Below are 59,347 nucleotides of genomic sequence, written 5' to 3'. Positions count from 1 at the left end.
AACTGGTTATATTTCCAAATAAATTTGAGGATTTAAGTGATATAATTATTTGTATTGACCGATATACAGTATCTCACAACTGGTTATATTTCCAAATAGATTCAAGAATTTAAGTAAGCGTTATGATTATTAGTTAGTAACAAAGTAGTCTTATTAACCAAATTCTACTAATACAAATAATTCACTGAAAAAACAAATATTCATACAGGTCTTACAATAAACATAACATCTTAATCTTCGATATTTTCTTCATCATATATTAGTCGGATATACTTCTAGCTGCTTGGACCGCATACAGCAGAGGCATTTCTCTCATGACAATCATTATAGAGATTTGCATCGATAATCATGTATGTACCTTTTCTTTTCTCATTAACTCCATAAATTGTTGGAATACTGCACTCGAATGTTAACTTTGTTAGGTATTTAGACGAAACACATCTTTAACATTAAAACAGAAGGTATATCAACATAATCTGAAAGTGATGCTACAAATATCAACATAAAGCAAATCTAACGTTTGTTAATCAACTAAAATTTTTAGAAGTTAAAACATTGGAATATGTTCAATAATATATAGAATGTCTGATTAGACAAGGGGTTAAACTGAAGCATTAATCTATTTCTCACTTTTCAAAGATAAATTGTGAAAAACAATATGAATAGATTCAACTTAATCCAGAAATCCCACCAATGCAGAAAAGTTTGCTTTATTCAATTTCTATATGGTACTCTGCACATGCATGAATATTGCAAGGTTTGACCTGGCATTTGGTGTAAGAAAAGTATTGAACGAATTGTCAAATAGCAACCTTCAGAAAAGCCAATATGATATCTAGTATGCTAAAACCAATAAGGGTATGTTTGAAACCAGCCACCAAGGCAAGCCTGGGCCTGTCAAGTTGGTCCATTTAACTAAGCCAACATAAGCCTGTTATGGCTATAGTTCCACAGCAAGAACCTACATGACCAAAGCTTAGCATGCCTAAATGAGTGTCGGTGTAGTTCCAATCTTCTTGGCCTAAAAGCAGTATCCCTTTCGAAGCTCGTATTTTTTGAAGTTGGGAATATTTGCAACTTAATATGAATAGTTGTGAACACCTGAATTCAAGATTGGTTATTGGCTCAAACCGAAATTGCACTGATCTAAATGGGTTTTGGTTGCTCACCCATAGACATGATCTTGGCCCATACTCTATTTATATATGAGCCAAGCAAAGCTTAAGCTAACCTAACCTCAACTACAAACTTTTTAACAACTTATTAGCGTAGACAAAAATAGCAAACAATTTTTTGACGGAAAACTTTCCAGAAAGTGGATTATTGCAAAAAATACCCTTGAAAAGTAATGAAAGGAGTGTATCCTAGTGATTAATGTAATTAAGAATGATGTCATATGCATATTATGTCAAGTATGTTACAAGAATGATAAGCATAAAGGAACCAATTACCTAGATCTGAATCATGAGGCCCCGGAGAGGCTTCGGGGTGGTACTGAAGGGACATGAGCTTCTGTTGAGGGAAAGCAAGACCTGCACAGCTTCCATCATTCAGATTGACATGTGTTACTTCCACCCCATTAGGGAGTGACTCCGGGTCAACAGCATAATTGTGATTCTGCAACAGATACACAGATCATTTTTGTAACACTATTTCCGGATAACATAGTAAGCCTGAGATAGCATTGATATTTGTTCACCATACCTGTGCACTAATCTCAACACTGCCATTTCGAAGGTTACGAACAGGGTGATTCCCTCCATGATGACCAAATTTCATTTTATATGTTTTCCCACCCAAGGCCTGACCAAGCAACTGATGCCCCATACAAATCCCAAAAACGGGAACCTTTCCAATAATCTCTTTGACTGTCTCAACAGCGTAAGGAACTGCAGACGGGTCACCTGGGCCATTGCTGAAGAGAACCCCATCTGGATTCATTTTAAGAGTTTCAGAAGCCGGCCATGTTGAAGGAACAACGGTGATTTTGCAGCCATAAGATGCCAATCGCCTCAATATATTGTGCTTGATACCAAAATCATACGCAACAACCTTCATTCAATAGAGAACGCAAAATAAACAGGTTAGACTAGAGCAACTATTATTAAACTTTATACGAATTTAGTATTGGAACACTAACATGGAAAGTCTCTCCAAATCTTCTGTTAGAGTTAAAATCCCATTCTAAACCTGTCTTTCCAACCCATTCATAAGGTTCCTTACAGGATACATTGGAAATTAAATCCACACCTGCAAAAGATGTCAAATAAGATCTTATTACCAGCAATGTATCACTACTGAAGGGTCTGAGTTTCACAGATAAGTATTTACTACTAAATATGAACCATTTGGGGCTATGGTTTACTTTAAACAGCCGCATACATGCGGGATTGGGTAATGTTCTGTTAGTTTAAAGTACATTTATGATTTTTTCTACAACGGTTAAAGGAAACCGGTCAAACGGGTTAAAATTTATCTGAAGAGTACTTTATTGCCCAAAACCTCCTAGATAAAAATACAGGCAGACTTACTATGTGTGTAATAAACATAACTGGAACAGTAAATACCAATCAAACTTAATAAAAGCTTATCTGCTTTAACCCTATACCCCCAACCCCAACCCCCATTTCCTCCAAGCTGCCACCTATAGAGAAGACATTTACCAACAATATTCCATGTCCGTGACATCTCCAAGAGTTCTGCATCGGTTTTGGATTTTTCTGTGCTCAATACACCAATCAAGCTTCCATCTTCTCGTAACCGACGAGTGATTGCGCGAGTGTCAACATCATCTATACCGGAAGAAACAACAGCATAATTCAATAATAATCAAAAAACTATCTTCACCTAGGCGGGGTATACAGTAGTTAGTATCAGATCAGAAAAAACTTACATATTCCCATGATGTTTCTTTTCGACAAATAGTCAGATAGTGATTCTGTGCATCTATAGTTTGAGGTGCTGGAAATATATTTCAGTAATCAAAATCAAATTCGGCTGCCCTTGGGGTAATATAATCAAAACAATAATAAGAATGATCACATGAATGTAGTGTACCTAATACTTAAACTTCTAATTACTAAACCAGCCAGGAAACACTGGATTGATTCTTCATCATCTGCAAAATACGAACTTCATTCAGATCACTAGAATTAAAATTTACCCTACCAATAATACAGGAGTAATACCTTACCGATATTAATCCCGGTATTGCCTATATGTGGGCAAGTCATCAAGACAAACTGCCCCGCATAGCTTGGGTCAGTAAGAATTTCTTGATACCTACACATGATCATATATATCATTAAGCAGAAACTTCAAGTAAAAAAAGATCATGCTTTTATCCATCCAAATTATTGTATATCCAACTCGTGGTCTAGACTTAAAAGTGAAACAGAAATATTACATCGGTCGAGGATAAACAACTGCAATTCTTACAAAACAGAAAATATAAATGACTCGAGATCGCAGAAAAGGGTAATAGTGTTACTCCATCTTACCCCGTCAACGAAGTGTTGAATACAACTTCACCAACTTGAGTCCCTGAAGCACCAAATGATTTAGCCCTCCAAATGGATCCATCTTCAAGCACAAGTCGAGCATCCGCAACCTTCCATGGAGCTACATTTTCCAAAATTTAATTTCCATTAGCTCTAGACATGGAAGACTGTATCTAGAAAACCAAACTACTTCAACTTGTTGGAAGTTTCTTATTTCAATGCATTCAAAAACACGTCATACATTTCAACATTTAAGTGCTTCGTACAACACAGCGTGTGATATTATATCTTACATAACACAGTTTGTGTAACTTTGTTAAATCTTGTCCTTTTAGGTAGTCCCTAACCATTAAAAAAAATCCAAGATTTTCTTACATACAATCACACAAGAATTACGCTTATAAGTCATAACTAGTAATGCATTAATTGATAGAACTTCACAACAAAATATCTCTGTTACAACCCAAATCGTCGTCCTAACTTTACAAGCGAGCAAATTTATAAAAAAAAACAGAACCAAAAAATAACCATAGTTATAGCATTACCAACATCTTCAATCACAAGCAACTGAAATGATATAAAATTCACCAAAGAATATGGTGTCACATACCAGTAGCTACAGAACCCCCGGTGGAAACCGAACCCGTCGAGCATTTAACGGTGAACGATCTAACTCGCATCGACTTTTCAGTAACCGGGGTTGAAAGTAACGGGGTTACGGGTAGATACATTGCCTTAGCTGCCATTCTTGTATCACTCTATATATATTTTTGGGTCAAACCAAATGCTACAATATATATTCAAATTAATCAAAATGATGAGTAAAACTTGATTATTATACAAACAAACAATACCAATATAGAAAAATGACAAATACAACAAATTATTATATAAGTTGTACAACTTTAATTTATACAGGAGTGGCAGCAAGTTTTATTTTGCAGATAAATAATTAAGCTAATATTTTAAGAAATGATAATATATATATATATATACCTTTAGTTTTCCGGGTGTGTGAGGGTCAGTCGCCGCCTCTGTGAAGAGACTAGTGTGTGTGTGGCGGTGGCTGAAGGGTTTAGAGCAAAGGGTTTGTGAATATAATTTGGGAAAATCTTTTTTTTTTTCTTTTTTCCTTTTGGTGTTTTACTATAAGCCCCTTCAAAAATAAGAAGGTGTTTACTTTCATCACAAATTTTGTTTTTCCTAATTTTCTTTGACTAGGGATTGGACATTTCGATTTTGCAAAGTCGTTATAGTTTGCGATTTTCATTGAGTATTTTGTGAAACTCGAAAGTACATGATGCGCCAAATTTTATAACCAAGACTATATAGAATGATGCATGAATTTTATAACCAAGACTATATATATACCTTTAATTTTCCAGATGTGTGAGTCGGTCAGTCGCCGCCTTTATGAAGAGAATTAGTGTGTGTGTGGCGGTGGCTAAAGGGTTTAGAGTAAAGGATTTGTGAAAATAATTTCGGAATTATTTTTTTTTTTTTTGGTGTTTTACTATAAGCCCCTTCAAAAATCTTTTTTCTTTTTCGGAAAATCACATTTTTTACTATAAGCCCCTTCAAAAAAAAAGGTTTGACTTTGGTTGTCCAATCCGATCTAGCCGAGTCTTGACCGATCTAGCCGAGTCATGACCAAATTGACCCAAAAACTCGTATCGCCAGAAAGCCGATACACGAGCCGATTCTCAAGACTCAGTTGTATCGGCCGAGTTTTACAACCATGTCAATAATAGCATCACCGACATTATTGGCGGATTCAATTAAGGATGAGGGGGGTCACCACCCCAACCTCAATCCAAGATTGTTAGAAATTTTTTTTTTAATAGTAACGTCCCTATGAATTTTAAGTTAGACTAATGATATTTAAAAAGGAGGAACCAAAGAAAAAACTTATAAAATTACTCATCTTTGGGAAAATGGGGTAAATGACATTTTTGTAAACAACCATGTTTATAAACTGTAGTCATAAGTTATTCTCAATCCAAAAATAATGAGGCAAATCATCAATTTCACATTTGTTGCCTTATGTATTCAACATTTTTTAATTTTATCCTTGATAACAACTCTTTGATTAGTGGTCAGTATATCTCGACCAAATTTACTTTCTATATTTTTTGTGGTTCAAAAAAGGTTATGCGTTGCATATTTTACTTGAATTGACACACTGGTTGCGAAATTGAAAAGAGTATATGACCCGAGTCTTAGAAACACGAGTTCGTATCATCAGCCGTTACTCGGGTTTAACAAGCTCGGATCCATCTAAAAATTCATCACCTGAGTTTCCGAAGCCAGTGTTTTTTATTTTTACGTACAAAGGATTTCATTTGACTCCTTCGTTTGCATATATATTGTTTTATAAACAGCACTACTCCAACAAAAAAACTCAAGTTCCAACTTCCAACCCAAAATTACATCAAGTCCCTTTACAAAAACCCAAAAAAACAAAAAGAACTCATTAGAAAACTTTCAAGAAGGTAAAAAAAAGGCCCCTTCCGTTAAAATTCCTGGATCCGTCACTGACCGACACCACAAGACCGCCGTCCCCGCTAGCGTCACCGCATTACGCGGGTACCATGCTCGTAGTTTGTAATTTTCTTTAAGTATTTTGTGAAAGTCGTAAACATTTGAATGTTAACATGAAGCGCCAAATTTATATAACCAAGACTATGATGCATGAATTTATGTTTTAATACATCTATTTTTGTTAACTATTGTGACGTCGTTGTTGGTCATAGATTAAGTGATATTGGTTATGGGATAAGACTAGTACTAGTGTCCCAGTAATTCAAATTAATCTTTTGGAAAGAACTAATATGATTAATGATATTGGTTTATTGATGTACCAACTAGGAGACCACAATTATGACAAAAACAAACTAGTTCTTCATTGGAGTAGTGCGTATATCTTGAATCAAGAGAATGATACGATGTGTGTTATCGTCGTCGCATCGTATAAGTATAGCAAAGTTATATCTTATGGATGAATTTTTTCGACTTATCACATTTTGTCACTCAAATGATTTTATTTGAGGTTTTTATTAGGCTCATACTAATAAGATATTATTCAATCACTTTGTTCTTCATGGCAAACTTATAACTTTTACCAAACAAACATACATATACTTGCAAGTTGCAACAATGTTTCAATTCAACAATTTTACTTCTAAAAATAGGATTTTCAAAAATCAAATCCTAAAAAAGGATAACAAAAAATTAAGAAAAAAAAAATTAACAATACAACACTACAAACAAATACTACAATTTATATATGAATAGCTTCAAAAATATAAATAATCAAAAACAAAAAAATTACTAGCTAGTTGATGTCTGGCTAATACCAAGCCGACTTAGATCCACGGCTCCATTGCCAAATCCAGAATTATAGCCGCCACTAAAAAGGTCAGCTAAAGTAGCCATGGCTTTAACTTGCATTTCTAGAGCGGCAATATAATCAGTAGCCTCTTCTAACACAACAACCAATGCTTGTTTCTTGCAACCCGGAATTATCCGGCCAAGATCACGACCTTTTCTTGCCACGACCGATATATTCTTCTTCCATTTCGACTTCAAAATACCTGGCTTCGGCTTCTTTAATCGCGTGTTTCCATTTGTCACTTGTTTTCTCGGCTTACATTTCATAAACTTACACTTAAGTTTGTTTTTAAGGATGGTCTGGCTCCATCTGCTTTGTCCTTTAGCTGTCATAGCTAGGACACGGTCAGCGGCTTCATGAACAGCTTGTCCATGAAGACGAGCCGAGCCAAGCCGGGCCTGACCAAGAGCTTTCAACAATTTTGTACTATACATTTTTTGTCGCATTTCTGATTTCCATAACGTTGTATTGTTTTTGTTGTTGCAAGTATTCTTTTTATTCAACATTTGCGAATTATTTGATTGCCTTTGTAACATTTTCCTTTGCTTCTTTTGTTTCATCGAATCATGTATTAATACTTGTGTATCATCTGAATTCGATATCAAAAGTGACAAAGGCATCGTCTAAAAAAACGTTGAAAGACAAAATATTAGGGCTATAAAATCTCAAAATGAGTTATGTTTTGTGGTTTTTGTGTATGATAGTGAGAGAGCTTGTGAGATATAAAATGAAGGATAAGAAGTTGCAGGGAATAGCATGTTCTTCTATGTGTTATAAATATGTTGTAACATATGGTTTTGGTCCTTTAAGTTGTGTGTATTTACATATGGGTTCATGTTTTGTTTCTTTTGCATTATGGTGGAGGTGACTTGGACCCCATTGCCCCATTTGGTGGCCTAAATTTCTTGTCTGCTTTAGTTTGTCTCCATGACTTGATAAAGGCATCAATGGAGATTTTGGGGATTTGAATGAATCTATATGGGTAGGTTCTAACTTGGCATGTGATGTATTAACTAGCAAGTATGTAAAAACGTACAATTAAACTATTTACATTGTACAAACACCTTCCCTATGACTAGACTGGGTTCATGTAGCATTCGCTATCTAATTGTGGTGATAATCTGCACATCATTTGTTTTTAGACATATATCATAAAACATGTACATTTTAAGGTGTTATACTGTACGTATAATAATAATGTAAAACATGTTTGATAAAATATGGATTTTTTTAATAATTATGAGTTATGACTTATGACATATGGAAACAATTCATCATATTCATACTTGAGACATATTTGATTTTAAAAAACTCGTAGACTTGCACTGACTTTACCAATCTATTGTAGAAAGAAGTTTCTGAGATATCTCCCTAATTAGTCATGTATATATGAAACATAGGATTGACACATTATATTACATCTTACATGTTCTATAAATAAACCTTATGACTTAGGCTTTGGAGGATATCATGCAGATTAAAGCACAAGATGATCAACATATTTCCTGATTAGTATGACATTCTCTTAACTCGCAGCCTATGCCTGTCATGCAGGGGTTTATGGTAATGGCTTTTGGAGTACGGGCGACAACAACATCTATCGTCTCATATAGTTTTCACATAATGATGGATCTTACCTTTTGACCTCCTAGTATCGACATCTTTGCCTCGCATACCTTTATACCTTATCTACGATATTTTCCCTTGTCAAAATTAATAACATGATGAACAAAGGCTTGAATGGGCTATGCGTAACCAATGGGGTATATAGGGCTAAGAGGTTTCCATCAATCTACCATTTTTTTTTAATTAACACGTGTGGTAGTAGATTATGATGTTGATGTTGAAATTAGTTGATTCACTTAGCACGATCACTATTTTAGTATGCAATTGCCCACAATTATGAGATAACATGGCATAGCTTTAAGAAACTCATTTACAAGTAACAATAGTTATAACTTAACAAAATACCTCTATACAGAGTTACAGATCCTTGGGTTTTGGATAGCAAGCTTTTTATGACACATATTAATCAAAGAAGATATTTGAAGTATTATCTGATGCAACTTTATTATTTTGAAAAGACAAGAACAAGATTTTAGATTTAAGAAGGGCAGGCAAATTGAATATGGCACCTAAGGGTTAAAGCTTTTGTATTTGTAATTAAGAGTGATTCATAAGAATGGAACCCTATATGAACCAAATTGTAGCCTTTATATATAGATGCACTGCTCCTTATCAATGGATCATCAAAACACAATAATTAAATAACCCTGTCAGAAAGCACAAACTTATAGTTCTAAAATAATAATCGATTATTATCATTTCTTATAAAAACAAGCTGTTATTCAGCTACAAGAATTTGTTCAAGATAAACAAGAGAAAATATTTTAAAAACATCTTTTATACAAGATCTATCATCTCAATGTAGTCACTTATAAATAAAATAATAGTTCTCGACTCATGACTTTTATTTCTGGGCTATATTTTTTTTATCATGAATGGTCCTCACAACAAAAAAAAAACCCTCTTTATTTTTAGACGTATAAGAACTTCACGTTTGGCGCTTGTGACTAGTTTAGATTATCGGCACGTGTCAAGCCAACTACTCACTCTCAATCCACCTACCTCATCCATGATCATCTGTGAAACCCGTGACCCATCTACTACACTCGCAATTCGGGTATATAATAGACACATGTCAAGCCAACTACTCGCCCGTAACCAGCTACGACCCACCTACCACGCTCGAGTCTCAACCTTATGCGAAAATATGAATTTTTGAAATTTTTTTCATGGGTACACACAAACATCAAAAGTAAGTAATTGTCATCTTCCATGTGTTTTAGGTCTCAACACCGTCGACGGTGTATTGGGAGAGGAAGGAGGAGGGGGTAGACATAGGCAGTCTTATCATTACGTAAAGTAAAGAGACTGATACAGGTTTTACCGAAGATTTATTAGTTAAGGTGGCGAGAAATCATTAAATTGAAAAAGTCATAGATAATTGATAAAGTTATATGTTCTGTGCATTATGTTTTTTAAAAGAGTTACATAAAAAGCTTTGTGTTATATCTATATAGATAGTAATAACATATACATTAACAAGGTATAAAAAATAAAAAGGTGTCGAAGAGTTAACTAGTAATGGACTAATGGCAAAGATAGATGATGCTTGTTTTAATGATTCGGTATCTCTTTGTATTCCTTTATCTTTCCTACTTATCATTCTTTTATTTGAAGTTTTGAACCAAATACTCTGTTTATCGATATCTTGAAATAATGAGTTATTGGACAAATGGGTATAGTGGATACGATTTGAGGCCATGGTTAAATTCAACTCACGTGGAAGATGTGTTTTTGTTTTTGCAGAAATAAATGTTTATGTACGAATTTATGAAGTCATGTTACTTTGAAGGGATGTGCCACGTGCTACCATTGCTATTTTGGCCTGATGCTTTTATCAAAACTTTACTCATATCCTTAATTTAAAACGGATAAAAAGTAAGTTAGAGAAAAAAATATTTAAAAGTATTAATTTAATAATTAATTTTAGCTATAATAATATTTTAAATTAACACAATTTCAAATATATATATATAAAAGGATAAAAAATCATTTTTAACAAATTTTTAGTTTTTGAACTTAAAAGACACGGGTGGAACTACTTACAATTTAGGGATAATCCGGGCTACAGGTCCCAATGTATATTTTATTAGTGTTACGGGTCAAACAAATATGAGATACCCATAAATATAACTAATTCCAAACTTTCATAAGATTATCTTAATAATAAAGCTTACAAAGACGTACTTGTACAATTAAATTATACAAGTAAATGAAAAATACGAAAGTGCCCAAAACTCTTTAAAATCATTAAAAATAGCCAAAAATCTTTTTTAAAAAAATCGTTAAAATTCATAAAAATTTAGTCAGTATCATTATTTTACGTAAATATAAGATAAACGATAAAAATTGTACTACCCGGCCCATTTAACCCTAGTTCCACAACTGCTAAAAGGTGGAATGTCATTTCAAACATTAACAAGGAGCTAGTAATATGGACTACAGAATACATGTTACAACAATAGCATCAAACATAATAATATTATACCAGTTATACAATGGCATCAATCTAGCCCGTCCGTCTCGTAAATATTAGAAATTTAGAATGTGCGGCATAAGAGAGTTTTTTTTTTTTTTCAATATTTTTACTCTTCAAAATGCAAATTTATGAAAAAAGTTGTATCGGTTGATGGTTGAAAGAAGTTAAACACAATCTAGCTTTTACTAGCTCTGTCGCGAAATCGACAACTATAAATTTGTAATTACGAGTATAACTTTTTTTTTTTTAAAGTATATTTTATTCACAAATCGCCAGACTCACACAATAGTGGAGTGGCCAAGTATTACATACAAGTAATTACATATCAAACCTCAAAAATGTTCCATTCTTGCCAACTAATGGTGTCAACTCTCGATCTATTTCTATACCATAAAAAGCTAGTGGTCTTGATATCTTGAAAAATCTTTTCTACATTGATCTCCCGGTCTTGAAACCTCTTCTCGTTTCTTGCCTTCCATATACACCAACATGTGACAAACATCACGCCTTTGAAAATCTTGCATTTTTTTTTCTGTTAGGCCAACATGCTTGCTAGATTCGAAAATATCTTTAACGGAGAAAAAGAAGAGTGGGCTTGTTTTACACCATTTGCTAACTCTGAACCAAATATCCAAAGCCATATTACATGAGCATAGGAGATGCTCAATCGATTCTTCCTCCTCCTCACAGAAGACGCAACCCAAGCTGCCAAAAATAACATTCCTTGCTCTAAGTGTTGTCGTTGTCGGGACTCTATCCATGGAAACCCTCCACATGAAGACGTTACATTTTTTTGTGACCCATTTTGACCACTTAAAAATATACCTCCCTCCATAATCGTTACCACCCCTTAAAAATTCTTTTACCCCTTTGACTGAGAAGTCACCGTTTTTTCCACCAACCCATGTCCATTTGTCCACCTGCCATTTCAAAACCACACTGTCCATCATGATCATTAACGCGTTCCATTCATGTAGTTCTTCAGTGGATGTTGGCATTCGGCTCCACATGCCCATGGTCCCGAAATGTCCAGTAGTATCAAGGAACCTTTCTTTTAAAAGACATTTTTTTTCCTTTTCAAGTTTAAAAAGGTTTTGAAAAACCTCCTTAAGTGGCTGATCTTTTATCCAGCCATCAAGCCAAAACCGTATGACTTCACCATTCCCATAATCCCCTCTAAAACATCTATTTAAAAATGCCCCTTTAACATTAACTTTGTCGATGCCGTTTACAATCGAATTCCATACCCCAGTTAACACTTTATTCCTTGGCATCGACTCCCAACATCGCTTTGTATTGTGAAGAGAATCAATTACTCTTTTCCATAACACGCCGTGTTCAAAGAGCTATATTAGAATCCTTGAGCTTGCAAAGTCCCAAACCTCCCCTATTAATCGGTGAGGTGACTCTTTCCCACGAGACCCAATGGATCTTGTTGCCTTCATCCGACCCACCCCATAGAAATCTTCGAATAATTGTCTCTAAACCATTTATCACCTTTTCAGGAACTTTAAACAAGGAAAAATAGTATGATGGCAAGCTTTCTAGCACCGATTTAATCAAAGTCACCCTACCCGCCATTGAGATCAGACTTGCTTTCCAAAGAGCCAATCTTGTTTCAAAAATATTGAAAAGAAAATCCCAATTGGCCACCCTATTCATATTACTTCCAATCCGAATCCCCAAATGATCAAAAGGCAAAATATCATCTTTACATTTGAAAATGCATGCCAATCTTTTGACTTCGTTGTTGTCCACCCCAATACCATATAGAGACGACTTGTTTAAATTTATATTAAGACCCGAGCATATGTAAAAAACTCTTAAGAGTCGAGACAACATTTTGAGATTTTCCACTGACCACTCACCTACAAAAGAACAATCATCAGCATAGAGTAAGTGAGATATTTTCGGACCTTGGTTGGGGAGCTGTATGCCACGAATGACCCCCGCCTCGCAACCTTTCCTGACCAGATAGGAGAGAACTTCCATCACCAAGATGAGCAGGAATGGTGAAAAAGGATCGCCTTGGCGCAGGCCTTTTTGGCATGTGAATTCGAAAGTAGGAGCTCCATTGACCAGAACAGAAGCCCGGGCAGATGAGATAATGCCCTTGATCCATTTACACCACCGCGCCGGGAAGCCCAACTGTTGCATAACGCTAATTAAAAAATCCCAATTAACGTTATCATAGGCCTTATTGAAATCCACCTTAAGAATAAAAATCTCCTTTTTGTTTTTCTTTGCCCAGGAGACCACCTCATTCAGGATAAGCGGCCCATCCAGGATCAATCTATCACTAAGAAAGGCGGTTTGAGTATCGTGTATTAAGTGGCCAAGAATCCTTCTTATTCTGTTTGCTAACACTTTCGATATGACCTTGTTAGTATAACTCTTTTTAAGAAAATACAATAAGGTGTGACACAAGTAAGTGTTTTCAAACATTTTTTACTTTTACCTGACTAACCTCACTACCTTAGATTGCAAAGGACATTAAAAAGCCACAAGAAGTTAACGAAAAAGACATATGATATTGATTGGATTTTTCTGGATGACGTTTTGGCATGTGCTTCACTGCACCTGTGGGTGTTGGAATCCACTAATATTTTCCACGAGGTAATCTTCCATGTGCGTTGCCGTGGGTTTTATTAGACTATCAGGGGACTCCTCCCCTCCACTCCCCGATTTTTCTTCTTCTCCATTCTCCTCTCTTTTTGCTAGAAGCACCTCGCCACCCCTTCCTTCTCCTCCCCACCCTTTTCTATTTAATTTCATTTCTATTTATTTTATTTCTAATAATAATAATAATAATAATAACAACTTAATGTATAGAAAACAAAAAAAACACTGGTGGACCATTTTAGTAGTTAGCTAAAAGTTCCAGGGTTGAAATTGAAAATATATATTTTTTTTGTCTTTGACTTTGTCTTCTCTAAAAAAAACCCTGCAACATATACATATAGTATATACATATAGATATATCTCTATTTTCAGTAAATTAAAAAAAAATAAAAAAGGAAAAAACCCAACGGTCATCAAAAGCATGTAACGGTCATTTGTATAGGCAAGAGAACCGGCACCGTGGTGCCCAAACTCCTCCCCTCCCCACCGGTACCGGGGGGCCGGGCTGGTGTGCCATCCGGTACCGGCCGTTACCGGTCCCCTCCCCAATCGACTACGTCCACCCTTAGGAGTGAGGGGGCAAAGGGGGCTTCCCACATGGGGCGACTTCCGCCATGTGGCGGAGGCTCCTTTCAAAGGTTACCCTCCTTTTTGTGGGAGTGAGGCATCTTTAGGGCTGCCCCTTAAAAAAAAATTTAGTCTTAAAACATTAAATATACTTTTATAAAAAAAGAGAGAAAAAGAAAAAACATATAACACAACCACAACCACCACTACCTCTTCTTCTTCTTCTCCCTTTGCCTCTTCTTCTTCCTTCCTCTCCATCTCTCTCCGCCACACCTCAGCCACCACTGCCGCCTGACCACATACGACAACTACAACCACCTCCTGACCACATATGCCAACCACAACCACCGCCGGTTCATATAACCCACCACCGCCACACCTCACCGCTATTCCTCGCCGGTTTCCATGGAGTTCAGGCAGGTTTTTTTCTTCTTTTTTTTTTATGAATACCATCAGATATTATATATATATATATAGATAGATAGATATAGAAGCCTAACGGCTCTTTTTCTTGGATATCAAAGAGGGCAAGGGCGATCAATTTCCGTCGGCCAACATTTGTTTTGGTCTTTGCCGCCCCTCAGAGCAGTGTAGGGGGCGACTTTGAGGCGGCAACAGGCGGCGTCGGGGCATGCGTCCCCCCACTCCGAATAGTCTTATCAGAAAATAATATCTTTTAGTTTTTAAATACTTTATCTCTATATACAAGATTGTTTCTTATAAGAACTTTTAGAAAGTTTTTAATGTGGCAAATCCATATTTCATTTTAAAAAACACTTTATTTATTATGATGTCATATATTAATAAAATAGAAATAGCCCTTTACATGTTTAATAAAAATATTAATCATATTAATAAAGAATAAAAATTATCTCTTATATAATATTATAAATAAAACGTCTTTTTCTATTTAGTTGATTTATTAAATATACAATTATTATTGTGTTAGTTAATTTATTAGATTTATATCAAGGTATAATGTTTTAAGAACAAACATTACATAATTTTATTTAATATATTTTATAATCTTAAAGTTTTTATTAACATGTCCGGGTTGAACTCGAACTGATTAACTAGTAATGTAACATTAAAAAATTTATATTAAATAAATTATAAATAGTATTTTAGTAAATAACATACATTACTTACAGAATAGATAATTGGGTGAAATATAAACATCATTTCACAAATACGTTAACAACTATAAGTCAACGATAAAAAAAAAACCATTAATTCTAAACATATGGATGGGAAAGAGAAAAAAATAGTTGCCTACAAATGTTACTAGAAAATACATATATGAATGAATGATTTTAAGTTTTTTTTTTTGAAAGAGAGTGAATCACACACGAATATCAAAACATATTGCATACATTGTCTTGATCAAATCCATGCTAAAAAGCCTCTCGACGAGCAGAACTTCAATTTAAATCAATCGATGAGAAACTAATATCACCTAGAGATATGGATTATAAAACTCATTCACGTCCACTGAGATATTTTGTATGGGAATAGGTCTCCTTACAACTAAACCATTTGATGAACTAAATAATTAACACACAAATGTGTGTAAGAGGAAAAGTTATTTAAGAACCTTATATATAAAAAAAAAAATGTGAAAACCATTCTAAGATACACAATTTTTTTTCTCTTTTTCTGGTTCACTTAAACATGTGAAAGTTACACGGTAACATTCTCGTAAATAATAACTCTTTTTATTTATTTACATATGCGTAAATGAGTGCATTTGATTTTGAATAATATTGTTTTGCACATGTATAAGTACATTACACATATTTAAGTTGTATATTTTTGATCATATATAGGCGTCACTTTTATATGTGAAATTAATAAAAAGAGTCAATATTTACGTAAATGTCACTATATAATGTGTACATGCGTAAATGAGCAGAGATAGTGTGGCTGATAATGATCTCATGTTTTCTGTAAGTATGTGTTTATATCTCTTAAATAATATTATACACAACACAAATTTCAAGTTAAAAGCAAATTTTCAATTATTATAGGGTACATGTATTACACATGTTGAAAACACGTTAATGTAAGCGTCACTATATATCTGTTATTTCTGATATGATAATTGACGAAACTGAAATCCATATGTCTAGCAAATATACGATGTGCATATTTACCCTTAAAAACATACCATAAGATTTTCTCATTAGATGATGAAACTACGGAGACTTATATTGCACATAATAAACACCAAGGACTAAGTTGTAAATGCTCTCATTATAAATAGAGGATAGTAACAACCATTTGAGCCTAATGACTATTCTAATTTTCGTGTGTGTGTTTTTCCTCCCCAAAATTCGGTTCTAACAAAATTGAATACATACTCTCATCTAAGAACAATCATCTCAAAACATCGTTTTGAGAACTTGACATTACTGGCAAACATGTTTGCTCATGTAGGATACTCTCGATCGTATGTATGTATGTATGTATGTATGTATGTATGTATGTATGTATGTATGTATGTATGTATGTATGTATTATTATTATTAGGGAGAACATCATATATCCCCTTTTTAAACATCAAAATCACATATTTATCCACTTAAACAACATAATATCATATATACCCAATTTAAACCTTAAAACTATCAAATTTACCCATTTTATTAATAAACTCATTAAATTGATATTCAATATTAAAATCTATCATGATAAGCATAAGGCATATAGTCTAACGATAGCTACTGGACTAACTATATATATGATTATATAATCACAAGAAACATTTTTCCTTCTTCATTGTAATATATATACCCCATCGATCATTCGATCATCCTTAATTCATATAATAATAACATAAAACTATCATTTTTATAGGGTTATTTCAACTTTAAATATGTACGATATAACTATAATTATAAATACTATGTGTATATATATATATATATATATATATATGTATGTATTAAAGGACAATGAAAATTTAATAATTATAAAGTTTTAATATGACAATGCTAAACAGATCATGCACCTTATTAGTGTATGACTTAATAGTCTACTAGGTTTCACGTATAACATTCATTACAAAAGAAAAAGATTGCACTAAATCTCCAGTATTCGACAACAATAAATTCATAGCTATAATAAAATTACGTTTATTATTTAGAAACATAATGAGTAGATTAATATGACAAATTAATTGCAAGAAAAAGAAAAAACAATCGGCCGAGCTCACTGTAATGGTCAAAAGCCTTTTGCTATTTTTAGGCCAATGTAAAATTATCTTATAAAATGCAATATATGTTATTTATTGGAGGGAAAAAATATTTAAATACATAAAAATTGATTTTATTGAATTTAATTAAGAAAATGGGTAAATGTGAGAACATTAATAATGAGTTGATTAATAAAAATGGGTAAAATTGATAGTTTTAAAATTTAGCTTGGATATATATGATATTATATTGTTTAAGTGGGTAAATATGTGATTTTGATGTTTAGAAAGGTGATATATGATGTTCCCCCTTATTATTGTTATTATTATTATTATTATTAACATCTTATGTTTATTCCAAGAGTACATTCATGTATAGTCGAACGCATTTGTTACATCATTAACCAATAACCGTTCAGTACTCTGTCTCATTGTTTTGGTACAGGTGACTAGGTGAGACATTTAGGCTATGGGCCATTCATCATATGCCCATCCCAATTGTATACAAATTAATTAATATATACGTAGCAAAAAGATAAGAATATACAAGCTGTGAAATTGTCAATTTATACTAAGCATGAAGACAAAGTATGGGTTTGCTGAATACATGTCTAACAAATTTTCGTGTCTCATAACTTGTACGGAAAATACGAAGGAAACGAAGGAACCGAAGATGGTGCATAATTGTGTACATGGATATGGGCTGACTTAATTGACTTCCAGACATAAATATCATTGTCTGTTATAACGAGACCACACAACTATCTAGTATTGTAATGGCCAAATTGATAATGACACCATTGTCAAAGAAAATTTTCCATGGAAGATTACTACTACGTACCGAGACTGGTTGATATGAGTTCAAGAGACGGCAATTCGGTCTGGTAATAAAAGAAAAGGTTTCCGTTCTATAGATTGGTTATAAATTCATTTTTTTTCGAACTCAAGACCTTAGGTAAAACCGAGAGTACCTCTGACCTGGTCATCATTGGCTTATACACAATTAAGACTATAATACTAGCATATTAAAGACATGATCATGCAATACCATTTGATTACACAAAACCATATGATTAAATTATGTTGAAAAGCATATTAGGATCGTTTACATCCCAACTTATGAAGCCCAATGGAATTTGACTTTAAAATCATACTCGTACGTAATAGAGGGAGTCACATGCTAATATAAGTCTAACTTTTCAACTCCAATACAAGCTCAATGTGGGACATGGATTTTACATCCAACAAATCATATTTCAAAACTGCACAAGTATCTTACTACTTTACTTAAAAATAATTGATGTGCTTAAAAATATCTTGCTAAAGATAGATGTAACAAAATACCTAGAACATATGTCGAAATTGTCAGGACACAATTATATATGTTGTCTTGAACTTAATCATGAGGTATTTTTAACGACCACTTTCCCCACTTTCCAAAGACATTTTTAAAAGCATACTCATGAGTGTTTGTCACTAAAAATACAAGGTTAAAATATGTAGCTTTTGATATCTAAAAGTCTAAAACCAATCTCTATGATTTCCAGTTTTTCTAAGCCTTCACATACGTATTGGTTAAACACTTAAGTTGCTTGAAGAGTTGAAGTTAGATGGGGAAAAATTTCGCTTTATGTGACAAACAATTTTTTTTATACATCAAAAAGTTAAAAACACATACTGACACGATTAAATTATCAAAATAACTAAAATATCATTTTTGCCTCTTTGAAGGTTGCTTTTCCTATTTCTTTAATACAAAGAGAAAGAAAAGAAAAGAAAAAAAAAATCCTATTAATTTATTTCAATCAACATAAACCGATAAAGTAGATTTTATTTGGGCTACCATCATAGATTTCATTTGGGCTACAACAACTAAGCCACATACCTGACTTTTGTAACATTGTTCTAGGCCAAATAACTCCACAACTAGAACCAAACAAAAGCTGCCAAACAGGCAAACAATATACAGCAATTCCAAGGTTGTAAACTTGTAATGCTTTGTTTATTCCAATTGGACCAGATCTAATTTTGTCAATTTGATCCATTTCACAACACAATGTGAAGTCTCAAGTCTATCTACAGTTCCACACTACAGTATTATATGGAAAATTATATAACTCTTTTAAACAAATAATCTTAATAATTTTGTTAAAACTATGATACATATAATCTACTAATTCGTTTTTAACACTTCTATCTCTTGATTTTAACATATATATAATAATTTTGTTAAAAAGAGAATTATTAAAAAAATTATTTAGATGGGTGTATCATTTAGCCCTGCTATATTATTGGAATTATACAAAGAATTATATGCACCAAATGGTCAATATGTGGAATATCATTAAAGAGAATCTGTTGACACAAAGCACTCCACTTTTGTTTGTCCTTTGGCATAAATTCTTCGAAATGAAAGTATACCCAGTATTCCAGTAACCCAGCAAACGTTAATTCCAACGATAAGTTAACGTTTACTATTTTTTTTTAAAGGTGAGTTTTGTTTGAAAACTTCGTGTCGCGATTCGACAGCGAGAGGTCTAGCATACGTTGTTTTAACCGGATCCACGCTAGAGAGCTCCCTCGAAGTAGAAATGCCTATTTCAAATACCCGATGGGAGGAAAACCCCCTACTAACATGTTCGATGACACGACGATTAATAGGGGTAAACCTTGTCCCCTCAGACTTGAACATGGTATACCCAAACCAAACCCTCATAAAGGGGCTTAATTCCTATGTCTTTCCCAAGGCTTGAACACAAGACCTCATGTAAAGGGGATAGTATTTCAACCATTGAGCTAAAGCTGAAGGACAGTTAACGTTTATTTAACTACAGTGTTATCTATATTTCCTTATAAAAACTACAACTCTTTTAATTTATAAAAAAAAGGGTATATTGATAGGAACCGCTTTATCCTATGTACTGAATTGGTAACCATAACCCCTAACAAGGATAGTGTCAAGGTAAGTCAAGAGGTTGCTCCCAGAAAGTGACAGCTGGTGGCCAACTCTTCTATAAAGAGTTGGTTAACTCTTTTCATTTTTAAAAATAGTTAAAAAGAATTGGGCAAGAAACCTTATTTACACACTAAACATTTATCTAACCAATTTATATTATAAACAATTATCTTCTAAAGAAATATTTCAACTACCGCATTACTATTTTTAGATCACATTTACATCAATTCACATCACTTGCCGCCATTCCACCAGTTGTCGCCGCTATCGTAACCAACCAACTTCACGACCAGACTGTCGTCGCTGTCACCACCGATCCACCACTGCATTGCACTGGTGCGTGCTAGCTTATGTTTAAAGATAACAAATACTCGCATATTAATCAATGAACCAACGACATAAAAGCATCGAGTTGGTTGTGTAGACACCATCCTTCATTTCGTTTCGCCTAATTCTTTTGTTTGGGACCAAACAACTTGTATTCGAACCAATTTCGAACCAAGTTATGTCGACATAAAACTGCCTATGTAGATTAAGCAATATTAATTGATTTTATGTGCTGAATGAACCACGTGTAAAAGAAAATTATTAAAAATCAATGACTTGATAAACAAACAATATATATGACCTTTATTTGGAACATATTTTACAGATTAAGTCATAAACAAACTTACAAATATATTTATCAAAACATTTACTCATTAAATCAATTAAGTTTTAAACAAAACCCCTCTTAAACAACTTCAAAATCAGAACCAGATTCAGAGCAACACCTAAGTAGCACTATATAGGGGTTCCAATTTTGTTAAACTTATTTATTCAATCCCCAATCCGATTATGAACATCAATCCAGCTGCATTGCTATGTTTGCTTCTGGTTCTATATGTAGAGCTTTATTAAATTAAAATTCTTCAGCAAACGGCTGAAAAGTGACAACCCAAGATACTTAACATAATTACATATATTAAATTAATTATACATAAAAAAAACAAGCAATTTAAAAAGCAAATCTGATACGAGAGCAAACCAACCATTTGGCGTTTGGCATAAATTTAAAATATTATTTTTAACGACTTTTTATTATAAACCAACCCCAAACAGGTGACGAAGTATAACAAAACTAAAACAAAAGGAAATTAAAGTACAAAGGAAATACAAATATTTAAGTCAATGGCATATACTTTACCAATAATTTCAATTGTGTTAAATGGAACATCTTATTTTTGGCAATAATTAATGTTTTACAAAATAAGAAACTCAATCGGTAAATTCAATTGATAATTTCAATCATAGCTCTAATTAAAAGTTCAATTAGTTTGGCCTCCAAATCTTCAAATGCATTTTCCGGCACCCTCAAAACATCAATAACAAGCAATGAAAAAGAGAATATAAGATAGATAATACTCGTAATGTAAAACTACTCTTTTTTGCTTCATTTTGGCATAAAATTGAATTGATAATTTCAATAGCATTACATTAAATTAAAATACAATTAAAACTCATCTCAATAATGTTTCAAAAACAAAATAAAAAACACCTCAAACCAATGAAGACATCATCAAACAGCCAAAATCTTCAAAAACCCATCAAAAGTAACACCATTATTATCACCACCACCTAATCTAATCATGGCCTTAATCTCATCATCATTAACCTCTAATCCAGCTTCATTAAGATAATTTCTTAAATCACCATACCCAACTTTCCCATCACCATCACAATCCATTGCCTTAAACACATCTTCCATCACACCTTTATTATTAGAACTATTATTTTTCAACACCTTTTCAAACTCATCATATTCCACATACCCATTTTTATTAGCATCTGCAACCGTCATCATTGTTAAGATGACGTCATCGTCGGCGTCTGAATACGATGTTTTGAGATCTTCATGGCTGATTTTTCCATCATGGTCGACGTCCAGGATGTCGAATGCTGAACGTAAGTCTGTTATGTTCCTGGTTGGAAATACAGATGATGATGTTCCTGTTGGACACATTTTTGATGTTCTATATGTTTTTTTTTTTTTTTTAATGTTTTTGTGGGTGTGTGGTAATGAAGAGAAAGGGGTTATGTGATTTAAAATGAGAAGAGAGGAACAACTTTTGTTGAAGGTTTTTTATGGTGTTTTCTTTTCCTTGAAAAGGGGAGATTCATTGTGTATTTATAGGCAGGTTTACCCGGTCTTCAAGAGTCCACGAATATGATCATACCATAAAGACAAAATACTTTTGGTTTAAAAGAAATACGAGTAATAAATATAGACTTACACTACGTTTAAAATGTTATTAGTTAGTACTTTATACTGGATACGTACTTCTCCTTTGTAGTTTAATAGTTGACCACCAGTTTTTCATGCTGCAGGTTTTGAGTTTAAGATATGATAAAACATTTTAACGTCTTTTACAAATAAAGTCTTTCAGTAAAGCAGGTTTTATTCATGTAGAGGGGGCATAATTTTATCCCAATTAAATGTCGTGCCTTCGGATGATTTAGTTGGGGGTTTTTCTCCTACTAGGTATTGAGGGTGAGGGGGTTCTGTAGCACGGACTCGGTTAAGACAACGTAAGCTAGATCCCCTGTTGCGAGCAAATGATCTACACCTTTCAAAAAAAAAAGTTAGTACTTTATACATAAAAAATCATCCCCTAGGTTTCGTATGACAAATTACATACAAATTTTAATTCACCCAAATAAATTATACTGGTTGTCATTAATAAAATCCAAAAAGATATAAGAAATGTTAAATAACGTGCATAAAAAACTTGTACCTTCCATATTAAGAGTTCGTCCCTTGATTTTCATGATAAATGTACAAACAATTTATGCACTTTAAACACAGTCCTAAGGGCTCTATTTAGCAAACCCCAAAGATATATATTGAATCTTATCCCTAGTAAATACTAAAATGGTTATGTTTAATTGCAAATCATAACGTGTTAAATATAAGCCAATTATTATATATATTTATCATTTTGTTTTATTTAATTATGTTTATAATCACAATCTATTAAGATTTTTTTGTAATAGTAACAAGTTATTGATTGGATACATTAAAATTTATTTAGTTGTTAAGAAATATAAGGAAATTTATATCGTGATTATTTGTTACCAAGTTTATTTTGTTCTAAATATGTAGCATATAACGGATTTTCTTAAATATAACCGAGTATAATTAGAAATATAGATATAATTGATAGAAAATAATTAATAAAGCTTATTGGAATGGATAAAAAACTAAAAAAAGAAAAGAAAATAAGACACAATAAATCAAAGGAAATTAAAATTGTGCGTAATTATGTAATGATTAATAATGTTTTAGATTATTGTCGACAAGGTTTTGTTTCATTTTTATATGGAGAAAAGGGCTAGGCTTGTGGCGCACGTTCATCATATATACCTACGGACCTACATAAAGGCATGAAGCTATACATTGTTGACCAGTTTCCTTTAACACATAAACAAAAAAAAGTAGAGATCTATTATATACAACAACCGTATTTTATTTTGTCCCATCTTTTATAAAATACTGAATAAGTTTGATTTTTCATTTTTATGATATTTTTTAGGAGCTCTAACCATTTTGTAGCAAATGAGAATCATATTCTTAACCGCTATTTAAACCGACAAAATTGTAGGAAAGGATTATTAAGAGAGATTTTTGTGAGTCTTGAATTTCATCGTAAATATGTGTGGTTCGAACACTGCATATTGCTTAATTAATTATGTCTTTGTGATAATATATCATTATGATGTTTCAAATGCTAAATATTAACTAATAATTCGTTGTAAAAAAAGGACAAAATGTTTCCTCTTGATCTAACCGTGTTTGTTAAATCTGTTTTATATGAAATTAAAAAGTAAAGTAGAGAACTAGAGATAGTAAGACGTGTGGGATGATATCATGCATTAGTATTATTAACTTTTTAGTGATTATAGTTTGATAAATTAACAATGATGTCATAAATAAGAAAAAAAATGGAGATTGTTATACATATGTACGTATGGGATGACGTATTGATGTTCGTCCAAAGGAAGGAGAGGTCCAAATAGCTGTTGATTCTTGTCTTTTGGGAGAGAAGGAAAGGTCAATTAAATTTGGATTCTTTTAACGTAGAGAAACTTGCACCGCACACCCAGATTCGCCTATGACATACACTACTCATACAGTATTTCCTTGCCATGTGTCAAACAAGGAAGGTTACGGCGCAAAGTATCCAATAGTAATTTTTTTTTTAAGACAAAGCAGATAATTATCGCCCCCCAACTTTGATGGTCTACATTTGGTTCAAATTTTGACAATACCTTAAAAAGTTTATTTTTTTTTATGTATAAATGGATATAACATTGTTAAGATTTCCTCACCACAAAATAAAAATTGTTAAAAGGTAGTTTTAATGGTTATAGTTAAGATAAATTAAATAGTTGTATATAGTTATCATATAAATCAAATGGTTACCTTTTAATACGAAAGATACAAGTTTTTTATGCACGTTAAGTGTAGCCTTTAAGGCTGCATTTAACATTTATTTTTTTATATGAAAAATGATTAATCACCTAAAAAAACAACCTGATGATCAACCTAATCATATGATAATGACACTTGAAAGATGAGATTAAGAGAAAAAATGAGTGGATTACACTTATCATATGATAAATATTTTAGGATGATTAGTAGGCTGATTTGTTGGGTTGATATATCATTACTTCTTTTATATTTATAGGTCAACAGGTACTTAAGTATAATCGTATGTGATAATTAACTAAACATGAATGCTTAACGAAACTCAAAACTTAAAAAAAAAATGAGAAAGGAAAAAAAAAACCTTGTTAAACTACTGCCATGCATATGATAATTGAGAAGTGATTTTTTGAACCCAAAATAGGTTTTTAAAAACCAATGATCACCAATTTCATTAATATGTAATAACATTTTAAAATTAACCAACAAAACTATATTTATCATTTATATTAATCATTTCTTACTCATTCATCTATATTATTTTTATATCAATTATCTACACCATTCGACATCGCTTTCGTCACCAATGGCCACCCCTACCATCACACTGTCCCCGCCATGACTACCGTATAATCCATCTAAGTGCACGGAAATGTAAGTAAGTATGGATGAAAAGTTATTGTGTGCATTAACTTACAGAACCTTTTATTGTATGCATGAACAAAATCAGAAACGTTATAGAATACACGATTGACCTGCTATTCCCTTAGCCGGTAACCCTTGTGAATTCTTAGCTACCTGCTGAAGTCAACATGACGTCAACAATTTTGTCTTATTCTTATTTTGTTATTTTCTACAGTTTTTTATTTTCTTATTTTTTTTAGATTGTATATTATTATAGTTTCTTATTTTTACCACTTAACTTTTAGGTTTCATAACTTTAGTCTAACTTTTTATATACAAGTATAATTTACTTTTAAAGTTTTTAATTTTTATCAATTAACTTTGGACTTTAACTTTAATCATCAATTTTTTTTAATTTTTTTTCTATTTTCTATCTCTTATTTTAACGCTTTTAACTTATTTGTACCACTTAACTTATTGGTTTTTTAACTTTAGTCTAATTTTTCTACACCAACTTAATTATAGTTTAGTTTTAAAATTTTTAATTTTTATCAATTAACTTTGCGTTTCTAACTTTAATCATCAAATCTTTTTTTTTCTTTACTTTATATCTCTTATTTTAAGGTTCCTAACTAAACTTTTGATTTTTGCCACCAAGTTTTTTAGTTTCTACCCCTTATAGATAATTTTAAGTGTCCAAACTTTTAGATACTGTTGTATGTGTAAATGCTTGCATGACGCAGTGTCGATCACGGACAACGTCCCCCCGGGGTGAAAAAACTAGTTTTAACTACACACATTCATCAGAATTTAGAACTATAAGAATTGAAAAAAAAATATCGGATTCTCTATATCTTGATGATGATGATGTCAAATAAATGAAAAACAAACACAATCACTGATGAAACGATGTCAAACCATCACACCTATTCTTTTTTCTGTATTTCATTATGAAACTGACAAACAAGTAATTCCTTTTACACACCTGTCACTGGGAGATATTGGTCGTCCACTGTTACTGTTTTTTGCTTTTTCTTCTTCTCTTTGATTTTATTTATTTTATCTATATATGTGGGAGATGAAAAAAAGTAAAAAAGTGGAAATTGTAAAAATTTTGATACAATAAATATTTATCATAGTTTCTTACATATAATAGAGGTTTTGTAAGTTCATGCACACAATAACTTTTTGGACATAGTTTATTATATTTTCATGCACTTAATCGGCCCACATAAAGCCTTTAACCGGTTTCGTGATACAATAAAATTTTAGCAGGGTTCATGCATACAATAAAGGTTTTGTAAGTTCATGCATACAATAACTTTTCTGCCATAGTTAGTTACATTCCCATGCACTTAACCCATATATATATACACACTAATACATTAATACACATACGCCTTAAACCTTCTCCGGTAAGACATGATGAAAAATGTTTGACCACATCAATAATTTAGGCCTTGTTTCTTTTTTATTTAATAAACTTAATAGTTAAGAACTTAATCATTCAGCCAAATTTTGTGTTCTTTTTTGACTTAATAAACAAAAATAACCGTCAATTACTTATATTTTACTTAATACATACAGACATTCTTAATGCATTCAGTCACTTAATACACTTAGGGCACGTTTGATTGGTAGAAATTTAGATAATTGAAATGAATCAAAGAAATAAAATAGGGAGAAATGAAATTGACTGAGAAATTAAGTAAATTCTTTTATTTGATAATGACATAAAAATTGATCTGAAAAACTAGCAAAATCGTTTCTTGTGTTTGGTATAAAAGTCAAAGAAATGAAAATGGAATTTTTTTATAAAATAAAAATCTCATTTTTCAGTTTTATAAACCCATGTAAATATTAAACAATATATAAAAATTACAAAATATAATTGTTTTATGTAATAATAATAATAATAATAATAATAATAATAATAACAATAATAATTAGGGTTATTTACTGAAATGGTACCTGCACTATCCGCCATATTACTGATTTCATACCTATAACTTTAAAATTACTCTCATCATACCCCAACTTATCAATTCTCCACACGGACGATACCTGACCTAACGGGCGTCAGTTTGGCCGTTAAGTTGGGGTACGATTACGGTAAATTTTAAAGTTTTAGGTATGAAACCAGTAATATAGTGGATAGTCCAGGTATCATTTATGTAATTAACCATTATTATTATTATTATTATTATTATTATTATTATTATTATTATTATTATTATTATTATTATTATTATTATTATTACTACTGCTATAATTTCTTGTAAATCCTATTAATTTCTAATGGAAGTGATGTTTTTACTATTATTATTATTGTTGTTGTTGTTGTTGTTGTTTTAATTACACTAAGTATTATTTAGGAATAAATAATTTTAAAAAGTACATTGATATTTTTTGTAAATATTTACTTTTATTTTATAAAAGAATACTTTACTTTTATAAAAAATATCGTAAATATTTAGTTTTTTTATATAAAATTTACGTGTATCAGTTTGCGTAATAAAGTACATTTATTATTGTTATTTTTATTAAAAATATCAATATACTTTGTGTAATTAAAACAACAACAACAACAACAACAACAATAAAATTTACGGTAGTCATACCCCAACTTAACGGCCAAACTGACGCCCGTCAAGTCAGGTATCGTCCGAGTGAAAAATTGATAAGTTGGGGGTATGATGAGAGTAATTTTAAAGTTATAGGTATGAAACTAGTAATATCGTGGATAGTCCAGGTACCATTTCAGTAAATAACTCTAATAATAATAATAATAATAATCTATACTATATTATAAAAAAAATAGCCCATTTTATTTATGGAAGTGTTGAAAATATGTAATATTTTCACTTAGTACCTCTTAAAATATTTCAACATACACTACCCCATAACATTAATGATTAATTTACACTACCAATCCTTTATTCTTTAATATATTTTCATTAACCATTTACATCAATTATCCACACCACTCGACGCCGTCTCCACCACCAACACTCGGCCCCCCACTATAACGGCATGTCACGACCACCGCCGCATTGCGCGGGTAACGTGCTAGTAATAATAATAATAATAATAATAATAATAATAATAATAATAATAATAATAATAATAATATACAGGAAGTGAAAAAAATCAGCACAAGATCTTTCATCATATCTACTAATTGAGTGTCTCACGAATCGGTGGAGTGGTGGTGGTAGAATGACTTTAAGATCAAAGTATTCAAACAAATAAAACAAAAGAAAAGATCGATTACGTTATCAATAACAAAAAAATTCCCAAATTAAAAACCCTATTTTCAATGGATGTAAAAAATTTCCATTTTGATACAAAAACTATTACAAAAAGCAAAAAATTCTTACTGACTTTGATATTATAATAAGAATCAAGAACATGAAAAACCCTTTAATATCCCCATGGTTTCGGTTTGATGAGTTGAAGAACAGAGAAACAGATGATGAAAATATTTTGGAGGAGGAGGAAGATGATAAAGGGAATAATGATAATTTTGGCTTTGTACTAAAATGAATGTGCCATGCATGTGAGTGAGATTATATACTTTTTTTAAGAGTCAAAGTCATTTCCCTCAAAATAAACCATGGCGCCGCAGGCGCGAAGCATGGTAGGCCTGCGCCGGGGGAGCATAAGGAGGAGAGGGAGCCTGGACGGTGGAAGAATTGAAAGGTAGGTTTTGTCAGTGATTAAATGGAAAGGTCAGTAGGAGTGAAAACCAATCGAACTCATAAACTTAATTCGCTTAAAGCCTTACTTTCAACTCAGTTTCCCGGTCAGTATATCCGAGTTCGACTTAAATAGTCTCGGTTTTCATATTCTTTATCTTTGATATGTGCGGTCCTCAATCGCCGGACGGCTACCCGCTTCCTTTCCTGAATCTTAGCTCTTATCTTTCTTATTTATTCTGACTACGTGTTTTTATGGAGTTCGACGACCGTCTCGGAAATGCGATAGAACACCTTTTCTGACATCAGGAGATGAAAGCAGTCAAGCAGGCAACTCGGCTATTCGTCTTCACTTCCTCTAAAATAAAGAAACTAACCTATGGAAAAAATTATTGAAATTAGGGATTACGATAAATCCTAGTAGCAAAGTTGATTTCTTCACTAACAGGATGGAAATGAAAATAGGAGTCATTTCTCCTAGCTATCACTTCTCCGTGTCCCTTTTTCTCAGGCTCAAACAAACGTAGGAAATGATTTCATTTCCATTTCTCTCTTTCCATTTATTTGTACCAAACATCCCCTTAGCACTTAATGACTAAAAAAAAGAAACAGGCCCTTAATCTAACACAATGAATTATGTTTAACTCTAACTAGACATCTTAAAAACTCAAACATGTTATTGTCAAATCTTCATTGAGATTAAGTTATAATTCATATAATATTTTGTTAAATGTATTATTAAAGGTTATAATTAAGTGTATTAAATAATTGTATATATTATAATTTTCAAAAGTGGATTTTTGATATTAATGGTGTAATTTTTTTTCATTCTAAAAAAATAATAATAAATACTAATACAATATATTAATTTTTTTAATTTATTAGATAGAGATTTCTTCTCAACATCAACGATGTGAGCAAGATACGCATGACATCCATGAGACAAATAACGTTGGGTACGAGCAAAAGTACAAACAAATATAGGACACTCACTTCTATCACCATATATTATCAAATCTCTTCCCTTTGAAGTCTTCAAATAAATCATCTTTTCGTCACATGCGATCTTGGCATTACAAGAGCTTAACCAATCCATACCTAAGATTATATCGAATTCTCCCATTGGGAAAGGAATTAGGTTGGCTTGGAAAAGTTCCGTAACGATCTTGATCTCACAATTCTTATACACATCTTTTACTATTTCCGTCCTACCATTCCCAACTTCAACTTGTAATATGTTATCTAAACTTGACTTAGACATAGAAATAATATGAATCACCCTAGTTGCAACAAATGATCTATTCGCCCCTGAATCAAAAAGAATTCTCATAAGCACGTTATACATAAGAAATGTACCTGTGATAACATCATCGGTATTCTTGGCTTGTTCCACGGTGAGTTGGAATGATCTTCCCCTTTGGTTTCCATGTGCCAATGCATTCCTTCTTTCCGCTTCTTTTCTCCTATCCTCTTCTCTCTCCTCCCCTGTTAGCTTAGGACACGAACTCTTCATGTGCCCTTCTTCAAAACACTTAAAGCAAATGATGGGTTTATGGGGCCTTGATTTACAATCTCGACTCACATGACCCGTTTTCCCACAATTGTAGCAAGCCTTCTCCCTACATGAACTATGATGATTTCTCTTGCAAGTTTTGCAAAAGGGAGAATTTCTTCTAATGGCATTACTACCAGAAGCACTATCTTGTCTAAACTTTTTGTTTGGAGAGTTATCTCCATCATACCTCCTCTTCAAGTCCCCCTCATCAACCCTTGATTGTTCAATCTCGTAGTCTCGAGCCACATCACACAACATGGAGAAGAAGTCCATTTGACGTAAAATTATTTTCTCCCTTAGACTCTTCTTCAATTTCAAGTAAAACTGCTCCTTCAACAATAGCTCATTCTCCAAGAACTCGGGACAGAATTGTGCCTTATCAACAAATTGGGCACGAAACTTCGTCAAACTAAGGGTTCCTTGGGAGTCATTGAGGAATTCACTCCTCAATCTAGTCACCTCCGCCTCCGATCTGAATTCTTTATAAAACATGACCTTGAACTCGGGCCAATCCATGTTATCAAGTGCTCCCTTCTTCACCGTCAGTAAATTGTCCCACCATCTCTTTGCTTTATCCCTCAACATGCTCACGGCAAACACCACTTTAAGATCTTCAGGGCATTGACTAGTGCAAAAAGACCCTTCAATCTCCGACACCCATCTAGTACAAACAATGGGGTTACGGTCACCATGATATTCAGGAGGGTGAGACACATCAAAATCCTTAAAAGAAAACTTCTTTTTGTAGAACTTCTCTCCCGTCACCTCCACCTCCTTCTCTTCATCGTCCTTCTTACTCTTGCCCTTTCCATCCCTCTTCTCAAATTCTCGTTGAACAATTATAGCCACTTCTTCTCTAATCATTTGGGCTATGTGATCATTCATAGCCCCTTCCATCGTTTGGTTTAACCTTTTGAGTAAGAAAGGAGTATATTTTTCTAGTGCTCTCCCTATCTGATCCGAGATGTCCATGCTATTCTCGGGAAAGATGACTTCCTCTTCACTTCTCGCATTATGATTTTCAGTTTCCTCGTGATGATTTTTCTCTTCCAAACTATAATAAGAGTAGACAAACTGAATCAAACACATAACCTACCTCTATCCTATGAACTATAAGCCATGACCTATACTTTATACTAGACCGTTCCAAAGTTTGATGCGGTTGGTTTATAAAGTTGTTAGTACTTCAACCACAATAAGGCCGGCTTCTTATTGTGCTTTAATACTAGCAATTTTATAAGCTAACATCATCAAACACATATTCGGGTCCCATATTAAATTTCTAACACTTAAGGTCGAGTCTCAACTAAGGTTTAAGTCTAGGCACTCTCTACACGAAAGAATACCTAAATCTTGGTGGGGTTGAGAACCCCCACTGCGCCGCAGTGGGAAATCTCGGACCCAAGACTGGAAGAACCCCATTGCGCCGCAGTGGGTTTGATACACTCCCATTGCGCCGCAGTGGGAGGAAAAGAAATTCTGGTCGTGGGTTTCCACTACGCCACAGTGGGCAAAACCTCCTTCACTGCGCCGCAGTGGCCCATAGTTCAGCAACATCAAAATTTGTCCACTTTAGATTAAACCAAAACCTTCAAACCTCAAACCAAATATTATGCAAATTACATTCCAGAATTGAAAGCAAGAGAGTTAACCTGTAAACAATCATATTTGTCAAATTCGTTTGATCCACGATCAACTACACAACCATATGGGTCGATTACCCATTTTGACATTTTACAACCAAAGAAACCATCTTTGTCAACTCCAAAAGACATAAACATGACCATTTACAAAATGTACCAAAACATGACCATTAACAACCAAAATGTACCATGAACCAAAGTCAAGAGGGATATCTAAGTGTCTAACCAAAATATGTCATTCTTCTATGAATAGCCAAATACCTTCCAAATTCAAGTAGCAACTTTGACTCTAAACTTCAATTCAATCCAACCTAGGACCTTCTTCCGGAACTACCTAAATCACAAAGGTAAACAACTAAAAGGTAAACGAATGCTTAGTGAATATGCTTGCATATAATCATATAAACAAAGGAGGGCAATGCTCAAGGAACTGTTGCATATGGACTATGACACCGTCGTGTCATATCCATAATACTCACCCTTGGGCTAGGCATTACATGGATCCATATAAGCAAATGATTACAATCACAATCAAATATAACAATAACAAATGCTCCACATGAGCCAATGGCCACCAATTAGGCCTGTAATCAAGCTCAACCATAAACATGGGACTTAACGCCAAATCAATTACCACCATGGACTCGCTCGACACGAATGGTAATTGACCCGACGAATATACAAATATATGCAAGTATACTCACCTTCGCGAAACAACAATAACAAAGATAACCGCGATGACACAAATCAAGCTTTCAACCTATCACATATCATAATGCACACATAAGTCAACATTAACTTTCCTAGCTATCTCAACATAGCTAATCAACCTTTCACTAGCATTCCTAACCTCTAACCAAATCCACTATGTCATTGAGTTGCTTATTTATCAAATTTTCTCATATCATTTCAAGAATTTCATCATCATCATTTTGGCTACCAAAATAACCATTATTCATATCTGGGTTTTCAAAACCAACATTCTCATTATAATAAATTTTAAATAAGCAACTCAACAACAAAATCATAAACTACATGAATTTGGGGGAAACTCATACATGAACTCATCACTAGCAAAACCTCCAATTTCTACCTTTCAACAACCCTAATTTAATAAAAGAGACTAAAATTAGGTTAAGGAAATCAATATCTCAATAATGGAAGATAATAGGTTAGGGTTTTCAAATCACAATTTCACCATTTTCTCCTTTGAATTTTGGCACCACCAGCACACCCCAACTCAAATCCTAACTTTTAAATTTCTAATTTAATTGAAGATGATTATTGTTATAGTTCTTGAATAGATTACTTGGATTGCATGAAGGTTAGGATTTTGTTGAGTTGAAATGAGAAGAAAATATGAAGAGTAGAGAAAAGAGAAGATGGTGGAAGGATGAATAATCAAGTCAATGTGGTTGGCATTCTAATGTGATGCCACACCCCCTTTTTACCTTTGTGGGTATTTTACTCGTTATCCACTAAAGTTCCAACTAAATTAACCCCATATCCAAAAATAAAATACTAGGAACTTATTTTAATGTCAAAACTATAAAAAGGGTTAATTTATTACCTTAAAATTATTTGGGGTGTTACAGTGTTCTTAAAATTTCATGCTTTTTCATTAGAGAGGTCATTCGATATACTTTCGATGAATTTTTAAATCCGATGGCGGAGCCCGTACGACCTAGGCATTTGGCTATCGCACTCTTTGACTTATCACCTCCTATGACCTATCACCCCACCATCTCACCGCCGCAACGCGCGGACACTATGCTCGTACCCCCAAGTCATTTCAGTCCGAATTTTAAAATCATTAATTTGGCTGGAGTTGATCCCTTGTTCTCTCCCTTATAACCCATGGAATCAGCTACTGCATAAACATCTTCACTAAATGGATAAAAATGTATTTACATAAACTGATAATATATATTATCGATATAAAACTACAAGGCTATCAAAGTAACAAAGTTACAAAGTGATCGCGCTTATCACGTGGATTTTGAAGGTTGTACTGTGTAATAAAGTTTTTCCTCCTAGTTCGTACCTAATTGGCATCTTGACTCTCTAGGTATATTTATGTACTTATTTGGCTGCGTTTCGTATCTTAGTTCTACTGCTCTAAGTCCCCTCCTTATTGGTCGTTTATCATCTATCGCGTCCAACGTCGGACCGGCTAAAGACGTTATTAGCACGGTCGGTGTCTGAACATTTGTTCCAAGTTCAGACTCAGCAAAGGTGTTGAATGTGGGGCCCGATTTTCGTTTGAACGTCGCCTAGATTAAAAAAAAGTCTTTTTTTTAAATTAACTGTTTGGTTACCTCGCTCCTCTTTTTTTTTTCCTTTTTTTTTCTTTTCCTATATAAATACCACCATTTCTTCACATTTTACTACCATTTCTTCACATTTCACCACACCACCATGTTCCAATTTCTTACAAAAAGTATACTTTTCTCAACATTTCATCCACCAAAATGCTTAGGAGAATCAATAAAAACCTTTCAAACCAAAACCAATTCCCAAATCAATAATCATTACCCACAATAAACACTATCAATGCTGATTTTGACGCGCTTCTTCAAATGGGACCTCTTCCAGTGGGATCTCCCCCGTCCATGTCGTCTTCTAATATGATGGGGCTGTCTAGCAGCTTAGGTTTGATGAACCAATCATTTTCAATTTGTTAAGTTCGTCCGTGTTTAATAAACAGTTTTAACAGTTCATGTTAATGCAACAATTTCAACAATTTCAAGCTGCGAATCAACCATATCAGAGGCCAGTAGGTGAGACTTCTTCTCAACCGACATCAACTAGTGTCGCCTCTGCAGAGGAAGAAGTCGAAGAAATTCTTGCATCGCCCAAACGGTTGACAAAAAAGGGGTTGTTGTAGCGGAGAAGGCGAAGTGGTCCATGGCAGAGGCGGTTTTGTTTGTCTGAGGCGTGGACACATGCTTCACAGGACTCGGTTGTGGGGATTAGCCAAGATGAGACAGTGTTTTGGGCTAAAGTGGTCGAATGGTTCAACCTGCACTGCCCACCGGGAGAGCGCAACAAGAGTCAACTACAAGGAAAATGAAACAAGTCAAGAAAACTTGTAAGCAGTTCGGAGCAATCTTGAAGACGACATAGCGGTGTAGACGAAAGACAATTGTATAATGCGGCTCATGAGCAGTGTGTTAATGTTCATGGTCTGCCACGATTTCAGTATGAGGAGTGCTACGATGTGCTAAAAAAAATCCCGCCTTCTGGTAAGACCATAGTATTGCCAAACGAGGCGTAGTTGATTATGTCGATTTGGGTGGACCCGTATGTGGGGCATCCGAGTGTGGAACCGTATGTGGCGATGGATCGGTTGTTTGGAGACGACCCAATTAGGAGACCACCGGGTCGTAATGTTAGTCAGAAATTGTCAAGTGCTTCAGATGCGACTTCTAGCCATGGTGGTTCGAGTGGGTCAGAAATGGCGTTGAGCAAGCTTGATCAAATGCTCTTAATGCAAAAAGAGCAGAGAAGAAAAATTGATGAGGATCTGCTGAAAGTAGCGGAAGAAACGAGAGGATCATCGCTTCTGAAAGAAGGTCATAGAGGCATTGACGCTTTGCAGCAACCATTTCCCACCGGTATAGATGACGACGAGCTGGAGATGATCAAGGCTTCGCGTAAAAACCTGATGGATAAGTACAAGTCGTAGTTTAAGAATATTTAGGTCCAAGTATTGTAGGTTAATGTGGTTTAATTCCTAGGTTAAATTTGTAGGTTAATCTATTTTAATTCCTAGGTTCATTTTGTAGGTTAATGTGTTTGATGCGTTATTTTTAAGTATTGTAATGTGTTTGTTTAATAATAAAATGTGTTTTAATAGTAATAAAATGTGGAATGAATAAATAAAATAATGAATGAATTGTGGAAGAAGTGGGGGAAGAATAGGGGGTTATAAGAAGGGGAGTGTTCTTGAGGTGTCTACGAAAGAGAAAAGTTGATGAATATTGTAAGAAGTGAGGGTTATAAGGAGGGTCCTAATCATATGCCTTCACGACGTGCCACTTAACAAATTTTGAGATAATTAAGTTTGTATATTGTGATAATAATATGTATTTGATAATTTTGAGCCCACAAATAAAGACTGCAAATCACAAGTTCAGATATTACAAAAAGTAAGTAAAAAACCAATATTTTAAATATCGGTACGTACTGGCCGGTATTACCCGGAATACCAGATACCGTGTGGTACCCCGATATTTTACACACGATATTTTGCTTATACCGTCCTACGAATATACCGGCCAATATCTACGAAATACCGGTGATACCGGTAACATAATACCAGCGGTAAGTATCTTTTTTATAAAATTAAAAAAATTAAAAAGGAATGGGATTAGTCACCCACGGTCCACCTAAAAGATCATCTTTTATCCTATTGTGAACATAATATCAGCGGTAAGTATCTTTGAAGTAATATGTATTTTACAAGTTTTTATGTAGCTTTTTTACAACCCAAAAAGGTCCATATATGTATATATTTCATGTTTGAAGGAATATGTTTGAAGTAGCTCAACAAAAGCCCATATATATTTGAAGGACACTATATTATTACATGCTTCAAAATACCGGCCGATATTTTACACAATACCAGGAATACTGGGTACCAGATGGTATTTCGGTATGATTAAAATACTGGTATTTAAAAGATTGGGAAAAACTATATCTTGTAACACATGTGTGAGAGTGCTGAGGCACCATACATTAGTTCTATGTGATGTGTCATCTAGGTACCAAAACGGTACATGAGACCAGAGGGTCTCAACCCAATATTTTTTTTAATTTATTTTTTTTTAATTTTTGGTATTGATACTTATATCATAACTTTTGATATTTTTACCAACAGTCCAACACTATATATTGTACATTTGTATTTGTATGGTATGTATAAATTATAGTATCTTGTGGTTGGTTTATCAAAAACAGTGGTACGAAAATCACTATGTATTGATAAAGAAATATAAGTTTCTCTGTAAGATTAGTTGGATGCAGATCTTTTGTTTTAAAATTCGTTACAAGTTAATTGTAAAGTTGTTACAAGAACAGAATACACAGATTCACAACAAATACATATACTTTGGTTGAATAGTAGTGACATAAGTAATTGAAACAAACTGCCCTCTTCTAGTCTTCTTCAAGCTTTAAAAAGGGCTCTTAAGTTCAAAGGGGATATATTTTGGATGTCTCCATCCATAAGTTGCTTGGCTATGATAGCGTTGGTGGCATCAGACGGATGATAAGGGTCCCAAAAAACGTACTTTGATCTATTGGCGCAAACTTTAGACGTCGGTCCACATGGCACAATACCACCATGTTGACCGCTTACATAACAACATGCTGAATTCGCGTTATCAAAACCTGTTACAAGAAACATATATGTTCTTCAATCAGCTGAGATCATATGTGCAGTGCCAATATATAGTCAGGTATTACAAGAAACATGTTTTTTTTTTTTTTTTATCAAAGAAACATGATTCTTTACTCACCATATGATTTAAAATTTTGAACAATATCTGCAACAATACGATAGACATCTGCAAAAAGGAACGTTGAACCTTCAAGTGAGACGGTAAGGTCTTGGAGCAAGCCTTTTAATTGAAGGTTGAAGAGTTGAGCCAAGTGATTTGGCAAAGCTACACAATCATCCCCTGCAGATGGATTTACATCCCTCTGATACGGTATGCATCCGATAGGTCCTACATTAGGAACCACAATCTTTCTAGCACCCATATTATACAGCCTCTGCATATACATTAAACCATGAAATCAGAATCAAATGAGTTTTTGGACCCTTTTTTTTCTTTTTTTGTACAGTTAAATATTACACCAAAGCTACTCCTACTTCTAAAACTACACGAATATGTCTATGCCAAGATTTGAACCTTGGTCTTTTTCACACGATGCATAAGCCTCTATCAGGTGGGCTAACCCACATTGGCTTGTTTAATAAAAGTATTCTAACACATACTTTGTTAAGTCCATCAATTTGACTGATGGAATCAAACTATATATATTAGTCGGGTATATGAACTGATCTTTTGACAGTTAAAATTATTTTCATGAAGTTGGATCGAGCCAGTGTTGTTACCGTGAGTTGACCTCTGAATCTAGATATCAATTCTCCAACGAATGCCTCTGGAGACACTAGTTTTTGCTCAATTGTTGAAACAACGGGCGTGAGGTAATTATTAATGAAATCATTTGAACCGATAGTTACTGAGAACAGAGCTCCTTTGAACAATTCCTCAGCTGCAAGAACACCAATTCTCGAGATTATATACCCCCTTGTATTAGCAAAGTTGTCGAGTTGTGCATCCAAATTTATTCTTCCAATCTAAAAAGATAAAACAAAACATGATATTTTGAATCATGACATATATTAGAAAATTGTGAGATTCATTGTAAAGACTAAAGACCACATATAGATTAATTTACTTTATTAAGCTTTACTTGATGTATTATGAGTTTCTTACCAATATAGTGAGAAATTTGACCAAGTATAACCAATGCATTAAATACAAACAAATTACGAAGTTTTTTTAGATATATAATATATTTTTGTTTTAGACAATGATATCAGTTCAGTTGGTTAAGTCGCTAGGTTTGACACATTAAGCGGAGGTTCGATCCCCTTTAACCTCTATACGAGGGCTTTCTGGTGTGGTTTTTCCTTGGATAGGCACTCGAGGACGTTGAATGTAACGGGAAATTACCCTGATCTTAATGACTTATGTAGACCCTCATCCAATCATCCTTTGATGGTGGAGGCAGGTCCTATTCAACGGTTTGATATAACAAAAATATTAAAAAATCTCCCTCAATTTTTAATTTCTTTGAATACCATAAATTTCAATATTATATTTTGTATACATGCACTTGCATTCCCTGTCTTATCTATATCTATCTATATTATATTAATAAACAAATTACCTTACTCTTTTTCAACTCTCTACTTTTAAAATACCTAAAATACCTTTAATTTTCAACACACTCCTAACTCACACACTCAATCTACCCAATATATCCCTAAAATATTTTACACAATATTTATCCACACTATCTATCTCCCTTATTAATTAATTTAAATATTTCCACCTAATATCTTTATAATATTCTTAATAAAGTTATTTACAAAAGATAATCTTTTAACCATAAAATAACTACACTACCATTTACGTCAATTACTTTTAGATTAATAACCGCATCGTTACCACCACCGCTACTAGCACCACCCGTTACCGTTACCGTTGCTGCATTGCGCGGATACCCATCTCGTACATAGTATATATATCTGCCATTAACTGTATAATGGACCCATCACACATATATAGCAATAATTTTAATAATGTAGGACATAATCTACAACATTGACTTGAATATACAATGAAAATTGCAAAACGTATTTATGTTTACACTTTCTTATTATAGATGGCATATATATATATATATATATATATATATATATATATATATATATATATATATGTGTGTGTGTGTGTGTGTGTCCACATAAATAGTTTGAATAAATTTTTATACCTAGTTTTGGTTAAACAAGTTTTCTTGCATTGTCACAAAAGGGACCTTGAAGTCGGATTAGTACCAATTGATTTTACCAATTGAGGGGGAGGACAAGGTAAAACTTGTGATAAAAAACTTACAAAGATCTCTCCGGTATGATTTAGAATTCCTCCACCACCGGATGCATAATTGACACCTTGAAGGACTAGAGGCCCGGTTGTGGTTGGAGCTAGATATGGCGGCGTATAATCCTTCAAACCCAACTCCTGCCCTGAAAATCGTAACATTTGACATCATAAGATATAAGAAAACATTAAGAAATCTAAAATATATAACTCATCTCAACCAAAAACAAAAATAACCCGTGCAACAATTGGCATATGAACAGAGGCGGATCCAGGAAATTACGACGTTGGTGCAAAAGAAAATTTTGACTTAAAATTTTGAGGGCATATATAATGAACCAAAAGCATGAAACTATACTATAAGAATTAGTATACAATAGACTTGCCTAGAATATCTACTATTGTTCTTCCGTTTGTATATCGACCAGTGGGCATCCCAAAATCGATTCCATTTGGTGCATAGTTCGCCTTTGATAACGATGCAATGTAGTTATTGTTGCCTACCTCAACTAACGAATCACCAAAAACAAAGTTACCAGAAAGTGTATCTGCCATGCAAGTGATGCCAAACAAAAGCAAGACAATCAAACATCTTAAAACAACCTTAAACTCTTCCTTTTCATATTTGAGCATAACTATAATTAGTGTCATCTCAAACAAGATTAAGAATCTAAAATGAATCTTGATATATATGTTATGAAACGTAAAAAGCTCGGTCGAGGTGCAAAGAAGAAAAACCCCGAGTCACGAAATAAAAAAATGTGATAAGTGATTGAATGATGAACTCAAAAACATTAGAATGAATTTGAAATGGAACACATAGAAGCATTTTATAGATATGTTTGATGCAGCAGAAACAAATGAGTAGTTAGGGAGTTATAGATAGTTGATATGGGCCATTAAAGGCCCTGGAAAATGGGCATCCAATTGGTGATATAGAATTAATTTTCATATCTTCTCAAGCCCATACCTTGAAGCAGCTAGACAGACTAGACAATAGTATTATTCTTCACAGGACTTTTGTTGCTTTGGGAAACTCAATAAGACATATTTAATATTTTGTGAAACTATTTACAAACAACTTGCCATCCAGTTAGTTTCATTTCTAATCACACTACATCTAGCTAGGATTGAATTCACATTCCATTGAATACAACTTTTTCAGTGTGTAACAGTCTTTGGCAGGATAATAGATTTTCATCGAGTAGGTTAAATCAATGATTTGAAAACCTGTTTTTTGTTTTAACCTCAGACAAGTTGAAAACGGTTGGGTTTTCAATTACAATCAATTCATTAATAATATACTGTCTCTGTCCCATTTTAATTGTCTATTTTGACTAATCAAGTCTTTTTCTTTTGATTTTGACCGTAAATATCTTTATTTGTGTTATATATTATTTGATGAAAGTTATATCAACGCAAAGTACGTTTAAAACTCAATCAATTCATATATGTTATATCAAATGTTATATAACACAAACAAAAATATTTAAGATCAAAGTTAAAAGAAAAAAAAAAACTCAAAAAGTCAAACTAGAACACTCAATATAGGACGGAGGAAGTATCATATAATTTTAAAGTTCATAAAAATATAATATTAAAAGATACAAATCAATATGAATATTATCTTTATACATACTAAAATACAACGGACCTAATATTTTATTAACCAATCATATCTTTCAATTTTATCAAATTGAGAATTGATGATGTCATTATTAATTTAATTATATATTAAAAATCCTAATAATCATTATTCAAATATAACAATATCTTAATATATACTAAAAGACAACTGACATAACATCAATTGACCAATCACAACCTCCAATTTCTCAAAATTAATTAAATTGACACATGTTTCAATTAATTTACGCTTTTTAGTTTTCTATCACCAATTTAAACTTTTAACCCATTTAAAAATATTAATTTATACTTTTTGATTTTCCATCACCAATTTACATTTTTAACCCAATTTAAAAGTAACTAATACTTTATTGCATAATGTCTATCTAATAACAAAATAATGCTAAAAAATAGAGAGGTTACAACCATGGCTAACGAAAATAAAATTACTTTTTTATAATACATCAATGAGAACTCGTTCACTTGTATAATCAAAGTTAAGATATTGCTTATGTGAAAGAGTTTGTATAAAAGAAACTCTACTACACTATATAGCTTTGATATGATTTTAGTATTCCAGATTTACATTTGAATATATCAATTTCTTTTTAAGTATATTTTTGTTCTATATACTAATTTTTATATTGATAACGTTATAAAACTTGTGTATTTGACACGGTCCTAAAAATTTAGTATAAATTTTAATAGAGTATATCTATTATATTAATAAAGAAAGATTGTGATGACATAGTCTTTTTAAAAATTGTATTATTACACATTCTTTTAACTTAATTATGACATCATCATATTTTTTATTTAAAATTCAAAACATCTTTTTTTTATAATATGTATCATTAATATAGATTTTTATTAAATGTCCACATTATTATGTAAGATTTTAATCAACTAATTTTTTCGTTATAATATGCCGAAAACTATGGTATTTTTTTTTTCAAATAACGTTTTTTTTTGCCAACCGAATGTGTTTTAATGTGTGTCCACAACTACACAACTTTTGTTTCCGTTTAGTTTCGTTTTTTACATAATAATTTATCACAACTTTTCAACTTATTACCAACAAGGAATTAACCTAGTGGTAAGGCAAACACTTTGTGACTTTAAGGTCCCAGGTTCGATCCCCGCTGGATGCAAAAAATAATTCCTTTAAGGTACCCGTTACCAATGAAGCCTAGACCCATATGTGAAGTTTAAATACGCGGGTTCGATCTTTCGGGGTGCCCAGATCATGTGGGGATTAGGAGGAGGTATTTTACCGGCATCATATGGCTCATACGGGGTGGGTCGATAGGTATCCAATTGTGGTACCGGGACTAGGGTTTCCCCCATTACCCTAACTTTTTAACTTATTTAACGTTGTTATTATACATTTTAATATGACAACATATTTTAAAGCTACCCGGGTATCATTCAGTTTATTTGCAAAACGTCTATCAGTTAACCCGGGTTGATTAGCTAGTATTATATTTATATTAATGTTTGTAGAAAAAATCTCACTAATTTGCACTCTGTTGTTTTCCATCTATAATTTACACTTTTTACCCTCACTAAATACTTAATTTATAGTTATTTTAATCTACAATTTTTTTTTCAATCACAAATTTACACTTTTTAACCATTAATTCTAATATAATTGATAATGAATAATAACTGATATATATCTAATAGAATAATAGCTACTATATGTTCAATTTAATAATAGCTATTATATATCTTAATTATACGTTTTATCATATAGATATAAATTAATTACTAAAATTAAATAAAATCTAATGTAAATATGTTAAGATTTTAAAAATAATTGTATTGTTATCCTTTTTTTGAAGTATCGATAGATTAACAAGTAATCCACTTCCATTAATATATTATTCATAACATATAATTATCTTAAAAATTAACTATAAATTTATTTATTAATAGGGCAAAAATATATACAGTCAATCCATTATTCATTAATTCCGAACTTTGAACATCGACTTGAAGAATGAGCGTTCTGATTAATCTCAAACTTTCAAGTAAAATCCATCTACTCAATATTTCTGCTAGCTAAACACGCATGTAAGCTCAACTTTTTGGATGAAATATCTATCTTTATTTTTAATTACAATCTTAACATCCTTTAAGATTATTTAAAGAAAGATGTTTCATCCAAAAAGTTACAAAGTCTTATTAACTTTTTGAAGCTAGATGGTTCATCCAAAAAGTTTTATTAACTTTTTGGATGAACCATCTAGCTTGCATATAGTTAAACTTTGATAATAATCTAATCTTTAAAATAATATAAACTCGTGTATTTGACACGGATCTAAAATCCAGTATATAGAAAATCACAAAACTAGTTGGAACCAAAATACTACTCAAACCCAATCGAAACGGATATAAACATATAAAAAATGAGGCACCCGTCAAAACCCGATTGAAGCGGTTGGACCGACCGATTTACAAAAAATTGTTTTCGTTGCAAAATCATTTATCCATCTTAAAATATGAGTATATTTTGTAAAGTTTAGCCATAATTTATTGAGATATTTTTCTTTTTAGTTGTCAAAAAAAGCAATTGACACAATTATTACCATTAGATGCTAATCAAATATCTTTGACTTTGTTACAAACTTTTGTTTTTCAAGTCTTTGAATAGCAAGCCACTGTTGACCAGTAATGAAATATAGTAACAAAAAATATATATAAATAAGTAACATCCAATCTTGTCTTTCTCCGATGATAAATTTCAATATATGGTGATTTATATAGAGGTTGAGATATGGAGAGTGTTATTCTCACCAAAGATAGAAATTTCTTAATTATACCTAAAGTAGAACAGGACCTCCAGTTTCACAAGAAGTAAAAATCGAACCCCTGACTTCTGCCTTTAAAGACAAAAATGTTAACCAGCTTACCAGCAGTTATAAAATATAAATCACGCCAAAAAATTTGGAATTTTAGTAAACCCGTTTGATCGAGTTAAGACACAAAAATGAAGACATTTGTGTTTTCTAACTTGTTGGTGTGTTTGGGAACACCGTAACGATTTCTTTCAAATAGAGTGCTGATTCAAGTTTGGATTTTTTAACAAGATTGTTTCCACTTCTATTGTTTGGATTAATAAAGGATTCCTTGATTTGACCCCAATGGCACATAATTAAGCCCTGTATACTTGATGTAATCTTTGTATTTCATTTCGACATCTTACCGAAAGTTGGGTTTAATTATACAAATATGGACTTAACTACCAACAAAAAATTGTTTTTACATATTTTTAAACTTTTGGTCAAATTTTAATATGTTATACGCCTTCCAACAAGTTTATCTCATCATTAACACATACAAGCTAGAAGAACATATATATATATAACTTATAGTTATAGCACCATATTTAAAAAGGCTTAAAGATTTGATGAAACTTATGGAAGTCAAGTCTTCTTACATGTAAGTTTGTGTTTTGAATAAAAAATCATGATATTGTATGATGAATTTATCCTGCTACATATGATGTCTCCTACCATAGCTAGCTAGAAATCTTAAAAGAAGCTTCTTAATTGGTTGAGTATACCATATATCACCATCTTCTTGTTATTAGAAACCTGTAAAACCTTACTTTCGTGGTCATATTTGAGAAAGCGTTCGCACATTAATTGGTGAAATATCATCAGAATCTCCATCCATGACACGCTTTGCGATGATAATGTTAGTAGTTTCAGTAGCATGATAAGGGTCCCAGAAAACGTACTTTGATCTATCCGGACAAACTTTGGCATTCGGCAAACATGGCACTATACCATGGTGCAAACCCAATTTGCCACAACACGCGAAATCCTTGGTTTCAAAACCTATAACACACAAAGGGGGGAAATAATGTCACATTAATTTTATCAATCAAAATTGAATGAGACTAATTGTACTTGGGTACAATGAGAAAAGAAAGATCCTTCACCATATAATGTATAGTTCTGAATGATACTCTCAAAAATACGATAAACGTCTACATATACAAACGTTGATCCTTTAAGTGTAGCAGTCAGTTCCAAGAGCAGTCTTTTCAATCGATTATTGTATTGTTGGACTAGGCGATTTTCAAAAGCTACACACTCTTGACCTGAAGATGGGTGTAAATCCTTTTGATTTGGACAACATCCAATCGGAGGAATACTTGTAACAATAATCTTTCGTGCACCCATGTTATAAAGTCTCTATAAGTGACAAACAAAATCATAAAGATCAAAAACGATTATATATGAAACATAAAGGCTAATTAAGTAATAGTATTATAAGTCTACCAGTAGCTGCCATCTAAATGTTGAAATCAAGGTTCCAATGAACTTTTCAGGTGATGTTTTTTTCGTGTGGTTTGAAGCATCCGGTAAAAAGTAGTTATTGATAAAATCATTTGCACCCATTGTCACTGCAAAGAGAGCAGTAGCTAAGAGCTTATCCGCTGCAGATTTGCCTATGCTCGATAGTATGTCATTCCTTGTCATTCCAAAGTTGTGAAGTTGCGCATCCATGGAGATCCTGCCAACCTATATCCAAATAATAAATCATTATCAAGAATTGGAATATTAAGATTGTAATTTGTTATTCAAATAGGCTGTGTAGATATTTGTAAGTTATCTTGGTTATTCGCAACAACCCTGTAATTCTTTGTAGGTTATTCTAATAAATAATTACTTAAAAAAAATGAGATATATGTGTTGAAGTTCTTGTTGTTTTACTTCTTCATTGTAAATATACCTTGTTAAGAAATCTATTTGTATTAGACCATCTAGTAGTATAGCTTACATAGTTTGCACCGGTTTCGTTTAGTATTCCACCAGCACCAGAAGCATAGTTTACACCTTGCAGAATCACTGGGCCGACGGTGGTTGGAGCAAGATACGGTGGAATAAAAATTTTGAAACCCAACGACTGTCCTGAAGAAAGAAAAGATATACATGCGTAAACAATAAAAAAAAACAACAATATTATATAATAAACACCAAATTAGATCAAAAGAGCAAATTACCTATAATGTCAAAAACAGTTCTTCCATTTGTAAATCTTCCTGTGGGCATTCCAAAATCGATACCGACTGGCTCAAAGTTAGCTTTGGAGAGAGATGCTATGTAGTTATTATTTCCAACATCTGCTATAGAATCACCGAAAATAAATATTGCAGAAATGTTATTCGCCCTGCTGCAAGTAGTAGTAAAACATAGCAGGGCTGCAAAAATGGTTAGATTCTTGAACCACTGGCACACCATTATTCTTATACTAGAATTACCCAAGTACATAAAAAAGAACTTGATTTGGGTATGAAGCTTAATCTGAAATACCAATTTATAGACAAGGAATTGATGTTGTGTAGGTTGGAGAGAATTGATGAAAAAGAGACCAATAATTATTATCTTAAATAAAAGGTCATTATGCAGACGGCTTTGGCGGCTTAGTTAGCTAAAAGGGAAAACTACAGCCAATAACAGAGAGCAAGTTTGCCAAAACTTGTAAATGTATCCTTTGTGTCTCTTTTTATGTTCTTGGTTTGCCAATATAAATGTTCAGATTACCAAATTAAGTAAGGCTATAAACGAATCTTCTATGTACTCCTTATAACATGCATAGTAGGAAATTATGTGTGCGATCTGCGTAAATCTTCTAAATGCACGTCTGTGAGGTTCGTTGAAAGGTAAACTTGACACTAATATTAGATGCTATAGAGTGAACTTGGTACCACGAAAAAACTTGATATTTTTGAGAATAGGTAAACGAGCTTATGTGAACTTGTGTGAACTTTGACTTGTGCTTAATTGCTGTCGATTTGGAAACTGTTTATAGGGTTAATAACGTTTTAATCACTTAATTTTTATATAACAATCGTTCTAACCACTTAACTTTTTTTAAAAATGATATAATCCTAAACTTTGAAATAATAATCGTTTTAACCATTTAACTTTTTATTTGAATAATTTAATCACTTGACTTTGAAACCATAATCGTTTTAATCACTTAACTATTATTTAAAATAATAAAATTACTTAACTTTCAATCACTGAACTTTGAATAGTTAGTGTTATTACCCTTAAACCTTCAGGTTACTTCACATAGTCGGTGGAAATCTGGTAACGTGGCGAAGCAAAAAACAAAAAGTGGTTGCTCTTTCTAGTGGTGAAGCTGAGTTTGAGGCATGGCACGTGGGGTGACAGATCGAAATTCTATGGATACGAAAGCTCCTATCGAGGATTGGCTTATTCTCAAAGAAAACGGGCAAAATTATGTGCCACAACGAAGCAACTATCAAGATTTCAGAAAATTTAGTACAAGATGATCGAACTAAACAGGTGGAAATAGATAGACACTTCTTTAAAGAAAAATTGGAAACTGGAATTATCGAGTTGCCCTTTATTCAGAAGACCAATTGCATGCCCTTTATGTTAACATGAAATTTTTTAGCAAATGCTTTGGCAAGTTGATTGTTGGAGATCCCATCATTCTACTTAGGGGCAGTGTTAAAAAATAAAAAGCATAAATATTGGTAGTTATTAGTAGATCAACTATTTGTATCATCTCCAACTCAATTCCAGCTGGGTGATTTCTGCCTTCCATTTATTATGTACTTTGTGTGTCTATGTAACAAATGGTATTGTCCATGTATTTATCATCAAGTGATACAAAAACCAATATGCAATATGATTTCAATTCTCTCTATATCTAGTTGTCATACATCGGTGTTTTGCTATCAATTAGGTTTCTTTACAAGGCATAGACGTTCAGACTATTATGTGCCCGATGTGCGACAAGGGGCCTGAGCAAACAAACGATAGTATCATGCGTGAAACAAGATCTTTACTTTCATCTTGGCTACAAATCTTCATTCCATCGGAGTTATTACAACGAATTAAGGAGATGGTGTTGTCAAAGAAATAAAGACCATCTTGGAAGCCATATGCCTAACTTGGTGGTGGACCGTTTGGAAACACCTTAACAAAGTCATTTTTAGAGGGAGTTTTGATTCAAGTTTGGATGTTTTTAACTCGATTGTTTCAACTTCTTTTTTTTCTGGGTTAATTGTCGTAGCAGGAAGGATTACTTAGTTTGGCCCCTATGGCACATAAGCACTGTATAGTTGATGTAATCTTAGTATTTCATACTTTTGACGTCTTAGCAATCGAAAGTTGTGTTTTATTACATAAATCTGCTGTTAAAAAATATATATAGGAGTTTTGTTTACATGTTTAATGGAATTACTTTATAACCATAACACACTGCCTTCATAAACCATGATCCTAGCTTATTGATCAAATTTCAATATGTCATGAATCTTCCAACAAGTACATCTTAGACTTCATGAAACTTAAGGAAATCAAATCTTCTTACATCTATACTTCAAATAAATAAAAAAAATAGAATTGCTAAAAAGAAGTACCCTCATAATTGGATGAGTATAACCATCACCACCTTCTTGTTATTAGAAACCTGTTAAACCTTCCTTTCGTGGTCATATTTGTGAAAGCTTTCGCACATTAATTGGTGAAATATCATTGGAATCTCCATCCATGACACGCTTTGCGATGATAATGTTAGTAGTTTCAGTAGCATGATAAGGGTCCCAGAAAACGTACTTTGATCTATCCAGACACACTTTGGCATTTGGCAAACATGGCACTATACCATCGTGCAAACCCAATTTTCCACAACACGCAATATCCTTGGTTTGAAAACCTACAACACACAAAGGAGAAAATAATGTCACATTTTATCAATCAAAATGTAATGAGACTACTTGTACTGGGGTACAATAATGAGAAGAAGAAAAAAGATTATCACCATATAATGTATAGTTCTGGATGATACTCTCAAAAATATGGTAGACGTCTACGTATACAAATATTGATCCTTCAAGTGTAGCAGTAAGTTCCAAGAGCAATCTTTTCAATCGCTTATTGTATTGTTGTGCTAGGCGATTTTCAAAAGCTACACACTCTTGACCAGAAGATGGGTGTAAATCCTTTTGATTTGGGCAACATCCAATTGGAGGAACACTTGAAACAATAATCTTTCGAGCACCCATGTTATAAAGTCTCTGTAAGTGACAAGAAAAATGATAAAAGGTTAAAAAAGATTTTATGAAAGATAAATGTTACGTAATTGATTGATGGCTATAAGTATACCGTAAGCTGCAAGCTAAATGTTGAAATTAAGGTTCCAATGAACTTTTCAGGTGATAGTTTTTTGGTGTGGATTGAAGCATTTGGTAGAAAGTAGTTACTGACAAAATCATTTGAACCCACTGTCACTACAAAGAGGGCACTAGCTAAGAGCTTATCCACTGCAGATTTGCCTATTATCGAGATTATGTCACGCTTTGTCATTCCAAAGTTGTGAAGTTGCGCATCCATGGAGATCCTGCCAACCTATATCCAGATAATATTTCATTATCCAGATTTGGAATATATTAAGATTGATGTTTGTTAGTCAACTAGGTTGTTCTGATATTTGTAGGTTATCTTGTTTCGTAACAACCCTATAATTTCCTGTAGGTTATTCTAATAAAGAATTACTTATAAAATGACATATCTGTGTTAAAGTGGTTATTGCTTAACTGTTTTATTGTAAAAATATCTTGTTAGGAAATCTATCATATTAAACCAATAAGTATAGCTTACAAAGTTTGCACCCGTTTCATTTAGTATTCCACCAGCACCAGAAGCATAGTTTACACCTTGCAGAATCACTGGACCGACGGTAGTTGAAGCAAGGTACGGTGGAATAAAATTTTTGAAACCCAACGACTGTCCTGTAGAAAGAAAATACATATACGTGCAAACTATACATCAACTACTATATGATATAAACAGCTAGCAATAATAAACACCAAATTAGATGAAAAGAATAAATAAATTGCCTATAATGTCAAAAACGGTTCTTCCATTTGTAAATCTTCCTGTGGGCATTCCAAAATCAATACCGACTGGCTTAAAGTTAGCTTTAGCGAGAGTTATGATGTAGTTATTATTTCCCACATCAGATATAGAATCACCAAAGATAAATGTTGCAGAAATGTTATTCGCCCTGCTGCAAGTCATACTGAAACATAGCAAGGCTGCAAAAATGGTTAGAATCTGGAACCACTGGCACAACATTATTCTTATACTGGAAAAAAGAACTTGATTTTCGTATGAATCTATAATTTGGAAATACGACTTTATAGACAAGGGATCAATGTTGGGTAGGTTGGAGAATTGATGAAAACGGTCCATAACAATTTGCAAATATAAATCTCAGTCTATCCAAATTCAGAAATGGTTAGCAAAAAGAAGTTAAATGAGTGACCAAGAATTATTACCATAAAAGGTATACAATTCAATGTCATTATGCAGACGGCTTTGGCGGCTTAACTAAAAGGGAAAGCTATTGCCAATAACAGAGACCATCTCAATAAGAGAAGTTTACCAAACTTGTATGCTTGGTTTCTTTTGAATAAATATTTTTTTTGTTGTTCTTGTTTTGCCAATACAATTGTTCAAAAACCAGATAAAGTTAATTTTAAGCATGATGACACTGTCATCGAGTTCCTGAAACAAAATACCGAAACATACCTCAAGTTAGTACTGAATCAATATATGAAACCCAATATTGGTAGATAATAATGAACATAAATTTAAAGACAAATACTTACAAATTCGAGTACAAAATTGGCCGAATATACAATACCATGATTAATGCCGTCATTAAACTACGAATTTTCATATTATCTTATGGCCATCGTAAGCATGAATGAATAAGAACTATAGCAAACCTTCAATGACATCTATATATCCAAAGAGTTTGTGTTAAATCTTAATAAAAAAATCACTAAAAAAAGTAAAAGAAAAAAATCAACTTCACTGAGATTTACTTCCATCGTAACCAAGTGTATGGCGTGGCCGATGTGGCCCAGCCCATCTTTTGACTTACATACAGAAACAAGTAGGCTTTAAAGAAGTCAACATGTAATCTATTTTGAAGTGATTAATGAAATGATGCATTTCTCTGAAGTCCTTGCAAGGGTTTGAAACTCCCAGCTATATATTTTGAGGGCAACAAAAAAGGAATAGTCAGAAACGATCACTGGGATATCCCAATTTATACATCCGAGTTAACTAAGAAACACATGATATATAATACATTGTTTAACTCCAATATAGATTTACTGGGTATATTGCATATCGAGACAAATAGGTGATTACAGTACTACTTTATAGGTTAAACTCATAGATTCGCACCCTTCTTAGACATCTTTCAGATAATCAAAAGCTACAAGATTAGAAAAAACCAAACGAAAACATAATAATTATTCAACTCAGGGAAAAACTGCCATTATTAAGAACTATAAAACATAGTACAACAGAAAGAGCAAAGTTCTTGCTTCTAACTCCACGAACCAATCGAGATATAAACCATATGTAATTAAGGTTTAAGCTAAATGATACAGACAAATGGTAAGCAATGATGAATTACAGATATAAGTGTTACAACATGAATTACTTGGTGTAAAGAACATCTTCCCATGGGTTACAACATGAATCACTTGGTGTAAAGAACGTCTTCCCATGGGTGACGGTATAGTGGCTGCTTCAATCTCTTCTGGTCGAATGTGTGCCTGAAAATTTCAAGTCATTAGCATTAATGCTTCAAATAGTTTTATACTGTTTAAATGAATCAAAATTTATATAATGTTTAAAAGAAATGGACAAATATTAAAATACCACCCCACCCGGCCCATCTCTTTTACTGTTCTAGCCAATTTCCAAGATGCAGCCCTGGTTTATAAATTTCTTTGAGGGAAACTCCTATATCCGGTCTTTCATTTAAATTTTGCATGTAGACGTTGTTTTTGTGGCTGGAACCTGTATCTTGGTTTTAACAAATAGTTTTGACCCAAACTATGTGAAAATCAATGGGACCTAGGATATATATATGACTTGCATCTTTGTCATAGTAGGCAATAACTCAACTTACCCGATCAGACCGATGGAACGGGCCAAAACGAAGAGACCATTAAGGTAACCAATGTCAACAATTTCATCAATTTCTTGTTTGGTGAACATTCCACTACCAGCAAGAAGATCCAAAAATAGGGTACCAATGGCACCATCAACATTCATGACTAAGTTGTTTGCCTTCGAGAGAGTGTAAGTTTCTACTTCAACAGCATATTCCATGTACTTTGTTGACGGGAAATTTGTCCGGGCAAATAGTTGTAACAGTTCCACTCTCTTATCTCTATTATCACCTCTCTTGATCCTTTCATGCCAGAATAAAAGATAAGTTTCAAGGAAACTTTAATTCCCAATAGTAATGAATCATTATTTATACATACCTGTGACCAATTCCAGGTACACGAATTCCCTTCTTTTTCATGCTCTCAACAAATTCGTATGGTGAAAGTTTCTGTTTAGACAAAACAGAGAAACAAATAGATTTATGATCCTAAAATCTTGAGCATGGAATAATGGAAGAACTTTGTAATTCATAATGGATACAAAATATGAACGAACTCACCCTATCAAAAGCGTCTTTGAAGTACCGAGCAGCATCATCAACGGCGCCACCGAAACGTGGACCAATAGTTAGTAAACCTGTATCAGAAAGTGTATCACTCCGTATATCATAACAATCATATAGACTATAGAAATGCAAAATGGACTGGCTGGGAAGAGGGTAAAACGGGTTCATATCAAAGGTTTGATCGCTTGGTACATGTCAAGTAAGTTTGGTTCTCCTGAAATTGCTAAAACATTGTATTTTTTCTATAAATAATTGGTGTGCTGAATATGACCAATGAATGTTCAGTTTTGAATAAAACAGTAGATATTTTTGCATTAAAAATACACTTGACAACTTGCAAAGCATTCTGAATCACTCGATCAATTTCCGTGTAAGTTATTATAATAATTTACTCGTTTGACCTGTTAGATACAAAACTCGATCTCAGTCACCCCGTTGTCAAGTAAATGGGTCCAAATTTGCCACAACTACGATCATATGATTAGGCTATAGAAAAATAATAAATTTTGTACAATTCAAGTACCAGAAACAAGACTCGATACGAGATCTTTTCCTGCCCTAGCAGTTACAATTGTGTTGTGAGCACCGGATACGCACGGCCCGTGATCAGCACATAACATGATGCAAATCTGGTCAACAGTTGTAAACATTGTGAGACTACAGTTAAAAAGGAGAAATGTACTCAAGAAAAGTGTTCTTGTAGATGATTATATTGTTTACGAATTGTTATTGTTTGGAGAAACATATTTTGCTTCTAATTACCTAACACTATCATATAACACACATTGAAGCATCCCCTGCATATCACAAGTTTTAATAACAACAAACCTCGATAAATTGTGTGCAGTAGCGGGGAAGACTGCGTTTGAACCATAAAAGTGATATAACATCACCAATGCCCATTCCTTTCTCAACAATGGTAGACATTGGTACGCCACCATAGCATGGCTCTTCACCTGAATATTGAGATTGAGATCTTTAACCATTAGTATACTCGTATTTCCCAATGGGTCAAAAGTTCAAAACTACAATAAACCAAAAGTGTTTAACCTCTGTCATCGGAGATAGTTGAGATAATATGGGTTGGTGCCCGTACTTTCCCACTCTTAATTGCGGTGTTAAGGTCCTCGGGAATTTGTGGTGGAGTAATCTCCTTAATAGAACTAATCTTGCCCTCATCGACCTACAAAAAACGCAAAAATAATCATAAGTTGGTATAACACAACTGACAGAATAATAAAGGTAATAATTTAGACCTATATACTTCTGAATGGGTTGATTTCATATGTGTTTTATCACAAATGGGTCAAGGGTCCAAATGAAAAAAAAAAGTCAGAAACAGAACTTGGCGAATGGGTTGAAAGTCACCCAAAGTGTATTTCTAATGCATGTAGCATGCTAAATATTATTTTGCAAAATATTATATTTTTAACAAAGGTTTTATAATCATATTTAAAATTCTGATTACTTTTATAATAATTCAGGACCTTTTACAAATTCTGTTTCCACCAGTATAAAAAAAAATCCTTTTTTGACATATAAACCGACAGACCCTGAAGAATCTATGGTAAGTGTTAACACTTACCAATTTTGCAAATGTTTCCTTGATTGAAGATTCAAAGGCTTCATACGACGTAGGGACAATGGCCCCAGCATCCTGGAGTGCTTGGTTTTTAGCTTGTGCAGACTCCATTTCACCACCACTCTTGGCCCCCTAGTTATCAAGAAGCATTCAGCACGCGTAAGAGATTATAATAGTGGAAATGGAAATTACTGCTCTGCCACAAGCAGAAAGTTCAGAAAAAACAAGTTAGTAACTCACTGCATGCCCAAATTGAACTTCAGACTTGAAGAGTCGAGCACAAGTTCCACTGACCCATGCGCACAATGGTTTATTGATTTTTCCTGCTTTAAGGGCTTCAACTAAGGAATACTCATCTCGACCACCGAGTTCCCCAAGTACCACAATCATTTTCACCTGAGTAGACCGAAAACACCAATTATTTAAATGTCATCTACAATTATAAAAAGGATATAAAATAATCTAGAACATCCCCAATTGCATAACAAGGTACCTGAGGAATGTTGTTAAACCGCAATACGTGATCAGAAAGAGTAGAACCAGGAAAAACATCACCTCCAATGGCAATACCTAACATAAAAGGCCATCTTAAAACTAAGAAAATGAATCAAGGGACAAAGCATATTTGTACATAGCATAGTTTATGGTGTATAGCATATATGCTATGTACAAATAGCATAGTTTGTAACCTATAAGAGTATGTAAACTAAAGCTTTCATGTTTAGACGTTTAGTTACCTTCATAGAGTCCATCTGTCACACGCGCAATTGTACTATACAACTCATTTGACATGCCACCCTGCAATTTAACCAAGCTAAATTCATTTTCCTTGATAAATTTAATAGCTACATAATAATGTGATATCTATGAATCTATAGATTGTGATAACCCATCAATCTATAGATTGTGGGTTCAAGTCCCATGGTGGATATTTGATAAATATGTGTGAATTTTTTTGTGGGTTTATTTAGTTGCTTTTCAAAAAAATGACCTTCAATACTTAGATCCAGGGAGATGAATAGGATAAAGAATGTGTGCATACAGATTTGGAGACAAATCCAACAGATCCAGGCCTGTAAAGTTTGCATTGTATAATGTTATCAATTGTTCCCGCAGTGTCGCCAATTTTGAATGCTCCAGCTTGAATACCGCCAACTGTTGCCGGACCAATAACAACCTGCAAAACAGGCCGTGCTTATGCTTGAAAGAAATTTAAAGTACATATACCAAGTTAAAGTTCATTCTAATCAGCTCCAACAATGCTCGAACCAGTATATTCCAACACGGCACCCTAAACAAAAAATTTTCAGGATACACACTACTATACGTAATTATGTTTATGTTATAGCGCTATAAAACTCACAACAACAAAAAAACTATTCTATTGGATTTATACACTGGCATCCATCTAGAGGGGTACATGTCTCCAACTTGAATAAATGAAAGAATAAGATCTATAATTCACCCATCAGCCAACCCGTCCGGCGCACCCAATTTTCCACCCATACCCCTAAAGAATAGCATCCATATTTTCTTACCTTGTTGTTTGATCTTGCATATGCAATCAATTCCTTGGTGTCGGATTCAGGAACACCCTCAGCTATAATAGCCACAACTCTGATTGTGGGCTGTTTGAGAGCGAGATTAGATGAAGCAGCTGCACTGTAAAAACAGAAGAATTTAAACTCAAAGAAAAGCTTAACAAGAAATGTTTGACTGTTATCAAAAGTCAAAAAGACGCTTCAATGATGACAAAATCAACTAGAACTGACCTTCTATATGAGGCAAAGTTTATAAAGACATCAGCAGTCGGATGTGCTGCACAAGCTGCTTCAACACTGCATGATTAAAGTATTATCGGTGTATCACATAACAGCAAGACACGAAATGTTGACATGGAAAGTGAGCATTAGAATCATCTTAAAGTTTGACTATCATATAGATGGATAACCAACCCATTATCAGTTCCCCATTGAACCATATATACACTTGTCAAAAAACAATATATATATTGGAGATATACAGGGGAAGTAAAAACAAAACATACGTTGAATGAACTGGGATGGCAATCTCTTGTTGGCCAAAAAATAGTTTCTGAAATCCCTCGGAACCAGGGTTAATGATTCCAGCAACTGACGGTGTTTCCCTCCCTATATAACATTCCGCAAATGTTAGTCAAAAGTCAAACTTTAATAAAAACACAAAAGAAACAAGTTTTGAAGTAAATTGAGTATAACAGTATACATACCACAAAGGAAGTCAAAATCAAGCATCCGCTGAATCGGCAACTGTTTATAGTTATAGAACAATGCTTGTGTTGTACGAGAAAACAGTTGGCCCGTCGCCATTAATGCTCGCTCTAAAACACCTGTAGATAGCAAAAACTGAGATCTTGTTTCAAAAAACTAATGACTAGAGATTATTTGTCATCCCTTTTATAAGCAACAGTGAGCAGCCATTTTTAGTTGAATAAAATACACTTCTGACTATGCACATAACTTCTGAAAAATGTTTTTATTGTTTATTACTTTATTAAACGTGTAAGCATACAGAAAATAGACTTCAATAATGACAATTAATGGTATCTTATGAACCTATATAAAAGCCATCAACCTTAAGTGATGCAGACAATATGGCAGAGAATGTAATTATTAGCTGAAAATGACCCAAGCACGGTAAATTTGTAGATTTCACGAGACATACATATTCTGAACGAAAAGTGTTCTCGTATCATTTTCACACTGTCCTAACTCCTAACACAAAATTTACCTTAACTTCAGAAATTTCAAATCTGGTGTGCCTTTTAAATTCAAAACTGGCACACATGCTTTTACCTTTTTAAGTCCAAACTTAAGTATATATTCTCCACAGCCTATTTCTATAAAATCAAGTTAAAACTTGGTCAAATTTAATGTTCACAAGTAATCCATTAATCCATTTGACTTTAGTAACAAAATAAAAAGTCTAGTTATGTTGTGGGCTACATTGTTAATTAAGTAGCACATCTTTTCTTAGATCAGTAAATGACCATTGCCAGATTTCCATTTTTGGGTCTAGATCATAAAAAACTAGACATTCATTAAATAGTTGTAAAATGCTACTTATGATACATCAAAACTTATCTAGCACTTATATACTATAATCTAACATACTCCTTTGGTCCCAAAAATACTACACACTATACGAAAATATACGGTTAGAAAAAAAATTATCGCACCTACTCTTTACTTGGCCGATAGTTTTTACTCTTTCTCGTTTATTTAATGCTTCTTCTACAAATATCATAAAGCATAGCATAGTTAAAGCAAAAATAATAGTATACATTTATATATATAAATAGAAAAATGCTAAACGCAGCCCTGCATTTAACGTGCATAAAAAATTTGTACTTTGCATATCAAAAGCCCGACCCTGAATTTTATGGTAAGTGTACAACTATTTCATGTACGCAACGGGCCGCGTTTAGCAAAACCCAAATAAATATATATATATATATATATTGTGGGTCCCACTAGGATCATGAATATACATACCATATTATATTTGCTAGTTATCAATTGAATCCTAAATGTTATACATACACAAACTACATTCACATAGTTTCAAATCATACAAATACTGACATGGTTAAATTAAATACCCAATGAAGTTTAGATCTATAGATCAAACTAAACTGGATTAAAAAAATAGTGAAAATACAAACAAAATCTAAGATCTTTTCCATGAAAAAACACCCACAAAAAAAAAAAAAACAGAGAAAAAGGTTTTTTAAGTGTGTGTGTTTGTGGGTTTACCTGGGAGTGTAAGAATTTGTTGAAACACGTCAAATGTGGGTGTTTGTGTGTGTTGGTTTTGTAGGCAAGCAATGTGATGATGTTGTTTGTGTTATATATTACTCGGTATGAAATTTTTTGTATGTATATATATGGGTTTTATGTATGTTCAATATACAGAGAGATGGTTAGGTGGCAGTAAAGATGGATATATATTTTTGTATTTTATTTTATTTTATATGCATAGGTTTTATTTTGATGTGACACCGTGACGGGAAGGAGTGATTGGTTGATGATGGCTCGTTGGTTAGGTTGGTTGGAAGGTCTAAATTGACTGGTGAAAGAAATACATATACACATACTTTTCAAAGTCTCAAGCATTTCACTTGATCTAAGGTATCTAAATTTTAATTTTCTTTATATATTTTTAAGATAGTAGATTTCAAAACTCGTAAAAAAAATGTTATCTACTTATTTTCTATCAAGACTGGCAACTGGGTACCTGTTAAGACCTGTTAAAGTACCTGTTAAGCAAAAAATATACTATGCAACTTTTTCTATTTTTAAAAATAATTGTTTTTAATATTTTAAAGTTCAACATTTAACTTTTTTGATACATAAACGAATAACTGTCAAACTTAAATCATCAAAGACAAGTGTTAAATGAGTCATTTTCATGTTTGAAAGCTGAGAATTTTGTACGCATCGAACCTGTTAAGACACGATTTACCAGTCTTACTTTCTATGTTTTATTTCAAGTAAATGATTGATTTTTAAAAAATTTAGTCTAATAATATTTCTAAAACCAAAAAACTTTGATATATGTAATC

The 59,347-nt window shown here is 33.0% G+C and overlaps 7 protein-coding genes across 8 annotated transcripts; all 7 read right to left on the bottom strand.

Annotated features, from left to right (window-relative positions):
- Positions 1 to 54: 54 nt before the first annotated feature.
- LOC122579852 (carbamoyl-phosphate synthase small chain, chloroplastic) lies at positions 55 to 4,605 on the bottom strand. Of its 2 annotated transcripts, none has more exons than XM_043752104.1 (11): positions 4,497 to 4,605; positions 4,111 to 4,287; positions 3,501 to 3,621; positions 3,194 to 3,282; positions 3,058 to 3,118; positions 2,894 to 2,961; positions 2,664 to 2,792; positions 2,141 to 2,250; positions 1,705 to 2,052; positions 1,452 to 1,617; positions 55 to 396 (listed from the first exon to the last, which is right to left on the bottom strand). In XM_043752104.1, the coding sequence occupies exons 2-11, from the start codon at positions 4,244 to 4,246 to the stop codon at positions 347 to 349; spliced, it is 1,278 nt and encodes a 425-aa protein (XP_043608039.1). In that variant the 5' UTR covers positions 4,247 to 4,287; positions 4,497 to 4,605; the 3' UTR covers positions 55 to 346. The 2 variants fall into 2 exon arrangements, with proteins under 2 accessions (XP_043608039.1, XP_043608040.1); XM_043752105.1 differs by having other exon boundaries at positions 4,111 to 4,258; positions 4,497 to 4,572.
- Positions 4,606 to 6,830: 2,225 nt separating this feature from the next.
- LOC122610465 (transcription factor bHLH148-like) lies at positions 6,831 to 7,511 on the bottom strand. Its single transcript, XM_043783453.1, has one exon. The coding sequence runs from the start codon at positions 7,509 to 7,511 to the stop codon at positions 6,831 to 6,833; it is 681 nt and encodes a 226-aa protein (XP_043639388.1).
- A 14,230-nt stretch (positions 7,512 to 21,741) lies between these two features.
- On the bottom strand, positions 21,742 to 22,481 carry LOC122579813 (calcium-binding protein CP1). The gene has a single exon (XM_043752048.1). It carries the CDS (start codon positions 22,334 to 22,336, stop codon positions 21,893 to 21,895), a length of 444 nt encoding a protein of 147 aa, XP_043607983.1. The 5' UTR covers positions 22,337 to 22,481; the 3' UTR covers positions 21,742 to 21,892.
- A 14,839-nt stretch (positions 22,482 to 37,320) lies between these two features.
- On the bottom strand, positions 37,321 to 40,637 carry LOC122580355 (GDSL esterase/lipase At4g16230-like). The gene is made up of 5 exons (XM_043752626.1): positions 40,385 to 40,637; positions 40,014 to 40,144; positions 38,444 to 38,689; positions 37,842 to 38,097; positions 37,321 to 37,713 (listed from the first exon to the last, which is right to left on the bottom strand). Exons 1-5 carry the CDS (start codon positions 40,629 to 40,631, stop codon positions 37,490 to 37,492), a joined length of 1,104 nt encoding a protein of 367 aa, XP_043608561.1. The 5' UTR covers positions 40,632 to 40,637; the 3' UTR covers positions 37,321 to 37,489.
- Positions 40,638 to 45,245: 4,608 nt separating this feature from the next.
- LOC122610464 (GDSL esterase/lipase At4g16230-like) lies at positions 45,246 to 46,879 on the bottom strand. The gene is made up of 5 exons (XM_043783452.1): positions 46,642 to 46,879; positions 46,419 to 46,549; positions 45,917 to 46,159; positions 45,574 to 45,829; positions 45,246 to 45,469 (listed from the first exon to the last, which is right to left on the bottom strand). Exons 1-5 carry the CDS (start codon positions 46,877 to 46,879, stop codon positions 45,246 to 45,248), a joined length of 1,092 nt encoding a protein of 363 aa, XP_043639387.1.
- A 2,231-nt stretch (positions 46,880 to 49,110) lies between these two features.
- LOC122610463 (GDSL esterase/lipase At4g16230-like) lies at positions 49,111 to 50,755 on the bottom strand. The gene is made up of 5 exons (XM_043783451.1): positions 50,518 to 50,755; positions 50,279 to 50,409; positions 49,784 to 50,026; positions 49,440 to 49,695; positions 49,111 to 49,334 (listed from the first exon to the last, which is right to left on the bottom strand). The coding sequence occupies exons 1-5, from the start codon at positions 50,753 to 50,755 to the stop codon at positions 49,111 to 49,113; spliced, it is 1,092 nt and encodes a 363-aa protein (XP_043639386.1).
- Positions 50,756 to 51,945: 1,190 nt separating this feature from the next.
- On the bottom strand, positions 51,946 to 58,644 carry LOC122578313 (ATP-citrate synthase beta chain protein 2). The gene is made up of 17 exons (XM_043750245.1): positions 58,539 to 58,644; positions 56,993 to 57,112; positions 56,792 to 56,894; positions 56,517 to 56,582; positions 56,283 to 56,406; positions 55,787 to 55,921; positions 55,482 to 55,542; positions 55,238 to 55,314; positions 54,985 to 55,140; positions 54,748 to 54,876; positions 54,213 to 54,345; positions 53,991 to 54,118; positions 53,686 to 53,791; positions 53,157 to 53,233; positions 52,975 to 53,045; positions 52,614 to 52,898; positions 51,946 to 52,254 (listed from the first exon to the last, which is right to left on the bottom strand). Exons 2-17 carry the CDS (start codon positions 57,090 to 57,092, stop codon positions 52,179 to 52,181), a joined length of 1,827 nt encoding a protein of 608 aa, XP_043606180.1. The 5' UTR covers positions 57,093 to 57,112; positions 58,539 to 58,644; the 3' UTR covers positions 51,946 to 52,178.
- Between the last annotated feature and the right edge of the window lie 703 nt (positions 58,645 to 59,347).

The sequence above is a fragment of the Erigeron canadensis genome, chromosome 8 (genome assembly GCF_010389155.1).
Source record: "Erigeron canadensis isolate Cc75 chromosome 8, C_canadensis_v1, whole genome shotgun sequence".
Lineage (NCBI taxonomy): Eukaryota > Viridiplantae > Streptophyta > Magnoliopsida > Asterales > Asteraceae > Erigeron > Erigeron canadensis.
The sequence above is the reverse complement of the archived record's forward strand: the minus strand, read 5'-3'. Positions and strand labels throughout refer to the sequence as shown.

Bases quoted from the DNA above. Each gene is read 5' to 3' on its own strand.
- LOC122579852 (XM_043752104.1), bottom strand. From the start codon at position 4,246: ATGGCAGCTAAGGCAATGTATCTACCCGTAACCCCGTTACTTTCAACC. The intron at 2,053-2,140 runs GTTAGTGTTCCA...TATTGAATGAAG, and splicing joins GATTTGGAGAGACTTTCCAT to GTTGTTGCGTATGATTTTGG. The intron at 397-1,451 runs GTAATTGGTTCC...ATTCGAGTGCAG, and splicing joins GCCTCATGATTCAGATCTAG to TATTCCAACAATTTATGGAG.
- LOC122610465 (XM_043783453.1), bottom strand. From the start codon at position 7,511: ATGCCTTTGTCACTTTTGATATCGAATTCAGATGATACACAAGTATTA.
- LOC122579813 (XM_043752048.1), bottom strand. From the start codon at position 22,336: ATGTGTCCAACAGGAACATCATCATCTGTATTTCCAACCAGGAACATA.
- LOC122580355 (XM_043752626.1), bottom strand. From the start codon at position 40,631: ATGCTCAAATATGAAAAGGAAGAGTTTAAGGTTGTTTTAAGATGTTTG. The intron at 38,690-40,013 runs GTAAGTTTTTTA...TTATCTTTTTAG, and splicing joins ATCATACCGGAGAGATCTTT to ATTGGAAGAATAAATTTGGA. The intron at 37,714-37,841 runs GTGAGTAAAGAA...TTCTTGTAACAG, and splicing joins TCAAAATTTTAAATCATATG to GTTTTGATAACGCGAATTCA.
- LOC122610464 (XM_043783452.1), bottom strand. From the start codon at position 46,879: ATGGTGTGCCAGTGGTTCAAGAATCTAACCATTTTTGCAGCCCTGCTA. The intron at 46,550-46,641 runs GTAATTTGCTCT...TTCTTTCTTCAG, and splicing joins AACTGTTTTTGACATTATAG to GACAGTCGTTGGGTTTCAAA. The intron at 45,830-45,916 runs GTAGACTTATAA...TGTCACTTATAG, and splicing joins CATTTAGATGGCAGCTACTG to AGACTTTATAACATGGGTGC.
- LOC122610463 (XM_043783451.1), bottom strand. From the start codon at position 50,755: ATGTTGTGCCAGTGGTTCCAGATTCTAACCATTTTTGCAGCCTTGCTA. The intron at 50,410-50,517 runs GCAATTTATTTA...TTCTTTCTACAG, and splicing joins AACCGTTTTTGACATTATAG to GACAGTCGTTGGGTTTCAAA. The intron at 49,696-49,783 runs GTATACTTATAG...TGTCACTTACAG, and splicing joins CATTTAGCTTGCAGCTTACG to AGACTTTATAACATGGGTGC.
- LOC122578313 (XM_043750245.1), bottom strand. From the start codon at position 57,092: ATGGCGACGGGCCAACTGTTTTCTCGTACAACACAAGCATTGTTCTAT. The intron at 56,407-56,516 runs GTCAGTTCTAGT...CTGTTTTTACAG, and splicing joins AACTTTGCCTCATATAGAAG to TGCAGCTGCTTCATCTAATC. The intron at 52,899-52,974 runs GTATGTATAAAT...CTGGCATGAAAG, and splicing joins GTACCTGGAATTGGTCACAG to GATCAAGAGAGGTGATAATA.